This window comes from Epinephelus moara, chromosome 1 (assembly GCF_006386435.1).
Source record: "Epinephelus moara isolate mb chromosome 1, YSFRI_EMoa_1.0, whole genome shotgun sequence".
Lineage (NCBI taxonomy): Eukaryota > Metazoa > Chordata > Actinopteri > Perciformes > Serranidae > Epinephelus > Epinephelus moara.
This window is the reverse complement of record NC_065506.1, coordinates 13,009,503-13,081,591: the sequence shown is the minus strand read 5'-3', so window position 1 is coordinate 13,081,591 and position 72,089 is coordinate 13,009,503. Positions and strand designations below refer to the sequence as shown.

Here is a 72,089-nt window from a genome sequence, read left to right as displayed (position 1 = left end):
CAAACAGACCCATTGATTAGAACCAGCAAAAACACCAAATAAAGCAGTTTCACATTATAAATCAGTGTTTCTCCTACACTCTGTGGCTCGTCAGAGATGGGCCGCTAGCCCAGCACCTAATCGTCTGAGCTCACCATTTTTTTTTGATAATTTAAGATCCAAAAGTTCAGTTGTTTTTTTGTAGCAGGAGCCAAATTATCCTCAGAGGTCTCTTCCTCTCTAAAGCAACCAGACCCAGTGATTTAAACCGGTAAAAACACTAAATAAAGCTGTTTCACGTTGTAAACTGTGTTTTTGATACACTGCTTGTCAGGTGGCCGACGCAACAGCACAGATGGCCCTATCTAGAGCCCATGTTTGGTTTGTCCATTGTGGGCTACTGTAGAAATGTAGTGGTGCACCAAGGTGATCTCTGTGGATGAGGGCCTGCTCCCTATGTAGATAAAAGGTAACAATGAACTGAATCAATTTTCTTTTCTTTTTTTTTTAATATACCGTGGGCACCTGCTTTCAGCCCACAAGCTGAGATAAGCCCATTAGACGCTGAAGACCAGCTCAGAATTGTGTGCAGCCAAAGTAAATGAGAGGCCCAGAATAAAAGGTAAACATCTAGCAGGGCAGAGACCCAGAACATTATCTCACATATCTCACAACAAAAAAATAACATGCAAACATTTGGCAGGCAGGTTCTAGTGGAAAACCCACCGTGCTCTGTTGATTAAAAAAAAAAATGTATGTACAAAATATGATGACAATATGGATTTACTGCATGTGTTGATCACTTATTCTCAGTTATGTCATCACTTTATGCATTCATAATATAATTCTTATTCATGACTGACAATAAGGAGCTGAGGTTAGAGGCTATTTGAAGAAAATTATGTTAGACTGTGATAAATAAAAAAATTCAGAGCCTGCCATTCTCTGAAAACTAAGAACTTAGTGCTGATCATCGTGACATTCAATATTAGCTCCGCCATGACTAGGCTCCTTTTGTGATAAAATGCAAAGTCCTCAAATCGCTGCCACGTCATGCCCTATATTCCCATGAAATGTCAAAACAAGTGATGTAATGCAGATGAACAGTCATCAATACTCCGACCTGGTTCCATTACACTGATTACAAAGCCGCGTGTTTTACCATAAATCCAGGAAGTGCCTTTATTACAAGATGGAGTCACTGCTGCACATTCTCCTTATACACACCCACTCTTTAAAGAGTTAGGGCAGCCCTGCTCTTTCATAGCAACCTCCCACTCCACATCCACACAGTTACACACACTCACACCTGGCAGCTGCCGTCATTGAGAAAGAGAAAGGTGATGGTGTGTGTGTGTGTGTGTGTGTGTGTGTGTGTGTGTGTGTAGGAGAGGATGAACCGTACATGGACATGAAAAGAGGGACAGAGGTAAGTGCACCTGACTCTGATGTTCACATGTAAAATGGGAAAAATGATACCAACCTCTTTGGCAAAAAAATCACAGTGACTGACTGAGTAATGTCCACTGACACAACAGGACCCCCCTCCCTTCAGAGCCAGTTATTGATGCCCTCTGGCAGTGTTTCAACAGAGCCGCAGAGGGCATGGCGTGGGCGCGCTGCCAATTTGCTGCACTCTGCTTGTTTGCTCTGCAGTCACTAACAACGTCACCATGACTAACAACAGTGGAAAACTGGCTAATGGGAGAGCTGATTAGATGCTACATTCCTTCATGGATAAAACATGATATGTATTATTTATAGACCTGCGTGTGCAGTTTCCCTATCCGTTAAATCAACTGAAAATGCAGACTTTGTAAAAAAGATATTTTACATAAGGCATACACTACGATCAGAGAGAGTAGTGCAAACAGTCAGTGCCCCAAAAAGTAGTTGCTGCGCAGTCCCCACCATCAAGCCACAAACGCACACACACATGCACAAACATGGACACACATAAAAACACAAAGTTCACCCTGCTTTAATCTGCACTGAAGATTGCAACACAACACCAAATCTTTGATCCACACGTTCTAGTTTATTTTGTCATTGTTTGCGTGAGAGTTCAATTGCTATGGGTCTAAGGTCTGTGCAAAATCTTGACCGGATCTGACAGGAGCCAAAAGGACCTGAGAAAAAGCCTCATTACATCAGCAACAGCTACATCTTTAGCCAGCCTATCAAATTAGCCCTTTGACTTGGATGTCTTATCATATTAGAGTTTGCTTCAGTTCATTTAAAGCAATAGTTTGGGAAAAAATGCTAATTCACTTTCTTGCTGAGAGTTAGAAGAGTCTCTCTGTTCAGTATGACGCTATAGCCACCAGCCAGTTAGCTTTGCTTAGCTGGAAAGTTGCAGCATGTAATCTGCCATAAAACCTCAAACTGTCTATTTCACACTTTTTTTTTTAAACCAACAAGTTTTATCGTGTTAATTAGTGAGTTTTAGGGGTGCTATTAGGGAAATTTTATTACATGTGGACAGAGCTGGGCTTGTAGTTTCCTCCTGTTTCTAATCTTTGTGCTAAGCTAAGCTAACTAGTTTATGGCTGTACAGCTTCATATTTGGTACAGATCTTCACATCTAACTCTGCAAAAAGGCATGTAAGTGTATTTCTGAAAATGTTGATCTGTAGCTACTTTTAAAGAGTGTGTGCACCTGAGACAGTTTATTTTTTCCCCTGAGTCAGCCAGCTCACTGTGCACTTTGTATGCATGGCAGCTCTTAATTCAAGCTCTGACTACCAGTGAAGAGCCAGCCTGTATATAATTCATTTAATTAGTTATCTCAAACATGTTTTGGTTTGGTGCCACACAAACTTCTAACAAATTAAGCAGCTTATCAACATATCCTCATCATTACATTTACTGGACTCTTCAGACACTTTTACTCGGTTCTTGGGGCCTGTCTGGGCTCCAATTCAGTTGCTAAGAGCCAGGTCCTGTGCGGGTTGGGTTCAGAAGACCTCTTATCTGCAATCTGTAGCATGTAGACTAGTGTTTTCCACTGCACTTTTGTGTGTATTCTTTCTCTGTGCACCTTTACTCTTGAATGCTGAAAGGAATTTTCAACCAGCTTTGTATCATAGCAATGTGGGTAGTAGGCCTAAGTGCAAATCTCCCTGCTCATCTCCCACCTATAATTAGCCAGGAGTTGCGAAGCACTGGCTCAAGAGCTGCTGCTTGAACTGCAGATTGAAGTTCGGCATTTTCATTTGCTCGCCACCAGGATCACAAAGAGTATAAGATCAAAAGAGAGCTACCAATCTCCCTTTCTCTCAAACTCAGACAAAGCTCTGATGAAACTGTAAAACTAGGCAGTGCTGAAAAAATAAAAAACAAAGACTCTGTTACTGTATACTAGTTCTCATCTAAAATGTCTTCAGAAACAACAGGATGTGGGTGGCATACTGTTTCCTGTATTGTGAAAACAGGTTGAAAAAGCTGAGATCAAAAAGTAAGAGTAAGCAGTGTTGATTAAATCTGAACAAAGATTCTGTTACTGTGTTGCCTATTTTTTACCTAGTGTTTTCAAAAACAAATCTTGGCTTACCATTCAACTGTAATTTGAGATCATTTGTCACCATATTGTTTCCTGTCTCACAATGGACAAACTCACATTACATCACCCACCAGTGGGAGCATTTATTGGTTTGGTGCAGTGCAGTGCATTCTGGTAGTTGTAGGTTTAGTACCTCTTGAGCAAAAGTGAATGCCACAGCCCTTTTTCCTGTTTTCTTTATGTCTTTCTCAGCAATAGACAGCCCAGCTTTATGCATAGACCATCTTTAGAGCTGTGAAATACTTCTGTTATTGTAATGCCTGTGTCAAAGGAAATGATATAACCACTATATACCTTTTTTAGCTTGGTTTTCGTTGGGACGAGCTGCCTGGTGTAGGTGGTGGTGGTGTCAGGCTCCCAATCCATTTGTTCACAGGGCAGCTCCACCACACCCAGCGCAGCCTCTCTTAGGCCTGAGAAGTCCCTGCTGTAGACAGCAAGTCTCAAAGTGCAGGTGCGCAGATCTTCCAAAGAGCCCACCTGCAGCACAAAGCTCTGGCTGTGGAGGTCTGGGCTGAGGCTGCGGCGCCGGGAGGCTATCTGCTGAGGGGAGGGGCAGAGGGGAGGAAGGCTGACCCGGACAAACACCCCAGCGCGCCTTCGACTGGTCCCCGACAGCCCCAGGATGTTGACCATCAGGGTGCCACAGGCAGAGGAGAAGAGCAAGGAGAAATGCAGTAGAGGAGCTGGCTTGGAGGAGACGGAGAGAGAGCTAGAGCCGTACTGTGACAGATAGGGTTCTCCTTGCTGGGTGGGAGCGCTGGAAGCACCAGCAGTCAGTCGACTGCTCTCGCTGTAAAGAAAACTTTCACCGCTCACAGTGCTGCGCCGACCCATTGCCCGACGGGACCTGGACACCAGGTTCAGCTTAGTGAGGGAGGGCAGAGAGGCTCTGCTGTGACGTGCAGCTTTATTGGATGTGCAGGGGACAGCTGGGGTGCTGAGGCGCCGCATCGGAACAGAAGACCCAGCAGACTGCACCAGCTCTGCTGATCTGGTAGGGCTGTGGTCAAAGGGCAGAGCAGTGAGGTCATCCTCAGAGGGAGAAGAGCTGCTTTTAGAGGAAGGGAATTCCAACACATCCCCGTCCAGCTCCTCATACTGCTGCTTGACAGGTTGGGTACACGGAGATGGAGTCAATGTCACAGTCACCCTCTCGGCAGGATGAGGAGACAAGAAAACTGCCTCCTTGTCCTCTGATGAGACACTCTTCCTTCTGCGACAGCAAAGGACGCACCCAAGAACCAGACAGTAGCAGAACACAGCCAGGCCCACAGCCAGCAGGATCTGCAGGTGAACTAGACAGAAGACAAAGTGGCCACTGTTTAATATTGTTTTAATGGGATTAATGAGGAGTATTAGAGAGTCAGGTGGAGTGAATCTGTGAGTTATCAGGAGGAAGAAAGCAACTGAGAGAAATAAATAGAGAGAAAACAGGGAAAAGACAGAGACGAGATCTGACCACAGATCAAGTCAGTTTAGTCATTTGAGTGACCTGTCAATGAAGTAAAATATGAAAGAGAGACTTTCCATAAAGCTAAATTCATTACAAAAGATCTTTGGACATCTGACTCTAAGCATTATCTTGTTGTGTGTGCACTCTGCATCCTTAATGAGATGAAAGAGGAAATGTCTCAGGGTTGTAATCATAATTGTATAAATGGTATTGTCACAGCTTTGATTCACAGAAGAAGCAGCACACATGCACTGCGTTGGTGACATTTTCAACGGTAATCAAATCGTGTGTTTTTCTTCATCACTGGAGCATCTTACACATTAAGCAGCATTGTGATTTTAAACAATTAAACTATTACGTTATTTTCCCACACACTGACAACATTACTGTACATATTTATTCTGCATATGTATGTTCAAGCATTACTATATATCACAGTAATATACCAGAATACTCAAATCACAGATCACATTATGGCTGGACCAACGCAACAAATGTAATGCATTACTTTACCCAGATTTCCCTGAAACTAATTCTGGGTACTGTCATAAATAGGCTCCCTTTAAAAACATGAATTCTTGAATAGAATCTCAACATAAAGCTCAATGGGTTTGAGCACAATGTATATAAAATTATGACAGAGCTGCCCCACTGAGACGGTTTAAACAGAGCCCTGATGCTCATTTAACGTCAGATAATGATGTATATTGGATGACTCATGCATCACACACTCTGGTGGATAATGGGGAAAACATGGCTGGAAAGCTGTGAGTCTCAGCCAGTGACCATCACAAGGTAAACAATCACCACTGAGAATAAAAAGCTGTTTTTTGTAAAAGGATTTATATAAAACCAATGACGTAATAGGGAGGAATGTCGTTTTCTTCTTTCAGAAATTAGATGTAAAATATGAGGATGTATTTAGTTTGGGCGCACAACATCACTGATGGGAACAGATGAGTTTAATCAGGAGCTAAAAATCTCATCTGAATATCTGAGGGGTGTGTTCCAATAATAAGTGCCTTACATGGATTCTCTCATCACAACACACTTATCAGAGATGTAAGGCATACTGCATTGGGTGCATATACTTACAAAGATGTGATCACTATCAAAGCAATTGAGTGCTACCTGTCAGTGCAGATCCACTTCAGCCCCGCCTGTACAGGAGCAGGCAGCTCCTCAGACAGACTCCATTAAGAGATGAAAAGTACAGGAGGGCTGGATGCAGCAGTGTATGGCATAGCAGTGACGTTAGGAAATATAAGGTGAAGGGATCGCTCTAAAATATGACTCAGCCAGTGGACGTGATTGGAGTCCAAATGAGATGATGGGGAAACCTGAGCTGTGCCAATTCAGCATCTGTCTGTATTATGTTACAGTGGTGTGCATAGGCTGCTGTTGGCTTCACTCCATCATGCATATAGTAACAACATGCAGTAACTTTACAATGGCAGAAAGTGATTAGCCACAGCTTTGCAGCAGCTATTCTATCTGTCCACAAAACAGACTTTACAAATACACAATGACAAAGCAACCATTACAAGCATTTGAAGCTTATTCTAAACCATTTTCTTTGCCCACAACCTCTTGGTCCTTATTCACACAAAGTTATCTACAGCAAACAGAATTAGGGACACCTTCCAATTTCTAGTTGCAGCCTCTGCACAATTTAACTCAAGCCTCAGTTGCTGGACTGCATAAAAACCCCTCTCCTTAAACTGTCTCCTCCCCTTCCGCTCTTCCTAATATCTCAGTACAGTTCAAAAAAATGGCAGAATAGTATATTTTTAATAAAATATGCGCCAGGTTCTCATATTTGTTTTTTCTCTCTGTCAGAAAAAATATGCAATGAAGCTATAAATTAAAACAAGCCCGCAACACAGAACTGTAAGACTAAACAAAAGCAGTAAAAGTATAAAAAGAAGAGCAATTAAGGCTTCTTACCTCCCAGCGTGTACTGCGACATGTTCCCATACAGTTTGGTGTGTGTGTGTGTTGAGTCAGTGTGAGCGCTGTTTATGAGAGCGCTCCATCGCCAGTGCGCAGGGACCTGAAGCCTCCCAGCCAATAGCTTCACCGGCTGACTGAGCTTTTATTCCAGTCGCACTCACTCTGCGTTGGAGGCACAAAAGGTCCACTGCCTACCGCCGCTGCCGTCATTTTATCACACTAATTAGGCCTATAGGTCCTATAGTGTGTGGTTTAAGAGGGACACATTATAGAAGTTACAAAATTAGAAAGACCGAATAAGATAAATAGCCATGTTAGTTCTAACATGCAGTCTGAGCAATGTAAAAATGTTCCCTTGACAAATTAAGCTTGAAGTCGTGGTTGAGATGAGAGATGAGGATGCATTTTAGCGTGGCTTTTTCTTTTTAACTAAGTAATCATCTCAGCAAAAAGTGCAAAGAAAGTATTTTGTTGATCTTCTTTTGATCTTTTCCACTAACAGACCACTTCTTAAGTCTATGAATGTCAGAAAACAATGAATGTTCTAGGCTAACATCATTAAATCCTTTGTTTTGTCTGACTGACACCCCAAAAACTCAGTTTACAAAGATATTAAATCTTGTAAAAGAGAGAAAAGCAGTAAAGCCATATTTAAATGGCTGGGACCAGGGAGTGTTTAGATTTTTCTCTTAAACAGCCTCATAAACATCAGGTTGTTTAAGAACTCAGATTAATCAGCTGATTGTTTATTGGATCAAATGTCCTTCAGAGGTCCAACTGCTTGAACCACAGTCTTCCACAATAAACATGAAAAAGTCATTATGTTGTGAAAGCGTGCGTTCCCTCAGAGTGGGGATCACATAATCTTGGATCTCCAACCTACACATCCACCACAAGGTCGTACAAACAAAGGAGAGGATGAGTCACTCCTCACCATATATACTGTACAAAAACCACACTTGTGAATATGCACTGACTGCCTTCTCTCCCTCGACTCTAGTTTCTTTTTCATCAGCAGTGTGGTTTGCAGAGAACATCTCCTTTGCACTGAACCAATCTGCTTTTTTTGTTTGATTTGTTTCTACTTTCTCACAACAATCTAAAACTTACGTTCAACCTATGGCATAAATCAGTGTAGCAGGTACAACCAGAGAGCCAAGGACATGAAATTGGTCAGACATTGAAATAGGTGCTTTTTATTGTCCATACATTGATCTCTATGGCCTGAGGACAGCATCACATGATACATTTTACACTGCAATTATACAGTTTACACTGTATTATATAATTTAACCCTAAAACAGCCAAAAAAAAGTGTAGAGGAACCAATAAATTAAACAATGTATGGCCACTAGAGGGCAGACTCAATCAATTAAACTGTTAGTACGGCACCTTTCCTGCAGGTTAGTGTAATTCTAAAGGTGTTACAGATGATTGACAAGCTCATAATAAGACAGAACAAATATAAAAAATAAAACTCTTTGAGACAAACAAGAATTTAATTAGAAATTATGAAAATGATGAAAATGTTAAAATAAAACCAATGACAAAATAGACAAAATTTAATGATAAATAATAAATATACAAGGGAATAGAGCATTTTAAAACATGGTTATGAAAAACAAAACAAAACAAAAGATAAAATAAAATAGATAATGACCACAAAACAAAAGCAAAGCTAAAGAGGCAGCGTTTAATTATCCATTTAAATATATCAGCACTATATCAATTTTGTCCTGCAGTTTGGAACACCTAAATCACTAGAGGACCTGAGGGGCCGTCCTGGTTGCATGTCAAACAAGTAGGCTGATGCAAAACCATGACTGTGAAAGCAACTCCAAAAAATGTTTGGATGGTCACTAAACTCCTCTCACATCATGCTGATTTATGTGTCAACTGGCAACAGTGAACACAACCGCAGTGCCTGCAGCTCAAGGTCAACATCTCTATACAGTTTAAGAGTATATTGCAGCAGTTCCCCACCTGTCCTTCCACCTCTGCATGAATGGCAGACAGCATCATTTGCAGGACGATTCCCATAAGTATTGCCGGTGCACACACCCAGCCAGGTTTCAGTTTCAGACTGCCTTTTTCTGGGATTTCAAGAGGTTGTGTATTGATGTATGTAGGATGATTCATAACAGCGCCATAAAGTAAAGCTCTTATGTGTCAGACTGGCACTGATCTGAGGTCTGATCTTTCAGTTTACAGGTTTGTTGAAATGTACACTTGAGACTTCAGCAGAGCCAAGACAATGTCAGGGTGTCCCACTCAGAGTTAATTCTATTTTTATTCTACTGTATAGTGTACACCACAGTATTTACCAACAAAAAAAAATCATGATTTGTTTTCGGTTTAACTAGAGGGTTATAATGGCGTAACTGCTAACTGGTTGACCAAAACTAGACTTTCCCTGAGTGTGATTTTAACAGGCACCTGCCAATCAATCCATACTAAGTAATATCAGGGATCATTATGTTACACCCTCAAATGTTTCAGAACATTTGGTAGAAGAAAAGTCACAAAAAGGCCAGGAAAACCTTTGTCTCTATCTCTACCTCTGATTTTTAATTCCTCCTCCTGCATGTGTCCATGTCTGAACATTTCCTCTCTTGTTTTGTCTCAGCATAAACTGAAATATGTCCCAGGAAAGCTGACTCCTTTCAGTTTTCTCAAGTGAAAGCTAACCTGAATCCCTCTTACCCCCTTAGCTTTGGAAAACCTTGTACACGAAGAACTACTTTTACATAAACCAGCTGAGCCTGCACCAAGAAAAACCCTTCACATGAGTATATCCCTCATCAGCTTCACTTCTTTCTGAGGCTCTATTACTCACTGGCAGGGAGTGAGAGGGTCCCTGGACTGATTCTGTTGTGGAGGTGTTGAGTGGAGCGTGATATTTTAAATGAGATGGAATTTTTTTCTGCTAAGACATTTTCATTTCATTCACCACCTCCTCCATTCAGCCCCCAAGCTTTCTTCACAAAATTATCAAAGAAAGTGAACTACTTTGCAGAGCGGTCGTATGAGGGTTTGATTCCAGAAGAGGAACTTTACTCTGAATTTTTTGATAGACCCATAACCCACAGACCATAGAAGTAGGGGGGCGTGGCCCAGGTAACCAGTCCGATAAAATATTTTTATGGAAAAAAGCCTGAATTGTATCTGTTTTTTCTCAAAACATGTACTTTAAACAAGCCAAACGATATTCATCACCATCACCCACTCCCACTGACTGAATACTTTTAATTTCACTGCTCTTCTCTCGTGTGTGTGTGTGTGTGTGTGTGTGTGTGTGTGTGTGTGTGTGTGCATGTGTGCGTGCACAACCCACCTGTCTCTGTGTGTATAAGATCTTTATCTCCCAAGTGCTGACTTGTGATAATAATGAATGTGATGCAGACATGTTTAGACATGTGGCAGGATGTGTTGGGGTAGTGGACAGGATGTTTGTTGTTCCCAATTGTTTCATCTGTAGGTTTATTTCAGTGTCCGATCAGATGTGTTTGTCAGAAGCCATCCGTGGTCCATGTCCTGGCCCACAACTCTGCTGTCATCAACCTTTTTTCCAACACTGGACAGCAGCTGTTTTCCGTAATAAAAGAAAAACTCAGATAAACCCATTGTGCACGACCTGCCCAATGCCAAATGGCAGGCAGATAGCTAGCTGGTGAACACTGTGGAGCCAGGTATTTCTTTTGGTAGTTGGTGGAGACCCAACATGGAGCTAAAATGGGAATGAATATTGAGCTTAAATTCCTCAGGTGACTCAAAATGAATTATAATGTTGCTGTGTCTGCAGGAGGCACTGTTTGCTAACATGTTCGCCATGTCACTCTCATGGTTTCATGTTGTCACACTGAGTCAACTAAAGCAACTTAAAATAGTAGGCGATGGATTATTTCAAGAGGAATGACTCAGTCAGCCATTTCAACACCCTGTCACGCTCTTTAACCTTCAACAAAGCAAAAATACAGTATGCCCTGATCTTAGAGAGAAATTACATGCCTGTTGGCACTCAGAGTGACTGTCCATGAACCACAGGCTTTGTTATGCTAGTAATATGGCTGCCCTCTGGCCAAAGGGGCTGTTAGCGCAAGTCTTATGTCACTCCAGATTAAAATATTATAACACCCAGGGTCACTTTTTTTGCTCTTGTGTGGGTGGGCTTAGTATCCTTTCATGTGAATACACATGAATGAGCTATAAATTATATGTACACAACTTTATCCATCAGTGTGTGGACCTTCAAATAACACAGAAACGTGTTCACAATACAGTTATACTCGGATTCTCCTGGAGGTTTACACTAGACTTCTCTCCGAAATTACAGATACAGAGTCAGTTTTGCAGTCATCACCTTAAAAACAATGAATGTCTCAGAGTATTGACACACTAACAGGCTGCATGTGGTCATCATATGTGTGGGTTGTGTAATGATCACAAGATGAAAGAATCAGTATTCCTGTATAAAATGTCTCATTGTGGTGACACTGATTTTTTTTTCCTGGCATTGTTAAAAAACCTTCTCTACGAACTCTCTCTCTTTCTCTCTCTTTCTCTTACAAATGTATCAACCTGGGAACTGAAAAACTATATTTCTCGTTTTCCAAATTGTCTTTGGACTACTTGTTTATCTTAAGACAGTATAAATACTAACGTTTACATTTAATTTTAGCAGTTTTTTTTGCCAAGAAACAGCTAATTATATTCAAGATAATATAATATTACCTCAGTTTTTTTAACAGATACCCACACCCACAGGAATTAATTTGAATTTCAGTACCTTCCAAATCTTTAACGAAGAGAATCTGAATGAGAAGCCAGAGGAGGAGCAGTAGCACGACGCCTTCGATCATGCCCTTACAGCAGAAAGAGACCACATGCTGCCACACGGGCTGGTTGGGGTCGCTCTCCTCAGTGGGACGAGGCATCATCTTTTGTGGGTACATATCTGTGGGAAGTTGATGGGCAACTCTTTATATGAACTTGCAAACATGTGTTTAAAAAAACTTTTACCCTGTGAAAGTTTGATAGAGCTTGTTTGTGATGCCATGAGCTTTGAATTAAGTTTGCTCCACTGCTTGGCCCAAAGCTTAAAATGCAGAATTGACATGGAGGACCGAGGGTCAAAGATTAAAAGGTTACACAGATATTTTTTATTAGGAAACTTATCACTCTCTGGGTCCCCCTTCATCAGCAAAGATATATCATTGGATGGGGGTAAAATTTTGCCTCACATTTAGAGGCCTTGGACTTTAAAGAGATGTGACTAGCACCTTCTGCGGACCTTTTTCTGTACACATTGTTTCCCACAATCCAAAACAGTTTCAATGTGGCAAATTCTTGCTTGAGTTATAATCTTTAAAATACTCCCATTCCAACTCCTATTCAAAGCAGCAGATATGCAACAATACAGTCAGAGGAAAAATCTGCATTGGCTGATGAAACATTTGACTCACATGTGTTGCGCATCTTCACTCCCCATCAGAGCCAGTGTCCACTGGCTGCTGGTCTGTTGGCAGAGGAAATCCTTAGAGCATGAGTAACAGTGATTACTTATACAATACAGTCCTCCTGTTCTTTTCCCTGGTGGCATCCTCCAGTGTGTCGTGAGTATGAGCTGAGTTAGCCCAGCCACTTTAGCCACCTGCTTTGATGATTAGCTGCAGTCAGCTTCCAGCACATGTGCTGCAGCAGCATTTACAGTATAGCTGGCTAACTTCCAGTCATAACTGCAGTCTGCCTCCAGCTGTTGGCCAAAGATCCACACACAACTGCAAACTCTCTGCTGTCCATAATCAGCCCCAGGGGAGGGGGGAAGTGGGAATCTTTAGGAAAATACAGTGAGTGTTTTGTTTACCTCTTTGACCAGAATGACTTAAAATAAAAAATAAAATAAAAAATCAAGCCTGTAATGTCTTAATTTCCGAGCAGCAACAGTAACAGACTTTCAGCCCACAAATCTGTCCTAGCCTATATGAGGTGGTTTACATTATTTGGCTTACTGATTGTATAACTGATTTAGTAAGGCTGTCTATGGTTGTTCACCATGAGAAAATGAAGTAACCAAATAACCAATAAGCAATCTTATGACTCATATTTCACAAAATGTTTTAGATTTTATTGTGAATTTTCCTCAACAGACAACACATACAAGAATGACAGTATGACAATAAAAGGACACGGTGAGTAGCAAAGACAAGACATATGAGTGTTTGGAAGGAGGGGAAAAGTTACAGTATTAAGTTGTTAGTATTCAGTTAGTTAGTTTCCTATTTGACACGTAGTGTAACCATAAGAACACATTCATGCACATAGTCTTACATCGAGAAATGCTTTTCTATAATACATAACTATACTTCTTCTTTCAAATTAAAATTTATTTACAGAAACAGACAAGATGGCTGAGATCAGGTATGAGTCCAACAATGATGTTGTTATATTACAAAGAGTGGAGGGCATGACATTGTGAGTCCGGGAATGACCTTATTGTGTCTCATAAGTGTGTCCTCACCTGTCCACATATGACAGGGATAAAGCAGCTTCTTCCAAGTAAAAACAACTGACCTTTCTAACTTTCCAGTTCATAAGAATTGTGCATTTTGTTGCATGGCTTGCTACTGTTTTTTAAGCCCCATTGCTTTTTGAGCAGATCTACAACTAATGCCATTAGGCTATATGCCCAGAAAGCATGTAGCAGCACATAAAGCTATGCCCATGTTCAAGATTTTTGAAAGTCAATCCCTGACTACATCCCAGAGGGTTTAACAGCTGGACAGAAGATGTAAAAATGTACACAGACTATCTTAATATTTATAAAAACTAATCTACATTTCAAAGTTCTATCAAGAACAGCAGATAGTATGCTAAAGTGATGGGGACACTGACTTATAATGTATATTTGTATGATTTTTCATCCTTTGTATTTAAGTGGTATCCATCTTTAAAGAGTTTGGTTGAAAGGAAGCCTCCTGGTCAGTTGTTTCTGCTGAGGTAAAATTATTTAGCAATGAACTTACACTGCCATCTGCTGGAAGCTTTAGGCAGCATACACCAGATTAATTAAGTTTAGGCAATAAATCGAGGGTGTCAGGTCCTCTGATGTCCATGATGATGGCTCCTGGACTTTGTATGAGAAGCAGATGCTGGGAAAAGTCGTCTTCAAACTGTAGATCACATCAGAAATCTGACAAACTAATTTATCAGAAAGAAAATCACTTGTCACTGAAGCCCAGTAATGACACAATATTCATTTATCTTATTTACCTCATCTATACAATGTGTTTGTTTCACCTGCATCATTTATGTAATAAACATATTCGAGCACAATTGCTGGAATAAATAATCTTCATGATAAACAATTGTCACAGTCTGTCTCTCTGTCCCTCACCTCCAGACATACTCCTAAAATCTCCTGCCCCCTAACTGCCATTGTGCATCTGTTGCCGGCGCCAGACCTAGGGGAAATCTGGACCAGCAGCAAAGGTTACACAGGCAAGGGTGCGCTGTGTAGCCAATAAAATAAGAGTCTGTGGACTGTGGATTAATAAGAGAGAGGACCAAAAGTTAGTGTCTTGCTCCAGCCAGTGCTCGTTTAATACTGATAATACTGCATAAAACTCAGTTACATCTCAGTCATGTCAGCTATCTTAAAGTTGTTGCTTTAAAGTTCATTTTCCACATTCACACTAAAATATGTTACACAAAGAAAATCAATGTAAAAATCTAATTGTCAATAAACCATATAAAAAATAATGTCTCAAGTAAATTAAGTGCACATGAACTCAAAATAATTTAAATTATATTCCACAGAAATAAAAATTGGCTCAACTCAAATATGAAACTGTACAAAAATAATATTACCCAAAACACACATTTACTTAACTCAAATACTTACACTCACTCCTACTGTTAACACATACAATACAATAACACTCATACTATACTGATATACTGGTTACAAAACCTCTGTGCAACATTCACATAACACTGTCTTAGCCTTGCACTTAATTATCTGACAATATGGCGTGACAACAACCTGTTAACGAGCGACCGGAAGTGAGACTAATTTGCATATGGCGACTCTCAAATTTACTCGCGGCTAACTGGCTTTAACTCATAAACAGTGTTTGCAACACGTTTTCTTATGTTACCTCGAGCTAATGTCTGTAACTTACACTTACAAAAATACTGGGGGAAACAGAAACTCACGGAGGTAATTAGACAAAATGGCGGCCGCGGCCGGGACACAAACTGACAAAAATAACCTCTCTGTGCTCAAAATACATCTCAAAACCATATCAAAACTCTACCGCACATGTTGCAATGCACTAACATTAAATATTAAGCAAAGCTGATCATAGAAAAGCAAGTTTGAACATACCTGTGGATTAATAAGAGAGAGGACCAAAAGTTAGTGTCTTGCTCCAGCCAGTGCTCGTTTAATACTGAGCTGCGCATGAGCAGAGCACATATCTCGAGTCTCCCTAATGGCTCCACAGTGGCGTTACAGTGCCATCTACTGACATATTGTAGGATTGACCTGATGTCAAAACTGTGTAATTTGAGTTGGATTAGTTCAAATATTTAACAAAAAATTAGGGGGTGTCTGTTTCAATAAAAAAATATACATGTAGCATTTTCGACCTACTACACATCCACCAGATGCTCTTCCTTTCCCCTTCACCTGACTGCCTCACCCATCCACACACCTGTTCCCAATCCCCCTGCGCCTCATTCCACAATCAGCTTCCCTCCTTCCCTCCAGGATCGCAACCTCTGTCCCTCTTGTCACTTCATTAGGTGCTATGGTGCTTCATACTTTGTTTTCAAGCCACTACAGCCTGACCTGACTGCAGCTGCCTGTGTACCTGCACGTCTCCCTGCTCCTTTCCTGCGATTCTGTGGATTTATTTCGACTTCTGTTTGAACTGCTCGGACTTGCAACTCATCCCGGTGAGTTACTGTATCTTTTCTTTTGGGAATAAATCAATCGACTGGCATTATCTGCATCTATTTCTGCATTTAGGTCTATCCCTCATTGCCCTGCGCGCACCTGCCCTGACACGATTAGGATAACTGTGTTTTGCTATTAAATTCTCTAAAATTAAAATGAATAAATAAAAAAATAAATATAAGATCATTAGTGAAGGGTGTAATTGAATGATGTCACATTCCATGATGGCAAATTCCATCCCGTCAGTTATTAGGAAACTCGAAGAGGTAGGGCTGAACACACGGACATCTACTCGTGTGACGCAGTCAATCGCGAGCCAGCGGAGCAGCTGGCACCTCACACGGACAATGTTACCCTTATTTCTAACAGTATATTTATTATTTTCATGCCTCAATAGTTTGACAGAGGCGAACTCAACGCATTTACCGAGGATGACATTCACGGAAAAAGGTATGAAATATTTCCTATTTCACTTTAACTTTGAAACATGAAATAGTTCTGACATCGCGATGATGCAGCTACTTGACGTGTATCCATGAAAATAACACGAATAAAATGTTTGATTTTTTTTTTATGTCTGAGGAATGCGGAGGGTTGTCTTCCCAGTTAATTTAAAACCCACAAAAGTAGCCTAAGATTGTCGTTCTCAGTTCAGACAAACGGAACAGAGCTGCTGACTGCATTGCGCTCAACAAGTTTAATCATCAAAGTGCTCATCTGGCATCAGCATCGGCGTTTGGCATCAGGGTGAATAATATTATTCATTAAGGCTTCCGTAGGGAATTCAACTGTGATAGAAAACTGAAAGACATATTGATACAAGGACATAAATATCCATTGATACTGCTACATGGACACAAACACACTAAATCATTAATATTATAAGAATCAGGTTATAGATAGATAGATGTTTTATTCATGTAATTTAATCAGAATATACATTTAAAATATTACAGTCATTGTAAAGTCATTGTTCAGTAGCTTACAGTACCATCAAAGTTACCATAAGGATACTATGGTGATAACAAAATGATCCCACAATATTTAAAAAGCATGTCTTGAAGAATAAGAGTTACATTTTTGGAAAGTTTCAGTGATGAATCAATTGTGAGAAGTTGTGTCTTCATCAAGAAAAAAGGCTCTTTTAAAAGATGACTGATACATGTCACAGAGGAAACACAAAAGTGTAAATAAAAAAAGAATGATACCTGAATTCCATAAAGCTGTCTCAGTGCATGCCGTCACATTTTATTGATGTAGGCCTACTGGGACACCTGAATAGAACAGGGTCATTGTAAATGTTCTGAGTAACATCTTGTGCTTTCCATGGTTTTACAAGTCAAATGTCTGCTTTGAGAATAGACCTGTGCAATGGATTTCATTGGTATAGCATCAGCGCTTTCATGTTGACACATGGGTGGAATTTAAATTAATTTGTATAGCACCACATCATACAAAAGCAGTTCAGAGTGCTTTACATAAAAACTATTTAAAACAGCAAAAAAGAACAAATAAACAGAAACACTGATGCATAAATACACATAAAAACACATATACAGTACATAAACACATAAAAACAAATCATGAAGCTGGGTTGTCGCAGTAGAAAGACAGATATTCTTTTGAAATTTAGCTACATACTAGAGAAAACAAAGACAGGGGCTGAGGCATTTGCTTTTGCTCAAGAGGTAGGAGACCAGACCCAAAAAAATGCTTAGAGCTTGCCCGTTTTGACCTTATAAAGTCAATGGTTTTGATACTGCAAAACAATATGGCAGCCGGCTGGTAACAAACAATCTCAAATAACAGTTAAACAGAAAGCTAAATCATGTTTCTGAAAACATTTTAGGTGACAAAAGGGCAATGCAGCAATAGAATCTCAGTTCATGTTTTATCAGCACTTAGTTTTACTGTTACCTTCATTTTTACAAAACAGGAATCAGTATGGCACCAACTTCCTGTTAAGGAGTTCTGGTATTACAGTGCACTGAAATATGTTTCTGAAAACAGTGAACATTATCTTATATTCTTGTACAGAATCGTGTAAGGGAAGGTCTTTAGTTTAGTTTTAAAAGAAGTCTGTGTCGGAGGAAGTTTGAGACCAGCTGGAGGGCTATCTTTAGGTGCATAAAAATTGAACGGCATCTCACCAGACTGGTAAATGGGAGTCACCTTGTGGCCGGAGAGGTCAGCTGGCGTCATAGCATGTCTGAGCTATGTGCTGAGGAGCAAACATGAGAACATGCATTCTCCCACGTTCACACACATACTGACACTGCAGATTTTGCTGAATAACAAACCTCAATATGACACCCCTCTCATTTTACTGCAAGGTGTCTGCACTCCTAAAATGCTTTCATTTGCACAATTATGCAGTGTCATGTCTGGGTCTTATCTGCTGATAAGGATGTGAGGGTAGTTGAGGGAGGCTTGGAACACCAATATGAAGAACAACGGTCCAGAAAGATGCTTTTAGTTTTGGGCTGTTCTGAGGCCGAATTAAGGTGTGTTTGATGTGGAAAATCTTCACGCTGTTTCAGTTTGCAGTGGTGCAAGTGGAGTGTTTGCTGTGGTGAAATGAAGGGATCGGGGAACATGATGGCTCAATCAAGTGCTTATTCACTGAGCAGGCATGGTGTCACAGTAGGCACTTTTTACCTGCCATACATACCATCTGCTCAGCTCACTCAGCAATTTTCCATTCACCCCACCTTGCCACCACACCTACCTGCCAGCCTATCACCTGTCCACACATTTCCCACTCCTGCCTGTCTGCCACACCCACCTCATCAGGCCAACTGCCCTCACCTGTGGATCATTACCCCCTGCCACTATAAAGACTGCTGCTTTACAGACTCTCCTTGCCAGGCTGACAGGGGACACTCAAGCGGAGGGTGACGTCGAGACGGTTGTGTGAGAGCGAAATTTCGAACTTGTTTGTCAATCCTTGGTTAAAGTGAATTAGAATGGATAACAACTGACTTTGACGTTGGATTGTGGACTTTTGGAGTTGGTTGCTGGTGGGTCGAGTGGGGTTAGAGGAGGGTATCGACCGACGGCCTTTATAGGTCCGATAGTGGTGCGCACGGCTGCCCTTGCTGACTAGGCCAGCTAACCAGGCTTTCTGTGTGGGTCCCCATGCCGGGGAAAGGTAGCCAAGGACAGGGGGGAGTGGTGGTGTAAGCCAACAGCTGATATAAAGGGAGACAAAAGGGATAGGTCGGACAATGACAGTGAGGGTGAGGTAAGAGACAAAAATTTGAGGAAGAAGCAGAGGCCGGGAGACTAGGGTGGATTCAAGTTCAAAGATAGGAGCGATAAAGGCTTAATCCTCCTCAAGTTGTCCGAAGAGATTAAAAACAGAATGGGACCTGTATTGATTGCGAAAATGATGTTGAATGGAAATGTGCTAATTTTCTGTAAAACTGAAGCTCAAAGAGAGAAGGCAATGAAAGATGGCTATTTGCTTAACAGGCCTATTGAATGATTCATGCTTGACAGCAATATGCAAAATATGAAGGGAGTAATTTATGTTAGCCCTGACATATCTGAAAATGCTATAGTTTCTAACCTGCAGGGAGCTGAGATTGAGGCTGCACGCAGGTTTAGAGAGAGAGGGACAGCAGTGTTGCTAACATTTAAACGACAAGTGAAGTGCCATCAAGAGTGTATTTGGGATTCTTGAGCTTCCAAGTGAGGGAATACAACCGTTCTTCATTCCGCTGTTACAAGAGTCAGCGTTTTGGGCATGCAGCAGCTGCTTGCAGATAAGTTAGGAGGTGTGGAAAGTGTGGAGGTGACCATGAGTTTGCTCAGTGTCAGGCAAGGGAGGCCAAGTGTTGTAACTGTGGGGGAAGCCATACGACCTCCCTCAATGACCACCTAATGACATTTTTATAGATACTGGGCCTGGGTGTGGTCTCTCTCTGTTCGCAGATGATGGAGCAGTGTGGAAAAGCAGGAGTAAAATAAAACACATATCTGAGAGAATGCAAGGAGCGATAAATAAAATAGTTGAATGGGGAAGCAGGTGGGGCTTTAAGATATCAGCAGAAAAAACAACGCATGTTGTGTTTGATAATAAGAAAACTGAATGTCAAGGTTTATCTATGTATGGACAGGCAATTTACCCTTCGCTAAGGCCCGCGCCCCTTAGTTACTGTTACTAAGTCTGACAAACTTTCGGTTTCGGAGCTAGACTGTCGCTGACTGCACTCCCTGGAGAAATACTCTCAAATTTTTGGAAAAACAAAAAAGTGATTTCAGCCAGAAGCAGAAAGAAGGGTCTACAATATGCATTTGAAGGATATATTCAGGATGCCAGACTGACACAGCAACGAAGTTAAGGTAACAAAATAAAGATTGAAGCTAAAGCCTACAGATCACAGAGTAAAAATGAACCACCACACCACTGCTGATCGCCACAGAAGACAATGAATATAAAGGGAAACTTTGCTGATATTGAACCAGCTGTGTGGCATCACAGTGTGAACAGATGAACAGTGTTTGGCTTCGCCCCCGTGCTGCTGCCAGCACCCGGACCTCGGTTGCCGGACAATCAGGGATCTCCGGGGGAAGTCAAACAACATTCATCTGCACACAAGGCATTGACACACAGCTGGTTGAATATCGGCAAAGTTTCCCCGCTTCCCTTCACTGGTTCCTGTACAGCAGGGTCGGTCTTTTATTCACTGTTATAATCATTAACAAGCAAAAGCAGCATGTGTATACATTCAGTAGGCTACATCTTCAGTAGCTAGCCAGCTAACCCTACACTTTTCAGGGCTTGATTTTGGTTTTGAAACAGGGAAGAAACGTAAATCTCCTTCCTACCTCTCCAGGTAACGAGTATCATTAATACACGACGTGTCCCAGGCACAACATTTAGCTCCAAATCCACAAAACCAGCCTGAAAATGAAGGAAATCTGCAACAACTGCATTAGAGTCAATGGAGCACAGCTGTGTTGTTGTCGGACCCTGGTCTGAGCAGGCCTGATGCTACGTTATGATTATCCAGTCTGCGTCTGGGGGCGGGACTTAGCGAAGGGTCAATTGAGAGGGTAGAAGTATTTAAATTCTTGGGAGTACATTTTGATGAAAGGCTCACATGGGGAAAGCATATTGATAGTATTGTAGGTAAATGTGAAAAGGTTATTAATGTGATGAGGTCTCTCTCTGGAAGTACTTGGGGCGCTGGCCGAGACATGCAAATACTAAGAGCAATGGTAATATCAAGACTAGATTATGGATGTTTGTGGTATGGTACAGCAGCCAAAACAGCTCTAAAGCATCTTGATGTAGTGCAAGCAAAGGCACTGAGGGTGTGCTTAGGGGTCCTGCGCACCACCCCAATCCCAGCCTTACTGGTTGAAATGGAAGAGACTCCACTGGGAATTCGGAGGACAAAGTTGGCAATGCAGTACATAAGTAAACTAAGGGGATATAAAGGGGAGAATCCAGCAAAATCAGTCCTGGAGGATGCATGGGAGTGGGGAGGAAGAAGGGTCAAAAAGGAGTGCTTCATTTTTAGGATCAATAAGGAAATGGAGGGGCCGGGGTTGGGGGAGGTGGGGGTTGCCCCTATAGTGCACTAGCCAGTTGTACCGCCTTGGTTATTACCATCACCGGAAATAGACCCTAGCATATTGGAATCAATCAAAACAAACAAACGGAAGTACAGCTTATAATGACCTGGTGGCAAACAGACTAGAAAGCTCCTGGCAACATCATCTTCAAATTTACACAGACGGGTCCCAAGACTCAGAAACAGGGAAGTCAGGTTTTGCCTTGTGTATTCCAAGTCTGGGCATAGTAGTGAGCAGGCGACTGTCGGAGGGGGTTTCAGTCTTCACAACAGAGCTGATGGCCATAATATGGGCACTGGAGTGGGTGGAGGAGCTGCAGCCAGGGCAGGTTGTTATATGCTTAGACTCTGCTGCCGTTTTAATGACTGAGTTCTGGTGGTGCTGTTGGTACAGCTATATAAAATTGAGAAGGCAGGAGGGGAGTTTGCGTTTCTCTGGGTGCCAGCCCATGTGGGGGTGGAGGGGAACGAGATGGCAGATGGGGCAGCTAAAAGGGCATTGAGGAGGGAGGTGGATGTGAAGGTGGCCATAGGAGTGAATGAGTATAGGTCCATTATCAGAAGAAGAATAACAGCGGGGTGGCAAGAGCAGTGGGAAAGGGAAAAAAAGGGGAGACATTACTTTAGTATTCAGAACAATTCGGCCCGGCCCATTCCCTGGCCCCTGAACCCAGAGACTGTGTGTGGGCTCTGAGCCTGAAGACTGAACTGTTACCAGAACATCTTTACCAGCTCAAGTTCCTGTTTATTCTATGTATAAACAAAGGTCATTCCCAACTATCCCTGACTTCCGGAGAGCTGCATTTGGGCTCAATTACCCACGTTGCACATGGAGTCTCACACTAACAAAGGAAGGGTTGCTATTTTTACAGTATAGCAGAGTGCCTTCAACAAACAAGTCTTCCATTACATCAACTTTTGCACAGGTCTTGTCCGGAACACCATATACACACTAACAGCTGAGATGATCCCCAAAATAAGGAACTGAAATCAACATCTCGATATTCATGTCTCGCAAATATCTTCTCTCGCCAACTGCTAGAAGATAGTCATTGTGAGGACGCTACATACACACCGATACAAAAGATTAATATGCGACAGCTTTTAAATCTTATAATGGCATACTTCTAATTTTACTCTTACAGTTCTTACTTTACGTACACTTCTCATTTTCTTGCAAAGCAAACATATTTTAAGTAACAGCTGTGGTTAACTGCTCAGTGATTCTGACTGTGATCTCTTTCATCATTTACTACTCTTCATCTAGTCTCGCCTTCTGATAGTCTGGGGACACTCCTTTCTAAAGTGTGTTTAACACACCGGCGAAAACGGCCGGCAACAAAGCAACGCCTCTTGCATTTTTGAAAAGGACACGCCTTCTCGGAAATGTGCGCTCCTCCTTTTCTCGTCCGCAAGGAAACAAACACACAGAGAGCTTGAAAATGGATGCCGAGAGATTTAACTCCGTTTTATCAAACGTGTGCTCATCCGTGAAGAAAATATTTTTTCCAGCGGATGTCTTAGTTACAACATTATTGAGCTAACTGGAGTAGTTTCATGTCGTCAACGGGAGGCTTTTAACAGATGACGTCCTGTTACCTTTGCTGCTGCTGTTAGCTGTCCCTGTCAGCTGCAGCCACTGATGCTTTCTAGACATCGTGATTTCCTAAAACTGAATAAATACCACACTAAGCAACACAAAACTGCTTTGCTAGCTCAATCATGTTGTAACTAAGATATCCGCTGGAAAAGATATTTTTTCACAGACCGTTTAATGAGTTATTACCTATTACAGACACTGCTAACGGCTAACAGGGCTAACAGCTAACGGTTAGCCCAGCTAAACGTGCACACAGAAATAGTAATGTTTGTTCAATCATTGTGTTTATAGACTTTACAAACATCGGATTAGTCTAAACGGTGATACAGTGATGTGAAAAATGTGATATATAGACTATATATATAGCTAAAAGCTCTGCTGGTTTTCTACCCGGAAGTATTTGTAAACAACAAGGCGATTCCCTCTATAGTCCGGCCGGACGGATGAGTCATGGCCTTGTAAAAGATTATGTTTGTTTCTTTTAGTTGGCGAGAATGTGTCGCCGCAAACGCGACAAACATGAACTGAGCGCGGCTGAGCCATTTTGTACCGCTACACGTGTTTCTAGTGGGACTATGTTAACAAGCACAAGAGTTCAGCGAGCCACCGAAGGACCGCCCTGCAGATTTACTAGTGGTTCTGCAACGTAGGGAGTTTTTTTAAACTCTGAAATTGTATCTGCCCATCTAAACACAAAATCAGGGAGAAAGTCATCAGTCTTTAGTTAAGCAAAGCGTCTAAAGACTGACTTGTGAGTCTACTCTTCATCAACATTTTCTACAGCCCTACTAGGCAACTTTCACATTACAAGAAAAGGTGGCCAAAATCAATATTTTTGCTCTCATGTGACGCAAGTCTGTTTTTTGTTGTTGTTTTTTTTAGAAAAGTGTAGATACAGAAATCCCCACGTTTCCCTTAGCCACTCTCATAGGTGGTTCTAAATCTGAGACATAGCCAATCACTGGACATGGGAAAATGGTCATGTGTTTTTCTCATACAACCATGTTTTTTTCCCTCCATACTTTGCGGTTGCTGTCAGCCCACAATAAGGTTTTTTTTTTTTTTTTTTTGTTACTACTCAATTAAAGACTGATGAGGCAAGATGTTTGTCATCCAAATAGTACACAAAATTCCAAGTCAAACAGGACTGTTCACCAAAACTACATTTAAAGATTGGAAACACCCTGACAAGTCATTTGTGGCACATGAAGCAAACAAAGCAGACACTTCAGCAGTGGGCAGACACAAAGCCTACATAAGCCACTATGAATAGGACAGTGTCACAGTCGGTCTCTCTGTCCCTCCTCTGCAGACACATTCTCTAAATTCCCAGGCCCCCTTAATTCTATTTTCCATTTATCCACTAGATACCCTCAGATTTTTCTCACAAATTTTAAATGTGTGTAAGGTCCACCAGACACTTTTTATGTATAGCACTGAAGACCAAATTAAGGTTGAAATTGACATTTTTTCTTTCTGCGCTTCACAAGACAAACCATTGCATAAACGGAGACAAGATGGAAAGTCTTGCCTTAGTTCTTCTTGGCATAGATGCAGCAAGGTGCTGGAAAGATAGATTTTGGGCCTTACTGACATGATAGCATCACACATTCGCTGCAGATTTGTATGCTGCACATCCATGATGCGAATCTCCCATTCCACCAAATTCTAGTGGTGCTCTATTGGATTGAGATCTGGTGACTGTGGAGGTCATTGTTTGAGATGGGTACACTTTGGTCATAAAGGGATGGACAACAATACTCAGGTAGGCTGTGGTGTTTAAACAATGCTCAGTTGGTACTAAGGGGCCCAAAGTATGCCAAGAAAATTCCCCCCACACCATGACACCCACACCACCAGCCTGAACCACTGATACAAGGCAGGATGGATCCATGCTTTCATGTTGTTTACACCAAATTCTGACCCTACCGCAGCAGAAATCGAGACTCATCAGACCAGGCAATGTTTTTCCAATCTTATATTGTCCAGTTTGGTGAGCCCATGCGAATTAGTAGTAGCCTCAATTTCCTGTTGTTAGCTGACAGGAGTGGCACCTGGTGTTGTTGGTTCATAGATGGTCTTCTGCATACCTTGGTTGTAATGAGTGGTTATTTGAGTTACTGTTGCCTTTCTATCATCTTGAACCAGTCTGGCCATTCTCCTCTGACCTCTGGCATCCACAGGGCATTTTCACCTAGAGAACTGCTGGATATTTCCTCTATTTCAGACCATCCTCTGTAAACCCTAGAGATGATTGTGTGTGAAAATCCCAGCAGATCACCAGTGTCTGACATACTCAAGACCAGCCTGTTTGTCACCAACAACCATGCCACGTTCAAAGTCACTTAAATCACCATTCTGATGCTTGGTTTGAACTTCAGCAGGTTATTTTGACCATGTCTACATGCTTAAATGCATTGAGTTGCTGCCACATGATTGACTGATTAGCTATTTGCGTTAAGGAGCAATTGAACAGATGTACCTAATAAAGTGGCTGGTGATGATATGTTAATATATGCTGTAGATTATTTTATTTTATTAATTAATTTATTCATGTATTTATTTTTTGCAGAGACTCCAATGATCAAGTTGCCTTTGCCTGGGCACAGTGCACCTGTAGGGATTGTTCTGGAAAGAGAGCCCGGCATTGTCATAGCTGCTGGACAAAAACACCTGTATTCATTCAACTTTCAAAATCCTCAAGAGGTAGTGAACATCTCTGACTTTGTTTGCTCACATTATTGAAATATCTACCGTCTGTTATCAAATAACAGATTGCATGAATTTATAATGATGTGGAGATGATGACTGTCCTGCATCCTTTCTCTTCACAGTCTCCTCGGGAAATAAGCGTGTTGTGGGCACAGTGCATCGACAAAGGGCCCCCACAAAGAGTGAAAGCGGTAAAAGAACTTAACTTAATAGCAAACAGCAGATCACATGGAATGCTGGTTAGATCTGATTAAAATATCATAAACATTTTTGTCATTTAGGATTGCAACTATGACATCACTCTGGTCCATAAGAAGTCAAAGGACAACGAGGTCTTTCTTTGTGGAACTAATGACAGGGAAACAGTGTGCTGTGACATGGTAGGACACACAGAGATTTAATGGGTATCTTACTGACACTGGAAGAAAATATCTGTTTTGCTGAGACAACACTGGGAATAATCACCATTGGTACTTCTTTCTGTCTGGTAGTTGCTATCATTGCTCATGGAGGCAAGTCACTTCTCCTTCTGTGTATTTGAAATAACCCACTGATGCTGTTGCAAGAATATATATATATATTTTTTTTAAATGTACCTGTACAATGCATAAGCTTTTATGAATTAGGTATGCTGAATCATTAAATTACATTTGTGATACCAGATGGAGAATAGCGAAGAGAGTTTAAGCCCTTTTGTGTTTTCTTGTAGAATTTAGCAGTGGAGTCACCCAGCTGCATTACCTTACCTGAAACAGAGGACATAAAAACAAGCATAAATGAATTTGTCATAAAGGAAGGTGAACCCTCTGTTCTTGTTGGTAAGTTTCTGTACACAATGTATTTTTTCTATGCTGATGATACTCTGCTATCTGATTTCTATGCTCTTTACAGCACCACTAACCTGCTTTACTCAGCTCAGCACTTTCAGATGATTCTGCCGCCTTCTTTGCTGCTAATGACATTGTGCTGGTGCTACCTGCTCATACCTTCTACTCACTCCAGACTCCAGTTTCTCACACTGGCATCACAGCCAATACAGACACATTATGGCTTTCACACAGGTTGTGCTTATCTGTAATTTTACATACATGAGAAACTGGTTTCTGGAATATGAACTTGCTGCAAATTGAAAGCACAGCAGTGCTGCTTACTAAAAAATTAATAACCAAAAAAAAAACAACAACTAATAATTTCTGTTGTCTTTCATTATCATTAGATAGTGATCTCTACATTACATACTCTGGATCTCGAGAGTTTGTTGGCATCCACAAGTTTGGGGAAAACAGACTTGCACCTGCAAGCAGTGATAAAGGTACTTGCCTGGATAGAGCTTGTTTTTCTGCAAGGACTTCATTTGTTCTGAAGCTAGACAAATATTTACATTTCTTTCTGTCTTTAGAGCAGCACTATGTGGGTCTGGTGCTCAGCAAACGGAGAGACGATCCCCGGCAGAGCAAAGTCTATGCCTTCTATAAGGAGAAAAACAGAGAGACAGGCTTGGGCAGTGAAATGTGGCTCCCTTTTGTGACCCAGGTTTGCATGGTAAGACCTGCATAATTAGGAATTAGGGTTGCGCTTTTAATTTTAAAATTCTGAGCTCGGCTTTTTTATGAATAAAAACAAATTTCAGAATCAGATATATGTGCACAAAGTAGCTACTACATATACAATATGAAGGACTGATCGTTCGCTTGTCTATGCATTGCTTCTAGAAAGATCGTGGTGGTCGCAAAAACAACCTGCAGTTTAGCTGGACGTCTCAGATGAATGCCAGGCTCTACTGTGGAGACCCTGACAGCAGACAGCATTTCTCTGAGCTGGTGGATGTGGCTACTGTGCATGCACACCTTTGGCAGGATACCAGGATTTATGCACTCTTCAGAAATGAATGGTATGACTCCATTATAATACATGTTTTCATGAAAGAGTTGAAAGCATTTTGTAAAGTTTTATAATAGTGCTACATTTCAAGTTTGAATCATGTTGGGACAAAATAAATGATCTCGAACATTTAGTAGCATATGTACTCAAGTATGATTGTAACTTTAGCATTGGCCTTATGAAATGTTACGCTTTTTCAAAATGTAATCCAAACTTGACTGATGACCCATTTTGGTAAAATTCTTCACATGTTGGATTCTTGCCAGGATCATAACATTAGTCAGCCACAATGACGTGAGGTAAAAACCAGAATGACTTTGCTGTTGTTGTGTCTTTACATAGAACAGCAGTCACTTGATGTGTCAGCCAGTTTAACCAAAGGACATAACCCTAAACTATCATGAGATGGGAATAAATAAATAATAAATTAAGCTTTTTGTCTTTTAGTTGACAGGACAGATTAAGCATGAAATGGGTAGAGAGAGAAGGGATGATATGCAGCGAAGGGGTGCAGGTTGGAATTCAACCTGCAGCCGCTGCAGTAGGCGCGTAGTGTATTGCCTTTGTACATAGGATGCCTGCCCTACCCACTGAGCCACTGAGTGCCCCTGAGAACAGTTGTTTACAAAGAAGTAAAACAAGAGAAATGTAACTCTTAAATTGACAAAATGGGCAAACCATTGTACAGTTGATAAATTTCCCTAAACTAAAGATGATGTAAATCAGAAAGAACTGGTTGTTTTTTTCTTATTGTCTTACTTGTCTTTTGTCTCTAATAGTCTTATTTTATTCATGCTTCCTCTTGACAAACGAGTCAAGTTAAGTTCCCCTTTCTAAACTCAGCCCTGTCTGCTCAGCTCTTTCACAGACTTTACCAACGCAGCTCGAAATCTTTACTGACCTTACAACATTTTGTTGTAGCAGCAGATGTCTTTTGTGTATATTTGCTGACCTCTGTGTCTGGTGTCTCTCTGCAGGGGTATGAGTGCTGTGTGTGTCTACACGATACAAGACATTGAAAACATCTTCATGACCTCCCCGTTTAAAGGCAATGATCACCAAAGAGAAAGGTCTAGAAAGGTAAGTTTCATGCAAATCCAGATGTAAAATAACCATAGGTGAATTATGAGCCCAGTGGCTCCTGGGCACATATGCAAATAGTCCCACCACCCATCCTACATAGGAACATGATATACAAAGTTTGTGGTGGTTCTAGGCCAGTTTCGGGGGGGGGGGCAAAGCTAGGGCCAGTCCTTTTGATACAGGGGCACACCTACAAGTAGGGTCAAATATCTAAGTCTGAACAATAAGATATGTGTGTGTGTGTGTGTGTGTGTGTGTGTGCGTGTGCGTGCGCGCGCGTGTGTATGTATGTATGTGTATATATATATATATATATATATATATATATATATATATAGAGAGATAGATGGATGGATGGATGGATGGATGGATAGATAGATAGATAGACATCAGTGTTTCCCACAAGATTTTTGGAGACTAGCTACATCCAACCCTGTAGGGGTGTCCGGGGGCATGCTCCCCCGGGAGAAAATTTTGTATATATTTGATTTAAAGGCATCAATCTGGTGAACTCTGAGGGCCAAGTTATGATGGCAGAATATGCCTAATCTTTGTGCTTTTTATGTGTGAAAAATGTTCTATTTGTACTGATAAAAACACTAGTGGTATGTTATGGTGAAGGGTCACACTTAAAATACGAATTAGTGGTTAAACATTTCAGTTATAGAAAGAAAAATGACTGACGTACTGATCTGCCTCTGGAAGGCTATTTTATTATTTTAAATCATGTGCAGACAAAATATTCTTTTAAAACTCTCTCCCTCACAAACACAGTTACAGATACGCAAAACAATACAAAATATGCAATACGAAAAGTAAACAAAAGGTAAGACTCAATTTAATTTCACACAAACAGACACAAATTACTGCTTCCATCCTTCCCTCCCTTACGATTTGAAAGTATGGCACCCTGAATCAGAGCATTTCATTTTATGGGATTTTGAAAATAAGATTTCAAAAGCCCTCTGGTAGTTGAATGCCTCTGGGACAGCCCCATTTATGGCAACCCACTGGAACCATGGTGTGCGCGATCCAGCCGAGGTGCGGGTGCTGGAGCTAATAGCGGCCATTCAAGGCAATGTAAGCTGCTCCACCAGCCATGGCCTAGAAGCGGCTCGGCACTCCGCTCCGCTAAAAATACGCGCCGGGTCTATTTCTGATGGATATCAGAAATATCAGATCAGATCAGAAATATCAATATCACAGACCAGATGAGTCAGACAGGAAGTCAGGCGCAGAAAAGAGGAGAGTATCCGGTCAATTTTCACAATAAAACACCCATGAAATCTCTGGATCATATTTCACATCGCTCCATCAACATGATGTGACATATAATTACCATGAGCCAAATGAGAAAGAAAAAGTTTTCAGAGTTTACTTCAATGGTGCTGTGTGTTTCCGTGCAGTATGGGTTATTTTGACATTTGAGATTTTGCAAGTGAAAACCAGAGGCTGCAAGGTGGTACAGCGGTTAGCGTTGTTGCCTCACAGCAAGAGGGCTCCTGGTTCGCCATCCCGTCCTTGGTTTTAATGTCAGCGTCAAGCTAAATGTGATGTTTGTAGCCATCAAATGCATAATTAACAGCACTTTTAGAGGGCTCTTCATTCCCAGCAAGTCAGCTAGAAACATTCAAAAGTAAGCAGGACACCGTTTTTTCCATCACCTCATGGGGCTAACCATAGCTTGATTAGCTAGCTAGCTCCAGCTGTTAAAAACAGGCTCCCAGGAAGTGTGTGGGGCCTTGAATCCAATTTCCATTATGGCCAAATGGTGTAATCACATCCATCATGTGATGCCATGTGGTTCAAAAAGACTTCTTACTATCGATTTACATGGCAAAAGAGACATTTGTTAATCAGGGATACATATTTTGAGCGTCACGACCCCTGCAAAATGTTTCACTATTAGAATTATATCAATTCAGTCCAATAACATTTGAAAAGTCTCAGAGTGCCTCATGATTTAATCATTTCATTCCATTCAAGTTAGCAGAGCGCTAATCCCAAAGGAGCTGGCTTGGCTGGCTGGAATCTCAAGAGTACCTGCTTTATGGGCCACAATCCTGCTGGGGTCAACGTCAGCAAAGGCATGCGGTCGCAAGAGGTTCACACAGCCGAATCAAACAGGATCAGATTAATCTGAGCCAAGTCCTCAACAAGGGCGCGTCACAAGCCCGTCGTAGACGGGAGGTTCCAGACGTTAAAGCGGATTCAACCTGCTTTATGGGCCACACAGTGCAGAAGCGGTGCAGATCATCTGGGTAATTTTGTACAGTTGAACTTCTTTAGCTTCATGCACCACTGAGCAACTTAAATAGGGACAAGCGGGGCGCCAGCTCCAACACTGTATCCAGTTCTATTTTTACATCCATGAATAAAATCTGCCCGCAACAGTTGTCATCCTAGCTGACAAAACCAATTTTCGCAGACTTTTTTCTTCATCTATCTGAAATAAAGAACCATTGTTCCTAAAGAACAAAGAATTTCGGATAATAATTCGATCATTAATAATATTGTAAAGTACATACATGCCATGTGGTACCAGAATGTAACCAAACAATCACTTGGTGGGCAACCAAAACTAAAACATATGCCTTTTTCCTCAGTGTGTTGAAGACAGCACAAACATTGCTCCATCCATCCTGACCAAGATCAGGGAGAATTCAGAGATGGAGAATCCAGTCCGGCCTATGAAGAACTCTGGCCCACTTCTCTTTCATCACCACAACTACACTCACATCTATGTTGATGGTTCCCAGAACAAGGAGAACAATGACCACACAGTTCTGTTCCTGTCATTAAGTGAGTAATAAAGTAATATGAATCAGGGAAGTTGATAAGAATAGTGTACTGTATTGTATACGTATGTACATTTGAGGGTCATGACATATTCAGGTTCCTTTAATTTGTTTGTATACTGGAAGGGAAGCATTTTGAACAACTTAATGTTTGACATTTTAAATAAGCAAGAAAAGTTCACTTTAACATAGCAGATGAGCTGCAGCTCTAGATATTACTGTAGTATCAAGTGTCTAGTTGGGTTAAAAACGGCCTGCAGACACCCGCAGCCTGATTCAGCCAAGTACTATTCAGCCAATAGGACTGAGTTGTAGACAGCAGGACTGATCACCTGTAGGGCAAATATGGGTGTGTGGTGTGACTCACTAATAGGTCAAATCAAAAGTTTTACGTATGTACCCACATCCTAGAGGCTTACTGTGATTTAATGTTCTCTCTGAATGCCAAATTGAAATGTAGTAGAAGTATGTTACATTTGTAGCACTCGCTATTGTTGTTATTATTCCTCACTGGTTCGAGTGCACCACTTGACAACAACTTGACAATGGTATTAGTCCTGCCCATGGCTTTGTTTGGCAAATTGAGTCCCACCACTGTACTCACTGGTTGTTTTTTATTGTAACTGAGAAGCTGCTGTGATGATGCCAGACGAGTCAGTCAACTTGAACTCAGTGATGTTGTTGATTCAAAGGTCTGGACCCAAGTAACGGCTCTTAAACATATCTTTAAAAATTTTCAAAAATGATTAAACCATTTTGGACAAACTATAACAAACTACGCCCTTGTCTCACACCTCAGAGTGGGTGTTACCCAGGCAGTGTCTGAGTGGCATGAAAGCTAGCTTGCTAGCCTAGCTTGGTTAAAATAGCACTGCCATGCATAGTGTGGCTGCTACACTTAGGTCACGTCACAGCCCAGTGCCATGTCTAAATATGATACACTAGGTATCCTCCTGCATCTGCTGTTGACATTGCGGGACAGCAACCTTACATGTATTGTGCCGTTTCAAAATACACTTCCGCTTTTACAAGAAATGCACAGTTTCTGCTTGTTAGTGCATACAGTCTTTTTCAAAATGCACTTGCAACGTCAGCAAAACACTTCATTTTTGGCATTTATTTCCTTGTGCAACAAAAGCACATGGTTAGATTCAGAAGTTCAAATAAACACAAGAAATTTGTGCTTGTTGGGACTAAAAGATTGCAACAGTCAAGTTAACAAAGGCAGAATGAGTAGGATTTTGTGGTTTGTAAACACAACATTAAAAGCTGGTCCCTCCTCCTCGGCTCAACAGCTCCTTTTGGATGCCACTTATAATCCGGCATGTGATGGCTACATTTTTATAAAGTGCCACCCTCAAACCCTGCATGCTGTTATTGGCTGAGGATTACACATCATTGGACAGCTGTTAAGTTTACAAACCACGTCAGTCTTGCAGCTGCTAAAGTTGTGTTGCTCTTTAATTACACTGTGTGACCCAAATTGGTTGAACCAGTCCTTTATGGCCATCCTTACAGAGGTCCGTGCTGTCATTAGCAGAAGAATAAAGACTGTTGAGCCAAATGAACAGTTTCCCATGTCAAATGGGAAGACACAAACAGCACTTGTATATGAATGTGATAAATGTTGTAGAGAAACAGCCTACAGCAAGAAAATCCCAAACACATTACCCATGCACTGTTAGGCCTATATATAAACACATGAACTTTGCTTTTCTACTTTGTCAAATGTAACAGGATTTACTGGAGGACAGGTTTTGAAGGGGATTTTTATTAAAATAATCCCTTTTTTTTTAATCAAAACATTTGATAGGCTTGGCTGTAAGAGTCATAATGAGGTGATGAAATGAGATATGAGTGAGTTGGTTTGTGTTACACTGGGGTGTGTTATACAGGGTTTGGTATTTAGTCACCTTCCTATGTATCTGCTTGTGTGTTTAAACAGATAACGGAGGGATTCATAAGGCGATACGGAGTGAAAGTCAGACCTTTGTCATCGCTGAGTACCAACCCTTTGACCACAGAACCCACATCCTTGGCATGATTCTGCAGCCCTCCTCTGTAAGTAACACAGTACTGCCTACACAACTATTGTATTCACCCCGCCAAGACACAAGGGTGGGAGTGTGGAAGCAACTGCCAGTAATTGTCATAGTGAGTTAAAGGAAAATGGTACTACTTCTCCAGGTGTGCTTGCAACTTAGATTTTCTGGATGAAGTCTAAACTTTTCAAGGATATCGGTGTTTTGATGAATAAGTCAGAAATGGTCCAGTACCATTAGAAAACCTGTGTACTATGTGTCGTTGCAGAGGAAGCTGTATGTGAACTCACAAAATGAACTGGTCCAAGTGGATGTGGCAAACTGTACCCACTATGGAAACAGCTGTCAGCAATGTGTCTTGGCCAGAGATCCCTACTGCGGCTGGAACGGGTTGGGGAGCGACTGCTCCCCACAGACAAAGTAAGACCACCCATCTTTATGTAACCGGAGACATTTCATCAAAATATCTAAATATACGTTATCATTTCACATCCAGAGATTACATGGAGTGGCCTCAGTTTAAAGGTGCCCTGTGGAGTTTTCTTGTAAACCGACAAATACATTAATTGTTTCTTGTGTTTGCTTGAGGTCAAACAAACAAACAAACAAAAAAAAAAACAGATTAAGAAAACACAAGCAAATAAGGAAACATCATCACCAACTTGACAAAAGTGCAGCAGATGCACATGGCTGGGCTTATGAAGTCACTGAAGTTGGCTATTTGTCATTGTGATAACATGATTCAGATATTAAAATAATAAGCAAAATGCTAAGACTAACAGGAAATATCTGCAGTAACATCTGAATCATTGGATCACAGTGTTGAAGTTAGCCAAAAAACTTTAATTATAGGTCAATTTCCAACACCACTGATAGATAGCCGATTTCAGTAACATCATAATCCACAAACAACAAGCGCCCCAGCTGTGTGCATCACTTTATAGGGGTACCTTTAATTCATACGCAAGTACAATACCACAGGTTCATCAAAGTCAGCCACACAGTGTCTCAGCATCCGCCTCATGCTGTGTTATTCACATGGTGTCATCATTTTGTTGTGTAATGTGCCATTATTTCTACAGCTGATGAACCGCAAATTGCACCCACTAAGGAGTCATCACTTCCTGTATGGAGCAATTCAGATGTCTTTGATTGAAGTCATGTTCCCAAAATATTTCAACACTGAGCCAACACTGACAGTGCCAACTTGGTACTAGCAGTCAGTCTTTTATCAACACAGCAACATACTTAATTCCATAGCTGTCGGCTGTTTTGGCTGTCAAAGACAAACAGCACAATAGTGTTTTATTGTTCTCAGCAAACAGTCTTTATGAGCCTTTGTCCTTAAATAAATAAATAAACTAAACTAAAATATAACAGATTGTCACAAGATGACATTTTAAATGATGCTATATTATACATATGTATTATTGGGTCTGTTTTTATTTTTGTTTACTTAGCCATTATTTTGCAGAAAAATATTAGTGGAAAATGAGCATAGAGGAGAAGAGAAGAGGTGATCATTCAGCCGGATACATAGCATCAGAAGGGTGTAGAAATGTGTAATAGAGAGCTACTATATAGAATAAAGAGTTATAGCTAATTACTTTTCTGACTTAATTACTGCCTATCAACATCATTTCTGGTCTCTTTTAAACACAACTGAGCACCTTCTAAATTCTGCATGCAAACCTGTTTTAAAACAGGATTTTACCGACAACAAATGATCCCTTCAGAGCTATGATTTTTCTTCAGACAACAGTTCAAGAGTGCACGCATATTTGGAATATAATAACTGAGGATTGGAATCAGATTTCTTGTGCAAAGGTTTCAGCATGTTGTTATGTCTTCGCACCAACAATAGCCAGTTTTCAGGCTGCCCATTAATCCATCCATCCATCCATCCATCCATCCATCCATCCATCCATCCATCCATCCATCCATCCCATTCTTGTGAACGAGATATCTTAAGAACACCTTCAGGGGATTTCTTCTTTTGGTGGTCAAAGGCCAAGGTCATTGTGACCTTGTTTCTGGCTCATTCGCATAAACACAATATCTCAAAAAGGCCTTGAGAAATGTCCTCAAATTTGGCACAAACATCCTGTTGGACTCAAGAATGAACTGATTAGATTTTGGTGGTCAAAGGTCAAGGTCACTCTGACCTAAAAAAAAACAAAAAAACAACCAACACATTTTTGGCCATAACTCAAGAATTTATGAACTAATTATCACAAAATTTAACACAAATGACTCATAGGGTCAATGATGAAGTGAGGGCATTTTATATCCAAAAGGTCAAAGGTCAGCTTCACCATGACATGATAATGTTCTGCAAAAACACTTCTGGCCATTATTCAACACCATAACTCAGGAATAGACAGGCAGACATTTGGTCAGACACTAAATTGGTAACACTAGTCTTGGGTGTCCATCTTCAAACTGCGCTGATTGTAAAGATCCTCGATGCTGCCAGGACAAACATTTATGCAAAGCATCCATGTTTTAGAATATGTAGCTTTGCAGCAACATCCATATTTAAAGCATTGTCTACTGCCATGGCACGAGTGCGAACAGACATGGGTGTAAACTGTAACCGCAACCTGACTGATTCACAGAGGCATTCAGCCGCGAGCTCTAGTTTTGTTAGAGCACTGAGCATACAGTGTGTCATGAGTTTTGGCATTGCAACACGATCACCTGACTGCTCACTGTCACATGATGGTGTAGCTGTTTGAGCAACTCAGAAGTGTTAGGGGAAAAATGTTTTACAATAAAGTACCTTGTTATGACAGAATTGTTTTTAACATCGCAACAACTTTTATCTATCAGGAAACAGTAGGGGAAAAAAGTGTACTCTCATGAGGATATTAAAATACATCTGTCATCCTGTTCAAGAACCAAAGTGTGATCAATTGAGATAATAAACGGGTGTCATCATAACCAGAAAATGTTGTTCTTCTATGGAGGACTTTTTTTCATTGGAGTTTTTACTGAAAACACAACGTTGTTTGTTCCTACTACGATAATACTGTGAGTTTTCTCACGTTGCAGCCCTGTGTTTGCAAATGACGAAGAACTGCACAGATCATGTGTACTGGTGTCATTATTACATTCTCACTTAACATATACAGTTTCAGTCTTCAGTAACATTGAGACAACCTTGTACCAATCCGATTACAAGTTGACTTGAAATGGACTTTACCTCCTAAACCTGATAGACAGCTTTCTCTGTTAACAGGAAGGACTTCTTTTTAATAATAAGAGAGGCTAGAATTTCTGTGGTGTGTGTGCGTGTGCGTGTGCATGTGCATGTGTGTGTGTGTGTGTGAGTGTTAACTTTGGTACTACCGGTCGCTACACCACTAACACAGAAACACAGCTACCCCCACCCTGACAACCCCTTCACACACATACATTTCCACCATAGTAGCACAGAGGAGTACATCTGCATACACACTTCCTGTGATCTGGTTGATGACTTTGATCGCTGAGATCACTTTTTTCATATACTGCGTATAAAAAGGATAAAAACTGTGATCAAAGTCTGATTCATAATTTGCTCTTTGGCTCTACAAATGTAGGAAATGATGGTGAGTTTCTGCCGACCTGTGGAAAGGCTGACTGCAATAACTGGAGTAAGAGTGGAATATTCTTGCTCTGAGTAATAGTCGAACTGGTAGAGCCCCCTTGAGCCCCCTCATTACATTACTTCCCATGAGGGGATTTTAGCCTATAATTGACAGGACAGACAAGTGTGAGAGGGGGAGAGAGAGGGGGGGAGTGACATGCAGGAGATGGCCACAAAGGTTTTTTTTAGTAATTTGAAGTTAAACAGAAGTCTTAGCAGGTGAGAGCACTCGCAGCTGTTTAGTGTCCTTTGACATAGAGGCAAATTAGAGTCTAAGAGCAAACCTAAAATACATTTCCTGAACATTGTCATTCACAGCTTCCTCTTTTTTGCAGTTTACTGTGAAGTAGTTGCCAATAAAGTCTTTATGCGACCTACGTGATTAAATGAACGTGTGTGTTTGTGTGTTTATAAATACATATAGTATTAGTAATAAGAGTGTATTATGACAGTTGTGTACCTTGCGTTAAGGCAAGTGCACTGTATTAAGGTCAATTTAAATGTCAGATGTACTTGCATCAGTTGGCAGGTAATTTTGTTGTGTCTTTTGTGTTTGTGAGTACATAACTAAAAGTAAAAACACACTAGCTTTATGCACAGTGTCTTTAATGTAACTGACATAGTATTCTAACTGAGCTGTGCTTTCCTTTTTACAGAGGCACAAAGCAGGATGTGACCCATGGGAACCATTCCATCTGTCCAAAGGTTCAGCTCTCTGGAACAGGTAAAGGTATCAATCTATATCTATATTCATTCATTTTCCATAACCGCTTACCCTGTTGGGGGTCGTGGGGGACTGGAGCCTATCCCAGCTGACATTGGGTGCGAGGTGGGGTACACTCTGAACAGACTATCACAGGGCTGACACATAGAGACAGACAACCATCCACACTCACATTCACACCTACGGGCAATTTAGGGCAATTGTGGGAGGGAGCATGGAGTACCCACAAAAAACCCCACACTGACACGTGGAAAACATGCAAACTCTGCACAGAGGGGCTGCCCCATCCTGGGTTCAAAACAGGAACCCTCTTACTGTGAGGTGACAGTGCTAACCACTGCATCACCTTGCAGCCTATGCCTATATTTCTTGCTAACAGTCTCTACATTAAATATGAAACTACCAGCAGCCAGCTAGCTTAGCTTAGCACAAAGACTGGAGATAGAAGGAAACAGCTAGCCTGCCTCTGTCCAACAGTGTGTTTGCTAAGCTAAGCTAACCCACTACTGGCTGCAGCTTTATATCAAACAGACTGACATGAGTGGAATTGATCTTATATACCTATTGGCAAAACAGTCACAATTCCCTGGGTGTACTGACAATGACGTTCTCTTCTAAAGGTTCACACAGCGCTGTTTAAATTTACACAGGAGAACAGATCTGCATTAATCCAAACAGATCAGGATATGCCTGTATGCCTGCATGATCATAATAAGTGCAGATAAAACTGCGCTAATCAAACATGCATGAAAAACATGTTGGAAATAATAACTCAGAATAGATAAATATTTACATATTTTTCTGGCTGAATAGCTCAGTGGTTCCAGTAAGGTAGTACTGCTGCTAGGTTACGAGGTGCTGTATGTTTGTTCTCATAATATCATAAGGGTCGTCAAGGCTGCCAACCAAATACTATATTTAATTTTGTACACTGTAAGGAAATCACTTATCCCTAACCAACCTATGCACTTATATTTGCAAATGAAAAGCTAAGCTCTTTAAACACAACTATACTAATTCAAGTTCAACTATCCAGGATGTTTGTGCTGAAGTTGCCCTACCAGTCCTACTACAGTGCATGCTGTAATATCTCTCTGCTGCTTGTGTCTAAATCCCTGGAATCAAGTAGAATAACATAGTCTCCATGTTTTAAAAGTACCAGCCCTTGACTTCACAGCCATTGCATCACATGTTCGTAATTAAGAATACTGAATATTGCCTGTCTTTGTGTGTCTGTTACTGAAGTGAGGAATTAGGGCTGATTTGAACTGTTAGTTTATCTCACCATATGCTTCACATGATATGGGACACTTGCAAGCAACCGACTTGGCCACTTCCAAGAAGTGTATTATCTTGCTCTACAAGCAGTGTGGTTTTGCCCTTGTCACGTCACAGCCACAATGTCGCCCCAAGCATCTGATCTGTGGTTCTGATCTTGTGATCCAGTTTTAATTTTCTTAACAAGATTAATTTTCTTGACCTGTCTTTTAGAAATACTAAAAAAGTATTAGTCTTGCTGAATTCTTTATTAACCCTTATTTCCAACTGTCTTATCACACCCACTGCTGGGGCCTGTGCTACGACGCAAGTTCAGCATACCCTGGACATCTTTACGTTATCTGGCTTCACTAACCCTAACACTGGCTGCCTGGCACGAAGCTGGTTATCAACTAGCTCAGTCAACTCTGGGTTTTCCTCTCCAGCCACAAAAGCATTCATGTGACAGAGGCGGGGTTGTTAATTAATTATGAGCAACATTATCAGAACCACGAGTTCTTCATATATGAGATAAAACAATACTAATTACCAGCAGGAATGTCTTGTTTTAGGGACAGCAAAAAGTCATATTTGTTGGAGTGCAATGTAAACAATAGCATGTAATCCTCCAACAAAATAAGAAGATGTAGAAACACTAGAAATAATAACCCTTGATAAAACAAACTCTTTTAAGTTGTTGCACCTTAGTAAAAGAGTTTCACTGTTAGGTGCAGAAGCTATCCTGGCTTGGTCCACTTACGATTTGCCCATTGCATGCTGGCACCTTGCCAAGAGGCTCATCATGCTCTAATTAAAATAAGGAACCAGCCTAGTTAAATAAAACAAACATCCACCTTGAAGCTAAACAGAGCTTGTCTTCTTTTCTCAGCGCTTAGATATTCTACTGATCTGCAGGCAGGTGTGGCCAAGGACAGCATCATACTTCCCCCTGAGTCCAAGTATTTCCTCCAGTGCCCGGTGACGTCCCATCATGCCCAGTATACCTGGCATCACCTCAAGGGCAACACATCCTGCGACTCCAGGGAGAAGCAGTGCCTTCTTCTGATCGACAGCATGGGTCCTGAGCAGGAGGGAACTTACACATGTGTGTCAGAGGAGATGGGCTACAGCAGAGTCCTGGCACAGTACCGACTACAGGTGGAGAGCAGGGCGGTGGGCCGTTCATCAAGCCCACTGCTCTGGCTTTGTCTAATAACTGTTCTGATCAAGAGTTTGTCCTGTTAGTCCACAGTAAAAAAAATGATGCATAAATAACGTCAGTAAATGACACCTCCTACTTCTGAGTGTCTGTAGTAACACAATAGGTAGGGTCGCATCATTTTAACTAAACGAAAGTCTTTTTGTTAAAACCACAAGTCCCCCTTTTTTCCCTTTTAATTTACCTAACAAAATAATTTTACTTTTGTATTTTTCTTATTTATGCATCAGTGTTCTTTTCAAGTGCAGTAGACACTGTTACTGAAAACAGATGTCTTAAGTTTACCAACAATCTGCTTTACTGATTATTGATATTACAATAGCAACATTTTGATTGTACATAAATAGCAATAGCCTACAAATGCATATTTTCAGAAGAATGTGAAGTAGAAAATTATGTGCAAAAGTTCAGTGTTCCTCATTTAACATATCAGAATCCTTTGATGTTCCACCAAAGGTGTTTGCCGTCACCTGCACATAAACAGCAGAGTGCACTTTCAACCAGCAGTGTTGATAATGAAGACTTTGTTACCATAATTTCAGTTAAACTTCATGATCATTGCAATACCAATTTCAATGCAAAACAAATGTGTGCCTCAGATATTATTACATTTGCATACAGTCACAGAGCCAAAGACAAAGCAATACATTTTAGCTTGTTTTGGACACTGGACAAATGTGCATTATTTAAGACTTTACACCGTAATAATAATAATAAATGTATCTGTTCATTCACCTTTTTAAAACTCATAGAAGGCGATATGTCTCTTCTGCAACCATCTTTGGATTAAGAAATACATGAGCTGCACGCTAGGAAACCGGTTCAAAGTCTACACTGTATTAAAAGCTGTCAAACAACCCTCTGGGTTTTTAAAGATTGCAAGGGATTATTTTTCAGAAAACCAGATGCCTAGCTGAAATGTCATAGTGCTACATGATATGGGGAGGGCCACATGCAGGAAGCCTCTTTGGCAGCTTGAAATATGTTGAAACCACAATCATGCAGGTACATAAGTCATGAGCCTTAAAATATGATCGACTGCATTCGAGTTCTTTTGAAATACTACCTGTTTGACATCCGTTTCCTTTTAATGTGAACTTCTGCCTGATTACAGAGAACATTCTGTCTTAGCTGTAATTTCCAGTCTTGCTAACTACCTCACTTGCTTAACGTGCTTTTGACCATTTGTGTTTGTCAATACTTCTCTGCCAGTCAAATTCATATTGTGAAATATTGTAGTGTTAGTGAAGCGTGAATCCGAGTGTTGAAATAACACAGTTGTGATCCTTAAGGTCCTTTCAAGCAGTGAGTGGTTGCCTTGGCAGCACGTGATATTATGATATTTGTTTTTTAAATTAACATCAAATTTATTTGACCTTTATTTTCTAACTTTTTCCTGCTTTCAGTTCCCTTGAATCCAGGCAGCAATGGCACTTTATTTATTTGTATAAGTGTTTGATAGGAGAGTTGTATGATCACTGGTGGTATTTATCCACGCAGACAGCTTTGATTTGGTTGAATATGTCGTGTCTCAAATGTTTCTCTTCAACCCAAAACAACAGAGGTGAATGCTGTAGCATTTAATATTTTCCAGATGAGTCCTGGTTGACAAGAATTAATTGCTGTTTGCAGTCTGTCCAATTCAATAATTACCACAGTGTCCTTGTCCCTGTACGACTGCAGTGATCCAGGGCAGTTAACATCAAGAGGTGTGTCTGTCATTGTTTTAATGAATGCAATGTTTTTTATGCAATTAACTTCCATATGTCCATGTTACATTTACATAATGTATAGTTTAAATACTTTTGATCTGTACATACTTGAGCTCTGCAATGGATTTATTTTTGGAAGAAAATGTTACTTAAATACATGTTTCTGTCAATGTGCATTGTTCCGGTTTCTTAGTTCACTGTAAATGACGATTACATTCCACCACTTTAGTTCTTCAAACCTCAGAGGGGGAAACAGCTGTAAAATGACAGCAGCGAGTTCATGCACCACAGAGGCTGCACCACTTGGCTTCCTCACACATTCCCGCCCTCAAAGTAACCTTGAAATTAAACATGCCAGTTTTTGCCGTCTCCTTCAAAAAAGAAAAGTAAAACTAATGGCTCCAGTCTGCCCCCTGGGCTCCAAATGGGAAAGAACCATTACTGCTGGGAAAATACAGAACGGCTTGATGGGAAGACAAATTTACACAACTTGCATTGTGACATTTCCTGACTGACGTGTTAAGAACACATTGGTTTGCAGTGTGATTGCGGGGAGGCTATCACATCAAGCTCACTTGTGAACTGTTGATACCATTACTGTCAAAACTCGGATGACTCATAAAAAATCCTGAGGTGATGTGCTTGTGGAATAACCAAGACTGTTTCGAATAATTGAGCCCATGGGCTGTATTTCTTGTTAGGGAACTGACTGAACCTGTGATACAGAAACCTGTCTTTCAAAAAGTGGAAATGAATGTGCTGGTTTCACCACGCTAGAAGATGTGAAAATGCTTCTGGGTGTTTCACATAGCTTTAAAAGGTGAGTTGGTGACAATCACACATCTGCGAGCACCCTGTCTGCTGCTCTCAGAGGCCCAATGACACTTTAGAGAAGAAATAAAACACACACACACAGACATAAGATATAAAGTAAAACTTTATCATGACATACAAGTTTAAAGCCCTGAGAACCATATCTTTATATTACTAATATGAACAAAACTGAATGTGTGAAAACCACTTTGGAAAAGTGCTCCTCTTAAATACAATCAGCACAAACCAGTTTTTACAAGCATCCATGTGTTTTGTCCTATTTTTTTTGTTTGCTTTAATCAAAGAGAAAACTATAATATCAGTAATATCATTATTACCATGTCCATAATAATAACAGTACAAAAATATGCACAAACCCCACAGTTGAATTAATATACGGAGCATTGTACAAGCCAAAAACAACATAAAATTGATAAATGAGGTATTCGATAACCACTTGCATATGCGCCTGTTTTTACACAGATCAGGTTAGTTTTTAAACAATTTTAAAACTGAATTAACTCCAAAATCATCTGAGAGACAAAAGGTTCTGCAGACTTCCAACTTCACAGCTTCCTGAGTGACGAGACCTCGCCTGCAGTTACTGACGACACAAATCCAAAAATGCAAAACTAAAACCACCGTTGCATTCAGCGAAGTGACCACAGCTTCTGTCAGGACTCGTCCCTCAACGCAGCTTCAATATCCGACGCAACAGTGACTGCAGCCCACTGCCCTGAGGTATTGTGGTATGACGAGGTAGGGGCGGTCTCTAATAGACACACACACACACACACACACACACACACACACACACACACACACACACACACACACACACACGCAGGCTCACAGGCACAACGCATCATATATACTCATCCACACAGCAAATCAGGTGGCAGGAGGCTTGAGGTTAGCAAGGTGACCAGACAGTCGCTGAGATCAGAGAAGAGAAGTGAATGACCAACCCTCAACACTTTCAACTCCCTAAACAACGAACAGCAAAGTGCCATTCGACAGCAGAAGATGACTGTGGGTGTAATGGGCAGTTCCCACTGAAAAAATGTCATCAAAACTCATGTGTGAGCCATCACCTCCCTGTATGATATAATAAACGTGGCAGTGGCGCCACCTGCAGTTTCCTTCATGGTATTACACACATGTATGTAGGAGAGATACTCCACATAGTAGAAACTGCAACCACATACTGTATTGAACCTGCTTACACACACACACACACACACACACACACACACACACACACACAGGCAGTGAAGCTACACTAAACAGTCATTGCTTAGACTAAGCAGATGAAACAGAAAGCCTGGACTTAGAAATAAGAAAATGTTTCAGCAACACAGCCTAACAGATTAAGCTACACTGTTACTAAAACAAGGACAAAAAAAAACAAAAACAAAAAACAAATAAATAGCAAAAACTCAGTTGTTACCAACAGCATGTGACAAACTGGTGTCTATGGTCTGATTGAATCGTTCACCAAAATAAAAAAATGATTACTCTCCAAAGGATTAAGCTCGAAGAGAAAGACATTTTCCCAGCCAGTTGAGACGTGAAAACCACACTGGCCGGATCTCACCAGCAACTACTTTAAGGCAGCATCTACAGTTCTCACCTTTATAAAATACAGTTATGTGTCATACAGGGTTCTGAAGGGTACACCAAAAGGACTCCCAGTACCGTCCTCAAACCCTCAACTGATCTGCACTGCAAAACATCTGCAAAACCTGACGAGTAATGGCTAGAATACAGTCTAATAAAAGCAACAAGGCTGCCCACCTCAGGTCACACTGGGCTTTAAGAGATTTCTAAACAGTTAAATGCCTCACATTCAACACAAATAAAGCTAGAAAATTCATTTTCATCCTTTGTGGTATTTCAAAAATGCTAAAACTTTAAAGGGAGAAAAATACCTTACAATTCAAGGGATAATCCAACTGTTTCTGGATTATCAGGAAGTGGGTCTTTTAATAAAAAGGGCCAGACCTGTGGGCCTCTGTCCACACTGGGTGTTAAAAAACCAGCCCCAAGAGCCCAGAAGTGTAGAGGATTAAATTAGGGAGACAGCACAGGAAAGCCACAGCATCTGGGTAACTGCTCTGGATAACAAAATTTAAAATATATGCTAACAAAAATTTCTGTACATGTCATGTAATCAGATTTTGAGTCTTTAAATCCACTTAAAGTTAATTAAATCATGCCATAAAACGTGAAACAAGGGAATTACTTCACCTCACCTAAAGATATTTTCCATTTGCTTTAGGATAAAACTCAAAATCAGATTAAATGAGTTTAGATGCAACTTTCTGTGCAGTCCAAATCAGACCTTGAACTGCCTTGCTGTGCACCACAACAGCTGTGGGCAGGATTGTACGAGGGATCAATCAAGAGGAGCGACCTGGCTAGTCTTTGGTATCTAGCTGTGCAATAACCAGAAGCTAATGTGAACCAGGAGATTAAGGTGTTAAAACACTGGTCACTTGATTGTATACATGCATATCATTTCGCTGCTGTCGTGAAAAAAACAAAAGGTGTTCGCAGTCAAATTTAAGGTTAAAATGGTCGATTGTTTTTCATTTTTTGACCCCTGCGACCGTGAAACCTGACAATCCTACAAATCTACATGTGTCAGCGAGGAACTATTCTTTTCCTCTTCCCTGAAAAAAAAGCAGATATATCACTCTTCTCAGACAACAACTTCAGGAACCAAAAAAAAAAAAAAAAAAAAAGGAAATGGAAGCAAGCATAAAACAAGTTACACATGTCAACACAGAAGGAGAGAGATAGCAAACCCATCCTAGTTCTGTTTGTCCCCAAAAACCACCAGCAGTGTGTCAGTACGTTCACGTCAGTTTCAGTTCAGCTAGGATTTCCATCACGGGTTGTGGCGTCAAGTCTTGATGGCTTCGCAGCCGTATGAGGTATGTAGTGTAGCTCTCCTTTTGAGAGAGACTGATGAGGTATTCTTGAACAGTCATGTCCACTTGTCAATTCTTCAGGTATGAATCCCTTCTTTTTCTTTAAATTAACAGTGATTCCTTGCAGTTGTCACATTGCTTCCTGAGAGAGACGCCCTCCAGAGCAGAGAGGCCAATATGAGGTCTGAGAACCATGCGCTGACGATGACCGCCGTCAGATTGACATTCGGCTCTGTGGCTGCGGCTGGAGGAAGGATACACAAACAAAATCGGGGACAACAAACTCAAACCTGATTTTGTACGACCCCTCTGTAACGTTGACGGGGGAGAAACGAGCTCAGGGTCTGCTAGGCCTGCTGTGGTGGATTAGAGTTGCTGTTCCCTAAAATTTGTGCGCTACGTTTTTAAAGACAGTTTGTGCGGACCTGCAGAAAGTTGACAGAAAATCCTGTGCATTGCTAATGAAAGTTTTCAGTTTGGTGAAATCCTGTTCATATTGGGAGGTTTGCGTACACTGTTAACCTTCCAACCAATATAATGGACTTGCTGAGCTGAGGAGTTATATGTATTTAATGTGCTGATCTACAGCATCTGATCATTCACCAGTCTGAGCTCAGCAAGAGTCTACAGTGTGCTGAGGAAACCTGAGTGGCCCGGGTTGGAGGCCTGTCACTGTGAGGTGGGTGCTGTACATGAGGTTCCACTGGTGAGAGTTACCCGACTTCCCCTGATTGCAACTAGGTCAAAAAGAATATAAAAATAAAGTTGATTCAGGTTAAATATACTACAACTCCTGAGGTAAAGACACCACTGCAGGTTACTTGATTTGAGGTATGTAAAAAGAGAAAAACTAAAAACAAAATCATTCTAAAACACAAAATCAAAAAGACGACAAAATGGCAACAAACAAACAAAATGTCCTAAGATAAAACTTTTCAAGTTCAGTTGTGACTACACCTGTCAGTGGGTTTTGGCTGAGCTGATTGTGTTTAGCATGTACATTAGGATTAACAAATGTATGTACGTGTAGATTGTGTGTCTGTATATGTATACATGTGTGTGTGTGTGTGTGTGTGTGTGGTTTGTAGTGTAGTGTGTGTATGTGTTTGCACGTTGAATAAAATGCATAGCTGTGCGTTTGGGCACGTGCTGTCATATAATATTCTTGGGCTCTGTGTTCATGATTGGACAGCCAAGAGGTTGACAGGGTTGATGAGGTATTTGTTGTGCAACAGTTTGTTATTCTTATCGGTTTCTCATTGTACTGTATATTCTTGCTGGGCCTCCCGGTGGAAGAGGGGCCTGGGGAGCAGGTACAAAGGGCAGCCTGAGTTAGGGTGACCCGCTGGGGGTCGGCTCGGCCGAGCCGGGACCCTTGGAGGAGGAGGAGGAGGACGCTGGGCTTAGGGTCTGAGCCAGGGGTGCAGAAAAGCCAAAGCTAGTGCTGGTTCCAGCAGGGGAGGCTGAGGCGGCAGCAGCAGCAGAAGATACAGCAGGCCCCGGGGCCCCACCAGACTTCTGAGCAAACAGGGTTCCTGTTGTAAAACAATCATTACATTAATATAGTGCCTTTATTATTACAAGGGTAAAGTAACGGATTTAACACATTATTACTGTTGATCAATGAAACACTTAATAATATCAAAAGGTACAGATGTTTCCAGTCAGCTCTGCTACATTTAGGTTCTTATGTCTATTTTGCAAGTCTAGGTGGTGGTTTTTGTGGTTGGCTTCGGACACTGGTGGCATGTAGCTGTGAGTCACTCATTGGGATTTTGAAATCAACTTGCCAGTCTGTAAACTTCTGCCAACTTCTAGCTAACGTTAGCAATCTGCTAGCTAGCCGAGTCGAGGTTTTCAAACGTAAACATCAGTAAACATCGAGGAAAAGATGGAGAAGAATTATAATATCCTGTGAGTCACTGAAACTTGTCTAATCCTGGATGGAGCTATTCAATCAGGTGACTCTATTATATGCCGATCTGACAGAGCAGAGGGCTCTGGCAAGAGAAGAAGTGGAGGAATGTGCTTAATGGTAAATAAGGGCTGGTGTGATGGCGGGATTGTGAGATGCTGTCCCGATCCTGCTGTGGATCACTGCTATACGCTGTTCAGAGGCGGCTGGAGAGTGGCGCTGCCAGAACAAGCAACCAGCCGTATTGTTGAGGTCGGGATGTGCGTGCAGTTAAATCATTCCACAACCAGAAAACACAGACAATTATAAAGCAGCAGCCAAAAATGTGAGTAGATACAAAAAAGGACTAAATTAGAGTGCACAAGTTAAAGGAGCTGATGGGATCACATTTCACTAGAGTTGTACCTTACATTATCCTATGTGACAAATAAATGATTGATTGATTAATTAATTAAACTCCTTTCTCATACAAACCTGAGTAGAGTGTGCCATTGACATCCACTGAGACAGTAATGCTGGCATTTCCATTGGTTGAGATGCTCAGTGACATATCCTGCTGCTTCTCATCTGCACAAACAGAAATAATGTTTTAGTGTTTTCAAAAGTCAATTTTCCCTCAAAATCCCTAAATCCCCAACAGTACTTTGACAAACTTGGCAGCACTGACCTCTGGTGGTGATGGTGGGGGCTCCCAGACGCAGGTTCATGGGCATTTGGGAAGCCATGGCCAGCAGGTTGTGTTGGAAAGCCTGCTGCATCAGGCGCTGCTGCTCCTCCGCCAGGCGGGCCATCTTCCTCTCTGGCCCCTCTCCTCCGCCGCTGGTCTCCAGCTTTTCCCTCAGCTGCTCCAGAGTGGCGGCTCTTGCCAAACCCGCAACCTGCTGGTGACCCAGGGCCAGTGCCATGGAGGGTCTTGCTGCCATGATGGAGGGGGTCAGGTCATCTGGAAGAGAGAGAACTGGAGGGTTGAAAGTCTATGAATTACTATGGGAGAATCTGAACATTTAATCACATTAAATTAAATATCCACGCCAATCAGTGTATAATTCCATCCCTATTTTAACTTATTAGCAAACTAAAAGATGAGAAAACAAGCAGACCTCTAGAAAGACGTAACAAAAATGGTTGTAATGTACAACACAGACCTCTGGCACAGTATGACAGAACCTCACTGTAAGAACCATTCATTTAAATAAAAACAAAACAGAGCTGGTTTGGGGCACGCAAAGCAGTCACACATCAGTAGTGACTGGGTTGATCAGACCACCTGCTGTCCTATCTGACCCCATAAAACGATTGACAGGTAAAATACAGTGCATTACACAAGCAAAACCATGGAAACTGTCAAGGTCCATGGAGGTTTTACATTCCAGCCAAGTCAAAGTGACATCAGATAAGACAGCAGGGTAATGACAGTTATCAACTGGGTCCCACTGATGTGGACTGAAGGCTTCAAAGTTCATAAAGTGTCCCCCCCAGCGTGGGAACCATGTTATTAATCAGCAGTAAAGGTGAGGGGTCTCAGCAGCCTGAGGCTAAATAGGTTTACTCATGGACTCTTAAACACCTGGATGGGCAACACACACACACACACACACACACACACACACACACACACACACACACACACACACACACACACACACACACGTACACACACACCCACCCACCCACAAAGTCATATAAAAATACTTAAAATGCGCACACACACACACACACACACACACACACACACACACACACACACACAGATGGCGGGACACAGTGGAGGGAAGGATCAGGACTTGTTGCGAGAATGTAATACGCAAATGTAACAGGACACTCTCACATCAGCATTCCTGCACACACATACACCCACACCCACATACACCCACACCCACACACAGACAGACAAACACACAGACAAACACACACACACACACACACATATACGTGCACATACATTTGACAAAAACAGAACAGGTGCTCAGATGAAAATTATTTTGGAATCGTGTCAGGGCTTATATATCTTGCTTTTTCTTTTGCTGTGTAATCATGCTGGTACTAAAAAACGAACCCTCCTTAAATCATTAAAACAAGTATCTTAGAGAAGGACTACTGTATTTCAATCATGTTTTTCAATTGCTGTGACTATATGTAGTTTTTCCAAATTGCCACAGAGGGCAGTATTTCCCTATAAATACTTTAAAGTCTGAGCACATCTGTAACTGGAAAACTCCAGTTCAATCCAACCTGTATAGAGAGGCTACATTCTCTGTCGTAAACATTTACTCAGTTTATTATAACCTTCATGGATCCAGAGACAGATTTATGAGTGTATATGCTTGCTGTTTTTTCCAGTTACACCCTTCTTCCCCCATTCATAGTTAGACACTTGTACGTTATATCTGAGAGCTGCCTGTTTACTTGGAAGCAGACTTGTTTTCGAAGGTAACCCCCACGTACTATAAACTTGTATTTCCCAGCATGTGTATTTGTGGAATTAAGATCAGCCTCCTCTTTGTGCTGCCATGAAGCTTTGCGATAATTTTCAAAATCTTAATCATACTAACTGGTGTAAAACTCATGTAAAGCGGACAACACACTGCTGATGCACCGCTGCAGCTTGTCATATGACGCACATTGAGTGCCGCCCCTAACACCAGTAGGAAGCACTGTGTTGCAGCGCATCAACACAAGACCACACAAAGTTCAGGGTTCCCACACACTTTGGTGGACAAAATTTAAAAATTCATGACTTTTCAATAAGCCTTAATATTTTTTAACGAGGGCTTTATGGGTCGTATAGTTCAACAAATCGGGATATTTCTCAACCTCAAAAACTAGTTACACACTAGAGACAAGAGGTGAGAAGTCAAGATGCCACTGAAGCTGAGCATATGAGTTGCTACAGGAGGCGGGATGTACAAGGGAGCAAGTGGAGAAGAAAATGTCTTTTTTTTCCAGAGGCAGCCAGATTCGAAATAGGACAGTTGCATGAAGGGTCGCAGGGTGGCCATACACAAGCGACGGCGCAAGTCTAGCCGGCGCAGCTGTGGGGTTGTTCATAGAAAATAATAATGGCAGCAGTTTGGTGATTGAGTGTTTTGGCCTTAAGTAATGAGGTTATTGTCTCTACTGATTCAAGAGGTTTAATTCACGTCATCAGTAGTCGCCATGTCTGGTTGTCAGCTGTATGGTTCCTACCTTTCTTCAGAGAGGGTCCTGGTGAGGCCTGCAGGCCGTTGAGGGCCCCCGAGGCCCCTGCCCCCAGAGCTGAAAGGTGCATCTTTGGAGGAGAGAGGATGTGGGGAGCTGTGCTGGGAGAGGGAGAGAAGCGGAAGAGGCTGCTGCTGTAGCTCGGACGACGACCCTCGCGTCGATTACTGTCGATGGCAGCCTGGAGCTCACCTGGGGAGCTGAGGCCTTTCCTCTCGCACTCATACGGATACAAGTACTTCATGTACCTTGAGAGGAGAACACACACATGCACAAAGCAATACATCAGATCACTACAGAAAAAAAAAGAAATCACAGCAAGAATTAGCAAGATCTTTCAGACTTATTTATTTAATCAAAAACATAACCAAAACCAGCTTTATTATGAATTAAAATAAAAAGTCTGTCAAATTTAAGAACATTAACTCAAATATGCTACATATCTAAATTATACTGACTATCAGCTATTTCAATCCAAGAAGAGTAATCTCTGTCTTCAACATGTTTTTTCAGGTGACCAGTGACTAAATTAGCACATGCACACAAGGATTTAGGTTTATGGAAAAAATACAGTTAAAGCAGGAAACCAAAGAAAGCGCTGGCATGTACTGGAGTAAACTGGTTCCTTCTAATCCTGTGTTTCAGTCTATATGTAAACTAATATCTCCCCTACCTAATCATGCCTTACAACCAAGTTTGTCTTATTTTAAGTGGAACAATGATATAAGTCACTGTTGTCTGATGTTTTTTATTTTATTTTGCAGTGAGAGTTTTTCCCAAAAGGCGCAAACAGGTCTAGATTTTACAACTAGTCTACCAATTAAGATTAAGAAATTAAGAAAAAAAAAGGATTTGTTTAGTCTGTAAAGGCTATAAATTACTTCACAGGTCAGTGTAACTTTTAGTCGGTGTTTGGATTTAATTTCGGATGAAAGAATAGACCACTATAAAGAATGATCTTTCATTTTGTCCCCAGCACTGCTATAAAAGTGATTGTATGTAAAAACCCTGTTTGACACCTGGTTACACGCATAGGCATGGTTTAAAAAATCTGCTTTCTCTAGCAGAAATCTAGCTGTTAACTGTGTTTCTCTAATCCCCTACCCTGATTGTAGAAACCCCTCTTATACAAATGACATCTAAAAAATACATTACTATAGAGGCCAGAAACCTTGTTACTTAAGTGCATGTATAGGCACAGGATTTAATGAGACACTTGGTATGGCAATTGTGCAAAAACATGTTTTGTATGCTGAGTATACTTAGATGACATCACAGGGGCTCTACAAGTATGCACAGTCACAGCTCTGGTATTTTTCTCCATCCCATAAGTACAGTTGGTGATTTGAAGATACAGTATGCTGACTGCATGATGGTAGAAAAGCAGATCAATAAGAAGCTAAGAGCAGTGTCCATTAGATAAAGCTCACGAAGCAACACAACACAACAGCCCACCAACATTAAAAATACATAAAGGATCATTAGGGCATGCTGCTAGTGGACAGTATGGAGAGGTGTTACACCTACGGAACGATTTCCATCGAGATAGCGAGAGTGTTTTAGTCGTGGCTTGGCATACAATCTGTCAGTCAAAGCCCACCTTAGTCATTGTGAACTCTGACCCAAATCACATCAATAAATCTATGGGAATCAATGGGCTCTATGTGTGATGTAATGGACGGAGGGATTGAATGTGAAGAGGGAAGGCGGCCCGGTGGAGGAAACAAACCCACATGTGTATAAACACACAGGCACGGGTTAATATTGACATCCGTACTCATACTAACACACACAAAAATCCACATACTATACAGCACATATATTCAAGGAATAAGGAAGGCGCTTGTTCCCAGCTGAGAAGTCACACATTTGAGATTCCTTATTTAGTTCCCGTAAATTAAATTAGAGTTTGCATAAGATCAACATTGAACAAACAGGCCGGGTCAATTTAAAGCAACAGCAGCCAATGAAATTAATTTCGCTGGTTGTTTGGTGACACAGATGCACAGACTTACTGTGTGCGCAGGGTGAAAGCTGCACTGGTGATGGAGGTAGGCAGGTTGAGTCCCTTTGTGATTTCTCTCCAGATCTTCTTGTTGATTACCTCCACCAGGCCTCCCTTCTCTGTCACCAGTTTATACAGCATATACAGATCCAGGACCTGCTTGGCCATGATGGGGATACGATTGACTGGGGTTCCTATGGAGGACAGGAAAACCATAAAATAAATCAATACAGTATAAATCATACATCTGAATCGGAATAACTGAGTGATGCACAATGAATGCTTTATAGTGAATGAATGTATTTTAAAGTGCATTTGTGTATCACATATGCATGCATTTTTAACATGGACAATCTCAACAGTAATGGTAAACCCTGATGCTGACAAGTTCTCTTGTGTGCATCCCTGCAGAGACATATTGGCACCCAACACAGAAAATACATTTAAAGCTGCTACAGTGAAAACGACAAAGCAGGATTTATTCTAAATTATGCATTAATCCATCCACCAATCAATGCTGAAACAGCCAGAATCATTTGCGATCTCTAGATACTGATCTAAGCGCTGTCAGGATACTGTTAAGACGAGTGTGTCAGGCCTGTTGCCAGCACACCTGTTAAATTTGGCTTGAAAACATATTAGCCCAGTTAAGGCAATCTGGCTTGACCTGGAAAAGGGGATTCACAAACAACACAAAGCAAAGCGGCTCTAGACTTTTGATACAGATGCATTAATCTTGTCAACAGCTTATCTGCAGTGAGGCTTGCAGGGAGTGTGTGGGGAGGAGGGGGCAACGAGGAGGAGGGAGGGGTTGGTTCGCAGTATGCAACAGAATCAAAAAGTGCAATGCGCAACAGTGTAAGCATGAAGTGGGAGGAGGGGACTGGGGATTGTGACAACCTGCTAATCCATGGGCAGCGGTGGGTGGGGGGGCTCCTGGATAGGCCAGTATAATGAAGCTCATTTAGAGGATTGAGAGTAAATCCACACCCCTCTGCTGTTAGTGCTGCCGGGCCCAGCGAAGGGGAGTCGTACAGATTTGCCCTCACAGCTAATGCCAGCCAATCCTTCAGCCCCTGCACAGGCTGCTCTTAACCTGGAATCAGACTCATTAATGACTTCGTAAAATAGCAGTGTGATCAGGCCTTGAAGATTAGCCCTGGTTCATTTTATTAAGTTAGCAACATGTCTAAGCTATGTGCAAGGGGCCTATGTGAACACATGGACCTATGTAAGTGTGGAGATCAGGAAGGTGTGGCAGTACTGTCAGGACACTGTGGCTCTGACCTTTTAAGTGCAATACTTAATATTGGTTGTGAAGTTGAAGGTGTTGAAACTAAAGCTGTTCCTGCTCTAGTGTTTAATCAAAATGACTCTTAAAGTTTGTCCAGATATAGCAGACTTCCACATTTCTGTATTTGGGTGTGGTGAGACAGTTACACCTGTTAATATAAATTATCATGGTGCAGTGGGTCTCTACACAGGGGCTGTGAAAGCCAGTGGCGCTGCAATATTGAGCAATAATTGTTCAATATCGTTTCCTCATTCTGCATGTCAACATAGCAACAATGGGAAGTGAGTGAAGTTTTTAGAGAATGGTAAAGGTAGTCTATACATTAAAACACACATGCAAGTGATTACAGGCAGCCAGGACAGCGTTTTAAAAAGCAGAAATACATGTAGGACTGAAACATGTCCAGTGGAACCAGTTTATTGGGTGCACCTTTAAAATCTAATGCAATTGAATACAACAGCCCTGCAAAAATCCTTCCTCTGTCGAAATGATTATGTCCACCTCCATTCACCTATATTAATAATTAAAGACTGAATAAACTGCATTCAGTGGTGCTGGTTTTATGTAATGGAGTAAATACATAGGCCTACTTCCAAACACAACAGTAAGACTTTCTCTCACCTTGTTAAGTGAATGTAACCACAGCACCGCAGCATATTGTACGTGGTTAATAATGTTGAGCCGTTCTGGGAAAAAAGCCATCTTATCTCCAGAACCAATTACGATTAAGAAAACAAGAGGGCCTTTGCCAAGATGCCAGCTTCCTTTACAGATAACAAGAATTGGCTTTGTACAGAGGAGAGGAGAACAATTATTCATTGTCTCTGTTAAACGCCAGGTCTGTAAATTCCCAATTAAAAAAAAAAAAAAACGTACATAGAAAAAAAAATATTTGATTTTTTTGTCACATTTGGTATCTTTTAATTATCTCATTATTCTACTTATTTGTTACATGTTTTGTGTCATTGTGTTTATATTGTATAACTGTCCTTAAGGACCCCCTTGAATATGAGATGGTTAGTCTCAAGGGGTTAGCTATTTATAAACAGACTTATTTCAGAATAAATCAAAGCATGTATTGAGATACCTTTTCCAAATCAGCTCTAAACAAGTTAAAACATATTCAGTGGTGTGTAAATGTGTATATAAATTGCAGCCAGTAATGTAATGGTATAATAGGCAACTGTACAATAAATACTAAAAAGGTCCTGTCCTCCTATCAAACTGAAAAGTAGGTCAACTTTACTCTGAAAAGGCACTGTAAACTAAATGTAAATGACAGACGTTCCACTGCATCTCTGGGCATTAGCTACATTTCCAGAACACGCAGCGGATCAAAGCACCAGGAATGCTTTTCTGCCAGCACCTCGTCAGTTATTTAATGCAGTGTTGGACATCAATCTTGCATCAAACAATTAGTACAACTAGAGGGGTCAGAGATCAGCCAGGGGTTATTGATGTGTGAATTAAACTGCAGGTCAGCAGGAAGCTATGTTTTCATACTGGCCCGGACGTGAACAATGAGAGCACAACAAATGAAACACAACAGCACTGGCCCCATAGTGACAGGCCAGCAGTTAGTTAGGCTTTGATTCACGCCTATGCTTTTATTCGCCCTTTATCAGTGGCTGTTTCAAATCAAATCAGATTTAATATATTTACAAGGAACTTCTTTCAGAGTGCGTAACTACAAAAACCAAGCCAAAAAAGGACAGATTTCAGACAGCAGAGTTGTGTGTGTGTGTGTGTGTGTGTGTGAGAGTGTGTGTGTGTGTGTGAGTAAACCAAATAGCTATCTATATATCTTAAGTGTGGTGGTTTTGAAACCTAAAACAGCATTAATTAGTCAACACTTGACATCACCCAGGTTTCACATTTCAACATGGCCCGACCACATATGAAAGCGCTGGTAAAGCACCTTTGATAATACTGTAATTGACCAAAAATCACATTAGCAACACTCGGGGCAGTTAGCCAGAGAGTTTCCTAATTTGAAAGCCTGCCTTTGGTGTCCAACATCTGCTCCGTTTCCAACCCTGGAGACATTTAGCTCTAACAGGCTTAATTAGACCAGTCCAAAACATTTCTTTTGATCGCGCCAGCACAACTCTGCCTCACAGTCCCGTTAACATGCACTCTATTTTGCTGTTATAATTGTTCCCTTTTCAACCGTATTTCTCATTTTTCTTTAGAGAAATCTAGAGACATCATGATCGCCAATGTTACGAGACCACTCCATGCCGTTACGCCACAAAGGCCTCAAGTAGGCAGCTATTGGGTATTTCATCTCTCTGTAAAGCCCTGATTTGTCCACTCGGTTGCTCTGAGCCAATCTGTAATTGGCTGCAGGCTTCACCTCCCATCATCCTTTGCCCCGGACTGATTTTCCCCCAGGGACAGGGCCATCAGGAGCCTAGTGATTAATGGCACCAGGGGTCAGAGGTCACTCTGGTGGGAAGTGCCGCGGCTGAGGGCCCCTGAACCACTCCCTAAGTCCTTCCTCCGACTTCCACAGTGAACACAAGAGCCACACGGCTTGTCTTCAAATGGCTAGACATCAAATGATAAGGGATACAGACAGCCAGACAGAGGAGAAAAGAGAGTTTGACAAATACAGGCCTTCCAGGGACAATACTTTTGGATAAATTTGTTTAATATAAGATGATAAAGCTGATATTTTGTGCAGATAATCAATATCTTAATATTTGATAAAGTTCATGCCTGTGATGATTTCCCAGCAGGACAGAAACAATTTACAGCATTTACACTACGGAAAAAATAGTCTCTCCATCAACACACAACAGATCAATATAAAACATTCATGGAAACTCAATCGTAGAGTAAAATATATAATCAAACAAAAAGCCTTTAAGTTATTATTTTAGAAGCTAGAGCCATTGATCAGATGACACACAATTTGTAATGATCCCTTATACTGGCCCCATGCATTGAGCAAAAGCAAACAGACTGAGACAGAGACTGTACATCTGAATCAAACATTAACATTCCCCGCCTCACATCCAGCTTTCTATCTCAATGGGAGGACAAAAAAAAAAAAAGGAACAGGGTCATTTTATCTGACCCCTGACCTATTTTTAGTAGGAAACAGCTGTTCACATTAAAGGGCCTCTATAATAAATCAATTGGGTGCCCCTGGCGCCAGTAGTGGTAAATTACATATCGCTGACTTCACATGATGGGCATTTTTTAAATAATTAAGTGACAGAGCGACAGCCTTCCAGTGGACGACGCACAGGAAATGAATTTTTTACTGAATGAGCATTGGCTGGTGTGAGGTTTCACTAACATCTACAGATGATCTCAGACATGGAAAAGGAGAGGAAGAGGAGGAAACTCCACATCATCTCATGGTCTTTGGTTGCTTTAATTCTAGCGATCAAATTAAAGATTATTCTGTTGGATTGCTCTACTTCCTTAAACTCGAATTACTCATGTGAATGCTGTTGTGAAGTGCTCATAAAGCAGAAAAACACATAAAGAGCAGGGTGGAGAAAAAACAGAGGGAGATAAACACAGATGAATAAAGAAACAAAGTGGAAAAAGAGAAAAAAGAAGGCATGAAAAGAGAGAGAGAGATTTCGCTGCCTTTAGGAGGAAAGGAAGGAAGGATAGATGGTAGGGAGGAAAAAAGGAAGGGGGAGGTGTAGCCAGCTGGAATAAGACTGGATTACTGCTGTAAGGAAGGTGTCAGCCAACACAAACAGCCCCTGGCCTCATGGCAGTGTCTGAGTCCTTTCAGAGCCACCCCAGCCACCTACCCACCCACCCACACCTTCCTCCTCCCTACCTCAACCACCGTATCTACACGTCAGATAAGACCCAACCAGAGCTACATCTCATCTCTGCACCTCAGACCACTTCCTGCATTCAATTTAACTACATCCATTTTGCTTACTGGCTTGACTTTCGGTAAGAAACTCTGATGCCAAACTAGTAAATATACTGTCCACTGTCAAAAAGATTTCTGGACTAAAACAAGAGAAATTATCTGAATGAATAAACTACACCAGTGCACATTACTGCTGGTATTTCAAACAGCCTTTTTCACCCACTCTTCCTATTTATGAATTCAGTTAATACAGAGCAGCCCAAACCCTTCATTTACACGGGACAGGGAGACACTGACAGGAGAGACGAGTGTCTGGACTCCACATGCTAAGTGTTTACTTTATGTCGGGCAGCCCCCTGGCTGTTTAGTTTATATGTCCATACGTTGGGGCAGCATATTGTCAGGACCTTGCGCTACACTGGGGCATGTTTGTTTTATTTTTAATGCATGGCCAGGGACATAAAAGGTAAAAAAGCCTTGACTGTATGGAATTTGCTATCTTTAGTCCAGGCAGAGCCACCACTCGCATGACGGACCAATTCATATCGAGTGTTAAGATATGCACCCTCCACATAAGGGAAGTTAAATGTAACTTACACTATAGAATACATTGCTATTCTAAGCATGACGCTAAAGCCACAGCTGGTAGAGACAGACAGAGAGATAGAAAGAGAGGAACTCTCATCTAGTAAAGTCTATAATACAGTGTTGTGGGTCGATATGCTCTCTACCATTGGCTACATAGGTTTCATCCCTGTCATGTCAGTAAAGTGCAATTAATGTGAATTGACAGAAGCAGAAATGCAGGCACAATGAGAGAGGCGATACAGGAAAGACAAAGAAATAATGACATATCTTCTGCCAACTGTATTTAACACAAGTAAACAGAGTCCTTCCCTTGGCTTGAGTTTAAACTCAAATATTAAAGCCATCGTAAAGAGTACATTACAATGCGTACTGTGATGCCACATATACCAATCATCTACAGAGACATAAAACAATGTGCTGCAATATTATCAAGTCATGCCATGGCATGATGTGACTATATCAACAACAGTGCAATAAAGTGATTAACACATGTAAGGATAACACAAAGTGAAGTACTGTGCATTCTTCATCTGCGCAAATAAGTCCAAAACAACTGCACACGTACTATATGTCAGATCAGCTCAGAAACATTTTGGGACTTTTTCTAATGAGCCCACTTCACATTTAATCACCTTTATCGATTAAATAAAGAATACAACATCTGACTTTTAAGTAATTTTCTTGATATGCAAAAAAGTATTTTCTCTCCTATCTTCTATATTGTAGCGCCTCCCTTATTAGAATCTGTACTGGTCTGACGAATGCAAAAGACAAATTTAAGATTCAGCCTGACATTTTAGGAAGATCGAGTACCACTAAAACCTTCTCTCTTGTCTCTTCCTCACAGTTTTCCTTCTGTCTCACTATAAAGAACAAATACTACAGGGGGAAAAAGCAAACATCTAATGATGGATAAGTCACTTGAAGCTGTATTTACTCAGGAAACAGTGAGAGTAGCTTCTTAGTAAGAATTATTACAGTGCGAAGGCGGCCAGTATATTACAGGAGCTGTCTTCTGCACACTGTCAACTGCTTCAGACTGTGGTGTAAAACATCACAAAACTGGCGAGGCTCCAAACAACAGCCAGAAGCTGTAAATCTCACTGGGTGCTGTTCACACACTGAGCAGGCTGTCAGACTACAAATAATGACGCTATTCGAACTTAAATTACACGATTAGAAGTTTGCCAAGTGCAATCTGGCAATAAATCTCTGCGCTGACAAGCCTGATACAATTTATATGACGTTTTAAGTACTGTAAACTGTCCAGCCTTAATCTTTTGACAACTACAACAGTGAAGCATCCTTGAGCTGAAGTAGAGAGTCGAACAGAAAGACAGCAAAAGAAAAAGAGAGAGAAACATGACTCCTTCTCCATGGGTCATGAAGATGGGTCACCTGGTAAAACAGAGGGGGAGGGGGATTGGAAAGGTTGGATGGCGCGAAAAGTGAGATGGCCTCTCCAACTGTAACCCAAGTCCCCTCCATCCCCAGAGACCCAGCAGATCAACTGACTGGACCCCAATCAACACCGGCTGATATGGAGCTGACAGTGAGATGGATGGAAGGACAGATAGATGGCCGATGTCTCTTACGCTGCATGGTTATTTAGGGTGACTGCTCTTTCAATATCTGATGGTTCTCAGAAATGGCGAGGACATCTGACAGGTGTGCATTAGTCAGGGAAAACTTGGGTGTTTGATGTATAATCCCAGGATGCCTATTCATGTTAAGAAAAAGCAGTCACTTTACAGGAATACACCACAATATATTTTACAAACAGTTATTTAATTACATTTGGATTTCACAGACCGTCCAGAAAAAGACTCTTCGACAATTTAAAACAATGCAAGCATTACCAGATTCAGGCTATGATGTTTTCAAAACACCCCCGTTGTTGACAGAAAGTTGAACTCACCCACCCTCACGCTCAGCGTCGCAGTGAAGCAGACCTCCTGTCAGTTTCTGTATACTGACACCATTTCCCTCAGTGGCAACGAAGCTTGTATTTACATGTATTTCACAGTTAAGAAACAATAAATTGTGAAGACAGTAAAGCCTCCACTAAAACAGCATTTTAAGTCATGTGTGTGATCTATCCTTCAGGGATTTATACTTCGGGATTTATCCTGGCTTCATATGAGCAGAGTAAATCTCTGCTCATCGCTAGACTAATGTATACAATGTAAAATGCCATAGGCTGGCGCTAATAACATTAGCATGTTGTATTTGCCTGGAAAACGTGTTTAGTGTAAGACAGTTGTTTTGTCTGTAATGTTGTGAGTTGTAATGGAGCCAAACTATGTGCCGTTACCTTTGTTACATGTTGCTGTTGTCCCTGGTTTTATATGAGAAGAGGAAAAGATCGCGAGACGCTAGGCTAATTTATACAATGTAAAATGCCAAAGACTTGTGCTAATAACGTTAGCATGTTGTATTGGTGGGGGAAATGTGTCCAGTTAAAGACAAGTGTTTGTCTGTCAGTTCTGTGATTTATAGTGAAGCCAATTTGCGTACTTGTGTTTGAAATAGTCTCTGTTAAGCCATGTTTAATGTGTGTTTTGAATCAACTATATAAATAAAGTTTAATTTGAACTAAACTTTACAGCACTTAACAGAGTCCTCCACTGCCGACAAATGTTTTGGAGGTGTAACTGCAGAGTGACAGAGACACACCACCGCAGAAGTAAAAATAACGTGCAGATCCCATCTTCCATTAACATCTTGTTTACCAGTGGAATTATGCAGGTGGCTGATGAATTTGCAATGCACTAGCCAGAGGCCAGCGCTATGAGTGTGTTAGTGTGAAGCCAGACTTCTGCACACTCATAATAAAATAATCTCTATTGCATTGCCAGAACTATTGTGAGGCACTGATTTGACAATTTTTGATCCTAAGAAAAATTTGTTCCTAATAACCTAATTTCTCCAGCACTACATACAGTACACCGCCACAAACTTCAGCAACCACCTAAACCTGCTGCACTGCTCATGCATGAGACATGCATATAATGAGTGAGCAGCATTTCTTCACCCTTGTTGCACAATTCTGGCTTTTGTTTGTGCTGATAAAATATCTGACTGAGTACAAACTTTTATATGTGGAAACAGTAGCTCAAAGACGCTCTCCATATTCTGTGCTATAAACATAATTTGTTCTGTACTATAAAAGTATTACTGCAGCACTATATGTTCCTTTATTATCTCAAGCCTCCGTGTGGAGTACATTTCCCCTTCTCACTGTAACAGGCTTTTTAAGGACCCAAGTTGTAATTGTGATTGGATTAAAAACATCCTTTGGCAAAACTAAATTTATGAGCAAGCGTTAGGTACAAAGACGGACAACAGATGACAGCTAAGACATTTACCGTGGGGGGAGGTAAAATCTTTGTTGACATATGCAATGGTTATAAACACTGATGATACAGGCCTGTATTGTGAGTTACAGTCAGTTGGGAAAAGATCAATAAAAGTTGTTTTCTATCCACAAGCTGAACTTCTCGTGAGCACACTAAACACTAAAAGGTATACAGTCATATAATGGTAATACAAAATGTATTATTAAGATTGAGCTGTGTAAACATGCATAAGAATGTCGATCTAGTTTTTAAATTGGATGCATTAGATATCAAATACTTAATATTAAACCCTCATCAAGAAAACATGTACTAGAGTTGTAAGCTACTGTCTTTTGGTGTCACAATTTAAAACTTAACAGCTTGGTCAAATGTAGTGGATGACCTCTGCTCTATATTAATGCTAAACTGGAAGATCAAGTGAGAGAAAAGTAACCCAATAGCTTGGCCTTGTAAACAGCCATCTCTGATCTTTGCAGAAATGTCAAGAATGTATATGTCACTGCAACATGACAATGGCATGTTGTCTGCATAATAGAGGGAGGGGCTTTGACATCAACTGTAGATTCCTGTGATGAAGCTGCAGACATCAGGCAGACAGAAAATGAGGGCAAGAGCAATATATAGAACAAGAAAGGGTTAATGGACAATGCATAAGAGAAACAATGTCAAGAGGAGAGACCCTGTGGAAGATAGGATAGCGAGAAAAAATAGAGACAACTCTATCTCCTCAGTGACAGTGGGGTCATCTGTGGCTAGTACTGGCAGCAGTTCACTGGTCAGACTGGGTACTACTGGTTTAAAAGTGTAGGGAGGTGACGGTGATGTCTTAACTGGCAGGTGCAACATTGAGAGTGTCCCTCTCCCCTCTAGCAAGCTTTAGAATACAGCTAACTGCTTCAATCAATGGACACCAAGACTGACAGATAAAGCCATCAGCTGACAAGTCCCATTTGGGGCCCAGCATCACTGATCAATACAGGAGACATCAGCTGCTATAAGCCGAGAAGAACGAGGGATATGTTGAAACAGGCAAAGAGATTGTGGGGGGTTGTGCACTCATCTCGGAAATTTCAACTCCCATCAATGCTAATTACTTTTGGCTTTTGGAATCCATGACTGGGGGTCATACATTTACCTTTCAAGGATTCAGTTGATGCTCTTAATGCAGAGACTTCAAATAAGGTTAAGAGCAGAATATGCTTTACTCCTCAATTACAAACAATACCCTGTATAAAAAGGTTACACTTAATAAATCTGAAGGCCTTAAACATCTAGAAGCTTTATTAGGATTTTTGAAGACTCCAAAGGCCTTTGCACACCAAATCCGTATTTTTCACCCGAAATTGCTGCACATTTAAATACAACCTTGCATTGTGTCAACAACGTTTGCACAAAGATGATGTAACTGTCGTCTGTGACTAAAGTTTTTCCAACAAGTACATTTTTCTGCATCCGTCAAAAGCCTTTAGAGCCTCAGTCTTCAACAGGGGGTCTGTGACCCCTTGGGTGTCCTCAGAGTTACTACAGGGGGGGTTGCCAAATTACCTAATTTAGTATAGGCTTTAATTTAATTTTATTTTAATCCCCTAAAAATTAAACTGTGTCTGGAAATACACATTAACATAAATCCAGCATATTATTAGCAAAGACAAACCCGCCTATTCAAAAAAGTTATTTAATTTACAGCACCCAACATTAATGACAGGCTTACTTTTATTCATGAATCCTTGTGCAATCATGTGAGCTAGCTAAAGCAAACGCTAAATCACAGTGTGACACTGTATTTTAACATAATGGCTAATACAGCGAAAGTGCAGACAGTGAGGCTAACGCACATAGCCATGCTACACCTGCAGCTGACTTAACAGCTACAGGCAAGTGCAAATGAGAGAAGACCTGAAAATATTCAGAGGATTATCTCAGGTGCAACTTAATTTTATGCAATATACGTAAGCTAGCAGGGAGTCCTGGCTCAGTCTCTCTTTCAGCTAAGGGGTCCTTGGCTTGAAAAGTGTTGAGGACCCCTACTTTGGAGAGTTGTTTGACTAACAAGCGGTGAACAAATGTGACCTGTGGAACACATACATTTGCAGCAAGAGAGAGGAACAGGGCAGAAGTGGACAGGGAGACAGCAAGAAAAGTATATGGAAGATGAAATCTTCATAACATTAGCCAATCAAGAAATGGACTACAGCAATGATGCTTACAGCAGAGTATAATTTAATAGTCATATCATTTTATTACTCAAGTGGTCGCTGTACGATATGCCAAATGCAGAGAGTAGCAACAGACTAGGGAGGTAACTCCAGTGGCAAGAAACAATAGGGCAAATGTGTCTTTCCATTTTGCCATTTAAACACATCAGGCTCAGTGTGCAAGTTTCCTGTGCATAATGATTTTTATCAGATGACAAATCAAAAGACCAAAAAAAAAAAAAAAATGTACACAAGAAATATGGACTTGGTTTGCAAAGGCCTTAAAGAAATATTTCACTACTGGAAAGATGGCCTTTTAATAAAATTAGGTTGTCTATGCAGTAGAAAGATGCAAATACTTTTGAAATTCATCCTACAGAACCAAAAAAAAAAAAAAAAAAAAAAAAACAGAGAAAAAGGACACCTACAACTATCAGAATGCACTGAGCCGCAATGCCCCACTGGTGGTGATGCCATGCGAACACGTCAGTTTTAAACAATTAAAAGGAAAAAAAAAAAAAAGGGCAGCTGCCTGGCCAGACACAATCTCAATCTCGTACCACCAGATGATGTAAATTACGTCACCCAGTGGAGTTCCACCGGGTTTGAGGAGGGATACCTAGGCACTGGTTCAATGTAGGAAGGTTTACTACAGTTCTGTAGTGTTTTAAAACAAAGCTGGTTGAAAATTAGCAAAGTACCCTTTTAAGTTACACACCAGAATGAAACGTAAGGAAAGGGATCATGATGTGCTGTATACTACAGCATGAAAAGTCAGATTTAAGCCTCGTTGCAAATGATGAAAACTCATCTTTTCACACTCATCTATCATAACTTGTTAACTGACCATTATCTTAATCCCATTTATCCCAAACCACACAAAAAGGCAACACCATTTGGCACCAGTGTGTTTCACATCCATTTCTTCCCTCAAATCAAGCATCTTGTTTTCCATTAGACCCTTTGCACTCAAATCTCCGTTACTGTGTGGCTTATGCAACACTGCCGCAGAGCTGTACTGGAAGTGAGCTCAGGGCTATTGTATTGGTGTAGGGCTCCTCTGGGGGCTGTAATGTGTTTCATACCATCCATCACAGGGGTGTGGAGGCCAGGAAACATTGCTTTAAGAGCACACACAGGACACAGATGGAGAAGCAAAACACGCAGATATGCAGAGATAGCAGAAGTTTGGGAAATTTGTTGATCACGGGAGAGCTTCACATGGGAACAGCTTAAAGTCACCACAAAAAATAGTTCAATATTTCAAATGAAAAGTACAATAAGACAAATACTGTCAAGGGAACTGTATTTCAAAATAAATCAGATTTTGTGGCTTTTCTTGACTCATAACTTTAAGTCCTGGCTTATCTTTTATTACCCAAATAATAATATTACTATTGTCTGTTTTCTTCCTACAATTTTAATTCATTAAAAGAGTTATATCACCCTTTGTCCCATCAAGCCTTTCATGCAGGGACATGTTTAATATCATTAGGCCTTTTTCACTATATGCCCTTTTAGAAAGTTCCCCTGTATCAAAAGGACAATGTTTGTTGGTGGGAACGAATGCTTGCTGCCTCAGTTTCAGCAACATTTCAGATTTTTTAGGTTGCAATACCATTTTAAAAAACAGCTTGTGTTTTAACTGACTAGCCCCTTCACATTTCTTTTGTAGATATTTAATAGTACTTGATTGCCGCATTTGGTTTTCAGGGAAATTGTGAGTGTATTCCAACGAAGCCAGAACAAGGTGCATGGATCTGTGGAGCCTGTGTTATTTTTACCGTGACCAATGACCTCGCAGGGAAGCATGAATCTGCTTGAGGCCTGCACTCGTCCTCTTCCCTGCTCAGTTACTTATGAGCATGGTGATTAAGAATCTCCCAGCTCTGCAGCTTAGAGACTCAAATCCCTGTACAGTATGGTCGTAATTAAAGATGGACAGCACAGTGGCAATCCAGGGTTGTGGAACAGTCTGGCTAAATGACAGAGGAAATAACAGGGAGGCAGTGCCGACTGGGGGTTGAGATGAAGAGACAGAGAGAGGAAGAGACACAAAGGGTAGTCTTGGTTCGTAAGAAACAAACAGAAACAAAAACTTAGAAAGTCTTTAAGATTCTAATCTAAAATCTCCCAACACACCCCCGCACAAAAAAAAACATCAGGAAAACTACTATTTCCTTTTGTTTTGAAGGAAGAGAAGAGCATAACCACCAAGGATGAACTCACTCCCCAAAGGCTGGGCTGTAATTTGCCAGCCAACGGGTGGAGTTTACCAAAGGCAAAGATAATCTCAGCCCTCACATATATCAACACGGTAACCACAAAATCTTTGATCACAAATGCAGTGGAGGATGTGTCCAATAAGAATAGTTTTGCTTCTTCTTTTAGAGTCTGTCTTGCAGTAATGATTAGAAAGCAGCGGTTGGAATCTGTGTATCATTTGGGTCCCCACCCTTTCCTGAGAGTAGGGGCCCTTTGCTACCAGTGCTGGTCTTTTAGTATTTTTGCCTGATTATCTTTCTGTCTGGTTGGTGAGCTCGGTCAGTTTTAGCCCACTGACGAAGTGCTTTCAAAGGGAAATGACAGAGCATGGCCTTGTTTCTACGCAAGCCTGCCGATGCCTCCTTTAACCTCTCCTCTGTCACCCAGGCACCCTGTCTGTCCTCATCTCCTACTGTGGTTTCCCTGTCTGCCCTCTTCATCCTCTCTTTTCTCCCTTTTCACACATACAGACACGCGACGGTCACTCCCTTGTCTGCGGTCCGTCAGCATTGCCGTATCAAAAAGGTCGGCCCCTACTTTTTGGAGATCATTAATCATCCCGTGTAGGACAGGAGGCCCCTTAATCCAACTCCCCCCCCCCCAACTTCACCAAGCAGGCCACAGTGCGGCCCTCCGCCCCTATCCCCCATGGTGTTATCAAGTTTCAGTGGTTGTAACTGTAGCACAATAAACAGAGGGGGAAGGAGAATGGGGTGGGTGCAAAGGAGGAGGAAGGGGACGGAGACAGAAAGAAAGACAAGAGAGGACGAAATGTAATTTCCTAACTACATTTTATGGCTGCATTCTAAGCAGAACATGCTTCTTGGGTCTCGAGAAATGAATCCATTTTGAGATTTGCATCTTTATTGAGTCACAATATAAAAGCTACTGTAGTTGAAATAAGTTGATTACACAATTACAGATTAAACTATTAGATTGAGTTATAGTTGTGCAGCAAAGTGGCTGTTCAAACAGTTAATCCCAAATGAAAACCATTTCACCTGCAATCCAACACTATCTAAAATGGACAAATGTGCTCACAATACCCAGTGTTTTTGTTGTTAAACCAACCAGGTGCTGCCACTTTCCAGAAGTTGTGGGGTGTTAACTAAAGGAAAATGAGGCCATATCAAAGAGCCAGAGAATGTTCCTATTGTAGTGTGGTGTTTGTACAGAGGGCCCGCCTGTTACGAGGGCCAGTGTGAGGCTGACCGGGGGAGTAATATAATGCATACATGGATCCCCCAGAGCCCATTCATGGTGTAATTGGTGTGGACAGAGCTCTCGGTCTCAGGGTTACAGTTAGAGAACTTCCTCTAATGTCCTGCTGGGAGGCCACTCTTCCCACACCACAAAAAATATCCAGCTCAACCAAGACCTAAACTTATTATCTTCAAATGTAGAAAATTGGCAGAGCATGAACTGTGTTAGTTTTTGATACAAATCATATTTTTCAGGGCTTTTCAAATGTAAGTGGCCCAGCAGCCTCATCTTGTTTGTAGTAAACTAATAATGGCAGTTTCTGTTTTTTTCGTTTCAGTTTACGTAAGGCCCCTGAAAACATTTCTGGCAGCCACAGTAAAGATTTATAGGAACAAACAGGGCAGAGCCACTGCCAGTAGGTTTAACTGTGGAGCTGCAACTAAATGAGACATTGTCATTATAATCATTATCTCCCCTTCCTTCCCCCCTGATCCTCTAATTCTGTATATCTTTCTCCAGCCCCATCAAGACTGCTACAACTTAGCGGCACAGACAAGTCTGGCTTACCACTTTATTACTATTAACAGACCTAAATCTACTACGCAGGGATTTTCCCCTAAAATAACGATAGAACACCATGTGGTCCCTCTTAAGCTGAATCTACACTTCCCATTAAGTGTGTCACACTGGGATGGATCTAGCCTTTGCTGACCGCAACGTGTGGGGTTCTCTGGCTGGAGTAGAAGGAGCTAAAACACTTGTCTTTAACCCCCCGTTACCCCCTCCTTTCTCGACTGGTGATTTCACTGAACAGGAGCCTCTCTCTCTGGCTCTGTCCATCACAGCCTGTGGCCATTAATCATCTCAAGTGGACAGCGCTGACAGGCAGTTGGCTGCATCACTCTTTTATTTTCTTCCTCTTTTTTTTCCTTTATTGCGTGCCTGTAGCTCCCGCAGCCTCATTCACCACTCCCCCCCTCGATTACCTCTTCATAACCCCACCTCCCGCCCCAAACCCCCGTCCCGAATGAGAAAGTGGCCGGGTGTCAAGCCAAAACAAACATTCACCCATCTGCTTAATCGAAACCTTTGAGGTGGTTAATGGCGTCAAAGCTTTTCTCTGCACTCCCAGTGGGCGTGAAACAGCAAAACCTGTAATGGATATGATGAACAGTGATGTCGGCGCTACTCATGAAGGATAATATCCTCCACCCACACTTTTCCAACATGAGCAGCCCGAGCGCATTTACATTACATTTACATGTCAAGCCATTAGCTGACGTTTTTATCTACAGTGAATGCCAGGAGGTTCTCAAGGAGGATAAGGCTGAGCTTTGTCTTTAAAATTACGAGCAACCAACAGAACAAAGGTCAATGGTGAAAGCGAAAGGGATCCAGCAATGGATGTTGTAGCAAAGAAATAAGAGCCAAGGAAGTAAAGGTTTGTACATGTATCTTCTGCCATGTCCGTGATGCAGAGCCCATCAATGGGCCCCTTTACGCACAGACAGTCTTTAGGACAGCTGCTAAAATTCCTCAACCATTAACACACACACACACACACACGTGCCTGTTTTTAAGCGCAGAGGCAGGAAATGGGAATCCCTCGTAAGTTTTCCTTCCGCTGTTGCTTTCCTCTCAAGGCCTGGAGGCCCCACGATGAGGTGGGAAAAGCACTTCACCATTTGTCTTTCTCCAACCAATCGGCTTCACAAGATGAGGTAGTATTTTTAAGCAGTCAGCCTGTGAAATTAGTCAAATGAAGAGGCTGCCATTTCACCTATCCCCCTTCTTTCACACAGAGACATTAAATTAAAAAGGCTCTCTGAACACTGTTTCATTTTTTAAAAAGAGTGCAATAATCTTGAACCCATATCTATGAGGTGAAATGGAATGAGGCATACGCTCTGTAATTAGAGGGTGCCATTAACAAGAGCTTAGCAAGGCTTGCTCTTCATCTCTTATACTCTTGGCACTAACAGTAAAAAGGGAATACAACCAAGCAATTTGTTCCCTGTGATTAGAATCCTGGTTTGAGAGACAGCAGGTCAGCCAAGTGCTTTCGTCTCAAGGGAGGGGCGAAGAACTCACTCTAGAGTAGCTGAAATTATACCCTACCCTCCTGCACAACAGTTACCTAATGTCAATAGCAATGGCCCTGTCATATCTTACATCCTTATCTGCCGCACAGTGCAGCCATGGCACTTCAATTTCCAGCCTACTAGTAATAACTATGACTATTTTCTGGTGCTCTTTCACTTTTTCCAAATGAAAACAAACCTACTTCAATCTCTCACCATATTCTTTTTCCTCTGCCTCACACTTCTGTATTATAGATGAGCTCTCTGGAGACACAGTAACATTTGTTTCAACTGTTGTCGGCCACTGACCCCTTGCAATCCCTCACTACTGGTCACATGTAATGATGATGATACAGGAACTTGATCTATGCAAGCCGATTCCAGTTGCACTCACTATAATTCACTCTGGAAATGTAATTTAGCTAAACAAGTTAGTCAAAATGTAAATTACTTTTCTAATTCTTTCTAGTTCTAGTTTCTATATTTCTGGGTTTAACATAGAGTTCTAGTTTTCAATTTGTTATCAGTGAATTTTGTTTTCTTTGCTTTGAGGTGGGATGATTTTAAACGCTTACTTCTTTCTCTCTTTTCAAATCTATATTATAATACATTCCATATTTGTTTTACTTAAAACACAACAATGAGAAAATAAAAAGGACAGGTTTTTTTTTTTCACTTCAAAGTCAACCTATTTCTTCCTGCTATAAGTAAACACAAATTTAGTGAAAATAATGTGACATGGTACGCTGTAATCAGCCAGTTATCTGCCGTCAGGTGGCATTTTAGTCAGCTTGATGGATTTCTCTGTCTGACCAGCGTGAGTAAAGGGTCAGCCAACCACTCCCAGCGTCTGCCACTGGACAGAGATGCTAACAGGGCCCTGACAGATCCTGTCCCTCCCTCTCTCTGACTCGGCTTAATTCATCACCCTCCAAACAAGACCCCCGGGTGCTAAGACCAGACCAGACCCTCAGAAGCTGCTTCTCTTGTGAATGTGAGCCAACATATGCATACAAGCACACACATGCACGTCAATGCAAATGGACCCATCTACACAAATTTACGCACCATCATCATCCGTCACAGTCTGACAAAACAAACTATGACTCACATACACACTCGCATACGTATCGTGTCACCCATCATAGCCTGTGACAAAACATAATGAAGCATGAACCACACACATGCTCAAAGACCATCATCACCCATCATAGCCTGCCAAAACATAATGTAAAGTATGCACCACTGTAATAACATTGTGATTCACCTTGGGAGGTATTGCTCAAGCCATGTAACTTGCTTGGCAACAGATTTGTCTGATAGAAGCCTAAGTGCATTATCTCCCCTGGTCAGAGGGGTCTTGTAGGCAGTGTCAAAGCAGCACGCGGTCAGCTGAGCCTCCCCGGCTGTTGGCCAACTAAATAAGTTAGGCCAGTGCCAGATCCGCTTGACTCTGATACTGCAGAACCACAGGATCAACGGGGGCAGATCTCACCTGCTGACCCTTTAAAGCCTTTACTCCAGGGAGGGGAATTAGTAAAGGATTTCTTAGCCAGTGAGAGTTACAGCATGTTTTTGAGTTGATCAGTGACATAGCAAACTTGACAACCATGGGAGAAGCAAATGTATTTGGAACGCCAAAGCCACAAGGGAGAGAACTTAAACTTATCATTGCTCAGTTTGTATAGTCTCCAACATTTGAATGACCGAATAACCCATTTGTGCTGTAGGCATAACACCAATCTACAGTGAAATTCCAGATGCTCTGTAAAAAAAAGAGCGACCCCTCCTCACACAGAGACAGGAAATGACTCTTAAGAAATGGAAGTTGTGTGGTATTTGCTTTTACATACACACATCCCTCACATAGGCAGAGGGAGGAGAATCAACTCCGACCAATGTCACATTTGTGGCAAATCTTAACAGCAATTCTTATTGCAAAGGTGAAACACTATATATGCCCTGCGAGTTACAAAATGTAGTTTTGAATTTAAAAATGATACTGAATTGAAACCATAGAACTGAAACCAGATGTTTTCAGTCAGGAACCCGTTGACAAAATACACTTTCACAACAACTCCATTTTCACCAAACTGAAATGTTTGTATTGTATTTAGAAAATAAAGAAAATGTTTATAGAAAAGGACCCTAATGTCCTTAGAAAACTCATTTGAATTTCACGTAAATCCCAACTCAAAATCCAATATTTAAGTGCATGCCAATCTGCTGGATCT

The 72,089-nt window shown here is 41.3% G+C and overlaps 3 protein-coding genes across 8 annotated transcripts in view; 1 reads left to right on the top strand and 2 right to left on the bottom strand.

Moving 5' to 3' along the window:
• The window catches only part of LOC126393781 (uncharacterized), a 12,758-nt gene extending 254 nt beyond the window's left edge, over positions 1-12,504 (bottom strand). The window contains exons 1-3 of the mRNA XM_050050129.1: positions 12,413-12,504; positions 11,737-11,904; positions 3,836-4,839 (exon numbers count right to left, since the gene is read on the bottom strand). Of these exons, the coding sequence (XP_049906086.1) occupies positions 3,836-4,839; positions 11,737-11,904; positions 12,413-12,425 (1,185 nt within the window). The 5' untranslated portion in view covers positions 12,426-12,504. The remainder of the gene's footprint in view (positions 1-3,835; positions 4,840-11,736; positions 11,905-12,412) is intronic.
• A 3,251-nt stretch (positions 12,505-15,755) lies between these two features.
• On the top strand, positions 15,756-42,327 carry LOC126396063 (semaphorin-7A). 3 transcript variants are annotated; one of them, XM_050053917.1, is made up of 14 exons: positions 15,756-15,908; positions 25,667-25,800; positions 25,929-25,997; positions 26,088-26,186; positions 26,516-26,624; positions 27,023-27,118; positions 27,206-27,348; positions 27,519-27,697; positions 28,665-28,767; positions 31,377-31,572; positions 33,514-33,629; positions 33,879-34,030; positions 37,898-37,971; positions 40,112-42,327. In XM_050053917.1, the coding sequence occupies exons 2-14, from the start codon at positions 25,675-25,677 to the stop codon at positions 40,465-40,467; spliced, it is 1,818 nt and encodes a 605-aa protein (XP_049909874.1). In that variant the 5' UTR covers positions 15,756-15,908; positions 25,667-25,674; the 3' UTR covers positions 40,468-42,327. The 3 variants fall into 3 exon arrangements, with proteins under 3 accessions (XP_049909874.1, XP_049909856.1, XP_049909866.1); XM_050053899.1 differs by lacking the exon at positions 15,756-15,908 and adding an exon at positions 16,195-16,359; XM_050053909.1 differs by lacking the exon at positions 15,756-15,908 and adding an exon at positions 16,196-16,359 and having other exon boundaries at positions 37,898-37,965.
• A 3,365-nt stretch (positions 42,328-45,692) lies between these two features.
• LOC126396082 (AT-rich interactive domain-containing protein 3B-like) overlaps positions 45,693-72,089 on the bottom strand; it is a 54,635-nt gene continuing 28,238 nt past the window's right edge. For 3 of the 4 annotated variants that reach the window (XM_050053931.1, XM_050053938.1, XM_050053923.1), the window contains exons 5-9: positions 53,031-53,214; positions 51,004-51,263; positions 48,485-48,775; positions 48,292-48,384; positions 45,693-47,437 (exon numbers count right to left, since the gene is read on the bottom strand). In XM_050053931.1, coding sequence (XP_049909888.1) covers positions 47,235-47,437; positions 48,292-48,384; positions 48,485-48,775; positions 51,004-51,263; positions 53,031-53,214 — 1,031 coding nt within the window. In that variant the 3' untranslated portion in view covers positions 45,693-47,234. The remainder of the gene's footprint in view (positions 47,438-48,291; positions 48,385-48,484; positions 48,776-51,003; positions 51,264-53,030; positions 53,215-72,089) is intronic. The other variant, XM_050053947.1, reaches the window with a different exon arrangement.

Bases quoted from the DNA above. Each gene is read 5' to 3' on its own strand.
- LOC126396063 (XM_050053899.1), top strand. From the start codon at position 16,257: ATGTTACCCTTATTTCTAACAGTATATTTATTATTTTCATGCCTCAAT. The intron at 28,768-31,376 runs GTAAGTTTCATG...CTTTTTCCTCAG, and splicing joins AAAGAGAAAGGTCTAGAAAG to TGTGTTGAAGACAGCACAAA. The intron at 34,031-37,897 runs GTAAGACCACCC...TCCTTTTTACAG, and splicing joins GACTGCTCCCCACAGACAAA to AGGCACAAAGCAGGATGTGA.